The sequence below is a fragment of the Castor canadensis genome, chromosome 10 (genome assembly GCF_047511655.1).
Source record: "Castor canadensis chromosome 10, mCasCan1.hap1v2, whole genome shotgun sequence".
Taxonomy (NCBI): Eukaryota; Metazoa; Chordata; class Mammalia; order Rodentia; family Castoridae; genus Castor; species Castor canadensis.
The window spans coordinates 23,507,831-23,579,919 of record NC_133395.1 but is presented as its reverse complement, the minus strand read 5'-3'; positions in this window follow the sequence as shown (position 1 = coordinate 23,579,919).

Genomic DNA, 72,089 nt, shown 5'->3' with positions numbered 1-72,089 from the left:
TTAAGAGGAAGTGACCTTCAAGCAAATGCCATAACTCAGTGCAAAATTTATACATCATTTTAAATAAAATTAATGTTATGACAATCTAAAAAGTCCCTGATAAAATTAGAGTAACCATTTAGTAACCTGATCTCAAAAATATCTTCTATTGTGGACATATTTCAGAATTTTTGGCAGCGTGTTAATGATACATCCAGATATCTTTAAATATATGTGTGTATATACATATATATGCAGAAAGAAAAAGCATCAAGAAGGATAATTAAAAGTTGTACACAAAATCAAGAAAACTCTTAAATGCATTTTGAATGCTTTTCATTAATCAGTTGTTTTTCAAATGCAAATCAACTAAGAAGCATTTAATTGACCACCATGTTCACAATTCCCAACACTACCCTTGTGCATTAGCTCTAGTTCCTTTGAAAGCAGACTCTTAGCACGTGTAGTTAATTAAGAGGTGATACCTTGAAGGAGAAGTGTGCATGTGGTGAAAATGGGAAACACAGGATTCGAAGCCACTGCAAGGGTTCATCATGAAGTTTATCAGTGTAGGTCCTGGGAGTTGTTTCTTTGTGGAACTGAGAAACTTAGAGACAAAATCCAGAAGCATACTCCTGCAATATCAGTGACTGGCTTTTTTATTGACTAAATTCTGAATCTTATTATTTGATAGCTGTCACTAGTGATATTATTTTCTTCAGGGGTTTTTAAGATTAGTAAACATACAGTGGCCTTCCTTCAGGTATGAGAAACAACAAAGAAGATGGCAATGGGCACACATGGGGCAAATATTGGGAATGCAAAATGAGTCTGAGTTCAAGTAGGATTTTTAGAAGATCCAGCTTAAAGCAGTCATAGTTTAAATAGATGTAAAGCAGACATCAGAATCATCTTCCATGACTGGACATAGAAAAATAAAAAAAGGTAAGTCACTGCAGGAACTAATTAGAAGTCTAGATAAACATACTGACTTATAAAAGAGCTGGAGGCAGAGAGTATAGTTCAATAATAATAGTGTATGCTTAGCATGCACAAGGCCCTGGGTTCTATTCCCAGCATCTAAATTATGAATAAATAATTAGAAAAGACTTATTATCTTAAAAACTGTATAATAGTTGAAATGAAGGATCCAAGTGTTAAATGACTGCCTTTGCTAGGTAAGGAGTTATTGTTCACAACCTACAGGTATGTGAACTTTCTATTGTTGTTCAAGCAAATTATCATAAATTTAATGACTTAAAATTACACACATTTATTATCTTACATTGCTAAAGGATAGAAATCTGAACTCATTTGTACTGACCAAACATCTACCTGTTTCCCTTTGTGGATGCTGAGGAAGAATCTGGTTCATAGTTTTTCCTAGCTTCTGAAATCTGCCTATACTCCTTTTCATATGCCTCACTCCACCCATCACCTATAAAACCAGGCAGTGTAGCATCTTGTCTTTCTTCTGATCTCCAATTCTATCTGTAGAAATGTTTTCTGTCTCATTCTAACTCTATCATCTGTGAAAGGAAACTATGTGATGATATTTTGCTCATCTGTATAGATAAATATAATCTGTCCAGGTCAAAATGATGTAATTTCTTCATGAGTTCCTGGAATTAGGGGGTAGATACCATTACTGTGGGGACATTATTCACTCCAAAATATCAGAAACATATTGAAGCAATAATCTGATTTGGGAACTTCACCAGCAAATAAATAAAGGAAATTCAGTTACTCCTACATAGGCCTGTGGGTTGTAAAACTTACATGTAGTTTTCCCTAATTCTTCAATAGCGTTTCAGTGTTTTTATTCAATGCAACTTTTCCATAAACAATAAACATCTGATAATGCAAATTAAGAACAAAATTTCATGAATTATTACTCCAGATTCATTTAAAAATATTGTCTGGGCATAAAAGCACCATTGTTACAATCAAGTCTATGTTTGGGTATAAAGAATTGACTAAATATCCTTTTTAAAAACATCAAAATTTTTTTTAATTTTTGCATTGATACTGAGAAACTACTTAGGATCACTTGCTTATATACTTCATCCACTGAGGAAAATGTATTCCATGTATATTGTAATGGCTGCTAATTTTATTTATTCTCTCCATTTTTTCCCATGAAGCAAGAAGAACTAGTTGTTGCATTCACAAACTGGAATTTTGGAAAATATATTTCTCTAATTCAAGGTAAAAACATTCTTAGATGTCAAAAATATGTTTCAGTCTTATATCTTATTATCATAACAAATGTCGTGAAAGAGTGGTTTTAATTTTATTTCTATAAAAAGCCTCGAGTATATAGTGGATTTGATTGGCTTGACTAAAGGGTACATTATGTAGTATAGTTCCAATGACTCAAAGCACACATATCCTTCACTGACCCAGAATTCTGACTGTAAGTTCCTGCGTGAAGAATGAACCATTATATCAGAATTCTCATGTGTGTAATTTTCTTTCTTGAATGAAATTTGGTGGTGGAAAGCCAGATTTAAGAAAACTTTCCAATCTTTTTAGAAACATAGCATTAAATGTGTATATGAGCCTGCACTTTCAACAAATCTAAAATGGTTATAATTACAATGTGACAAATAAAAATACTTGTATTATATCCTTCACTGGAAACACATAACACATGTAACCAAACTCACAAGCACAGAAAGCACAATAATTCTCCATCTATTTAATGTACTATATCATTAAGTATCATCCGGAATATTATTACCAAAAATAACAGGTACAGCAGTTGATGGAATAGCAGAAAACATACTTACTAGAGAATCATGCAAATAAGTAGCAATTATAAGGTATTAAATTCAAACAAATTCTATCAATTATAAGCAGTATTATGAAAATCAGGTCACTTTAAGGGGAAGTCATATACAAGAGTGGGAGGGTAAAAGAAGGAAGTTAGGAGGATAAATGTGATTGATGTACTTTCTACTCAAGAGTAATTACAGAATTTTTAAAACTTCTGAAATTACCATAAAAAGGGGACTAAAGTAGAAAGCACAAAAATAGAGGAGATGAAACAATTCAGGTTATAATACATATATACATGGAAAGGTCACAAGGAAACTGCTTGTATCTCTATACTAAGTACAAAAATTTCAGTTTTTTACAAAAACAGAGAACAGGCGGGCAAAACAGGTCCTGAATGGGGGGTTGTTATCAGTGTGACTGGGGAAGATGTGGGAAGAAGTTATAGGGAGATGGATATTGTGTAAATATTGTACATAAATGGAAAAATTAAACCTGTTGAAACTATTCCTAGAATGAGGGAGGAGGGATAAAGGAGAATGATGGAGGGTGAAATCAACTATGTTATCTTATAAGAACATTTGTAAATGTCATAATGTACAACAACAATAAAAAATAAAGCATAGTAAATACAAAATAAATATATTCTACCTTTGAAAACTCTTAGTATATTTTCTAAAATTATTCTATCTTTAAATTTTTACTACTAATATAGAAATGTATGCACATTCATGAGAATACATCACATTATTTTTATAAACCAAACATTCATACCAGATCATAAAGCAAAATATTGCCAGAAGCTCATAATTATTTACTCTGATTTTCAGCCACTACTTACCAGGAAAGTCACTTTCTGACTTCTAATAGCATGGTTTATTTGCTTCCTTTTGCCTTTTATAGAAGTATAATTCTGTAATAGGCACTCTTGTGACTGGCTTCATATAGCTTTTATTATTTATTTAAGACTTCAAAAGTCTTACCTTCTGTCTGTGTTGAAGATGTTAGTATCCGATTCAAAGAATTTTAATCTTCCAGTGTAGAAGAAAAGATGACCATTCCATAAAAAGAAAGTCTGCACACAATTTTGTTCAAAAAATATAAAGTAGTCTAATGGCATACACTTTTATCCATGAATTTTTCTACTTAGTTCTGTGCAATGTATTGTAGTGTCTAAATCCTCTTCATGAAAGAATACAAACAAAGGGAATGTTACTGTAATACGTGGAGTAGCACTTTGTGGCTGTAATGAATCAATCTTGCTGCTGACTGGTATCAGTATTACCCAGAGATATAATAAAACAAATTGGACCACCAGTTATGGTAACTGGTCATCAGTTGGGGGTGTTCTAGAGTAAGATTTGCATACTCTTTGGAACAATCTTTGCTAAAACCCTTCCCACATAGTGCAGTCTGGAGAAAGGCCATTTTTGAAATTACCTGCAAACTTGTTAGAAATTGGAAAACATACCATGTTTTCTCTCAAATGCAGGATCTAGACCTAAAATAAAATACATGAATGTTAAAAGGCAATGGTTTGAGTAAGCAGAACCAGAAGGTGATGGGGAGTTGACCGTGATCACATTACTTTATATGCATGCTTGAAAACATAATAATGAAAACCCTTAAAATTGTTTTTGAAAGGAAGAAATGAGAAAGAGCAATTTAAAAGCAGAAAAGAAAATTATAAATGAGTATATGCAGTAGAATTTGGCCTTACTTTTAATGTATTGACGCCTATGGTGAAAGTTGAATGATAGTAAACACACTCCTAATAAGTATGAATTTCTGCAAGAGGACCAATAGCCTCCTTTCCATCTGGAAATTTTGAGGCAGCACATTTCTCAGATGGTCATACATTAATGTTGGTGTTTTACTGTAGAAAATACAAAAAGTATAAATGCAGACTTCAGTAGAAGTAAGCTCCCATTTTTACATTTACAACCTTAATTTGTTTTTGTGAGCAGAAGCTAAGGAAGGCAATGACAGATGGTAGATGCCAATAGCAAAGATGAAACAGAGTATACATTACTTTTCTGGAACCATGAGAGCAAGTAGTAAATACCAGCACATGAAGAAGGGTTGGTACTGGTGAAAGCAATAGACAATGCTGGTGTGCAAAGTACAACACCCAAAGAGAAATTTGGATAGTCTTTCACTGTAGTCACCAAAGATAGCAGATGGTACTATATAATCTTCCCTTTACTTATACACAAAACAACTTGCAGTTGACTGAATCAGTTAAAATTTAATAATATTTTATATGATCAATTTGCATATTATATGTTTAACAGTACTGTTCTGAAGAATGTAAAGAGCAGTGATTCTAAGTTTAGGCATGAAATGAAAGAATTAAGATACATATATTTGCTGGTAAAATGGAATATTTTCAATAAAGATATGTTTATATTTTTGAGATTTTAATATTAATAATTTAATACATAATGAAATGATCTCTTTATTTAAAATTGTCATATGTTATGCACAGTTTTGAGGTGGAATGTCTGGACTTCTTCCTTTCCCTGTTCTGAATTATCTGTGTGGAAGTTAAAAGCTAGTTTACTAAATTAGCCATTGGAAAAGCAATTTATTTAACTTTTTTTGCAAAACATGTTTAAAGAATGAAATCAGGTTTAAAAGAATTATTTGGTAATCTGAAACTTTCTCTACTCTTACATAAAGATTTTCTTTCCTTATATTTTAAGGTGTCTGTCTACCTGTCCAATTCATTGTCCTTCCTCCAAAAACAAAACTCTGACCATTTGTTTTGGGAAGAACTTAATATTTATGAAAAGGAAATATATATAATATAATCAATGTAAATTTTGCCATTAATAGAAGTGAATATTTCAAGGGCATTTGCTACTTGCCCTGGGTTTTTGTTAGCAAAGTAATAGTTTGGTTTTGGGAGGTTTTGCTCTGCAATATTTGCAGTGAATCAGAACTATATGATGCTACCTCTGACTAATGGATTTCTGTACTGAGATTCCATTTTGCTGCTCCATGGCAGTCTTAAGTGTCTTCTTTAATTTTTTAGGCAGCCAATTTTAAAAAATATAATTTTGTAGTGTTTATAACACAATGTATGTAATCTAAATACATAATGAGTTTCAAGCATGGAATTCATTTTCAGATTATACCCTTCCAAGGTTATTGTCTCTATGGAGAAAATGTTTACATTTACTAAAAGTTACCCTTACATATCCAAACTTTATGTAATTATTTCTTTAAAACTGATATTACATTTGAAATACACACAATTCTATTTTTAAACTGAAAAATAGATTGCCAAAAGAAAAATAAATGGAAATGGAACCTATTTCAAATGAAATGACATAAAAATGTTATTTAAAATCTGGCTAACAAATTACTCACAATAGATTTATCTAACAGTAGCTGGGTATGGTGAGATATACTTGTAATTCCAGCTACTCAGAAGGTAGAGGCAGGTGGATCACAAATTCAAGGACAATCCTGACAAAAAAGTAGTGAGACTGCATCTCAAACACAAAATACAAATAAAAGGGTTGGAGTCATAGCTCAAGTATAGATCCCTTGTCTAACATGAGCAAGACTCTGAATTCAATCACCAGTACATAAAAAAACAAAGATTAGCAGTAAATAAATAAATAAATAAATAAATAAATAAAATTTATCTGACAAGTTAGCAGCACTCGTTTATTTCACTAAGTATTCACATATTTGAGAGATGTTTCCTAGAAGCAAATAAACCAAACAAAAATAGAATATAATGCCTTTGTATTAAGGAGAGGTTTTTACTCATACTTTTCATCTAGTTTACAGATTAATCAATATTTTATATATATATATACACACACACACATATATGGCATATGTTTTGTAATTTTCCCTAAAGAATACATACATAAATCTAGATAATAGGGTAAACACATACTAACATCCACAAACATAACTTTGTTTATTTTAGTTTCTCCTAAAAATTAAAATCTGCCTAAAATATATTGTGATGTTATTATTTGTAATCTTCTCAACACCTATACAATTTGTTTTCCTTCTTTCACTAGTTATTAGACATATAGATTGGTTCTATCGAGCCATGTCATACATACCACGTTAGGGAGCACAGATTTCATTCATGTTACTTGACCTCCCTTATTTGTGTCTTTCTGAAAATTATACTACTTACCTGCTGCTGAAAAACTCTGGAAAGCACACAAAATTCTACAACTCACAATACTATAAATTTTGTGCAGGTACACATATGTGTATCAGAATTTTCTTGTTTAAAATTTCCACAAAATTTTATTGTACTTTTATAACTTCAGTTGTCAAAAGAACCAATTATATCAAGTTTTCTATAAAAATATTTCAAAAGTATTTCTAGGTATCATTTTAAATACCTTCTTTTTTTTTTTCAGAGTACTGGGGTTTGAACTCAGTGTCTCAGGCTTGCTAAGCAGTCACTCTACCACTTGAGCAACTCCACTAGCCCTAGTTTTAAATACCTTGGGACTAAATACCCACCTGTAAAGTTTCTTTTGAAATGCAGCACTGAAAGAAATGCTTTCATGTAAAGATAGACAGTTCAATGTATCTGTTGAAATAAATGAAGAATTGGGGGGAAGGATAATATTTTGGTTTAAAAATAAACAAAAACATTAATAGATGGAATACTTATGTACATCCTTTTCAAATACATCTGTGGAAATCCTAACTCTAAAGGTGACAGTGTTAGGATATAGGATTTCTGGGAGGGGTTTAGGTCATGAAGAGGTAACTCACAGGAATAAGATTTTTGCCCTTATAACAGAACCCAGAGAGATGACTTGTGTTTCCACCATATAAGGATGCAAGGAAAAGACTGAAATTTATGAATTAGAAGAAATAAACCACAATTAGGTGAAAAATCTGACAGTGCATTGACCTTAAACTTCCCAGATCCAGAACAACTTCTTTACCATCTTCTTCTCTCAGTATATGTCAAGAAACAATAACTCCCATGTAATCTGCTCAGCTGGACACAAAGTAGTGAGTGAGAAATATTAAAGTTTGTTTTAGGTTCTGACCCATCACCTTGAAGTTACCTTAACTCTTAGTAGTTCTCAATCTATTTTTTTCCTTTTGCTTCCCGTGGGTTTTATCATCCAATAAATATTAACACATGAGATATGTTTTAGAATCCCCATGATAAGAAACTAAATTTCAGTGATGACTACAGAAATAAACTGTCAAGAAAAAATTTTCAAGTTGGAAGGGTTTCCTAACCTGGAAGAATGAGAGCATTGGGATTTTGTTTTTGATGGTCTGTAGGGGTGTGTTTCCGTTTGGGATAAGGTAAAGTTAGCAAGGGAGCAATGGTAATGATAATGACTGTGAAGGGGTTATCGTGGCTTTGATGGCAATATAAGCTTTGCAAACAACAACAAAAAGATTAGACAGCTAAAATTTGTATTGTGAAAGCAGAGAGCATATATGACACCTTTTAAAATGTCGCAAACTAAAATAACAGGAAGCACTGTAAAATAAGGCCAGAAATTTGAAGATTCAGAGAATAAAAATATGAACTATTCAGTCTCATCAGGTACTCTGAGGCAACTGAAATCACATGAATTAGAAAGTAAGTCCATGAAACCTAAAATAGGAGTATTTATGTGCACAACCCTAAATATCTTGAATTCCCAAATTGGCCTACGACAACCTCAAACTAATTGCCCTATTTCCCATTGTGAAAAAAAATCTCTTGTATTTTTCAAGAAACCATAAAAACTCCACTTGAAGGTGGTGCCATGCAAGATAATAATAGTGTACAATTAAAACAATCAGCAAATGAATACGTGATGTGGAATTATTTAATATTTTCAAGTATATTTCCCATATGTGCACACAAACATTTGCAAGTATATATTTTTAAGTATCTTGAAAGTTTTAAAATGATTAAAAAATAATATAATATGTCTAAAAATACAGTATTTATTACGATGTGTTTATTCAACTATGACTTCAAAGTCAATGTCCTGGGAACCTGGCTAACCTCACTTAAGATGATGTTCCCTAGTTCCATCCATTTACTTGCAAATGACAAAATTTCATTTTTCTTTGTGGCTGTCTAAAATTCCACTGTGTGTATATACCACATTTTATTGATCCATTCATCTGCAGTGGGGCATTTTGGCTGTTTCCATAGCTTGGCTATTGTAAGTAGTGCTATAGTAAACATGGGTGTGCAGGTGCTTTTATAATAAATTGAATCACATTAATTCAGGTATATCCTTAGGAATGATATTGCTGGATCATATGGCAGATATTATTTAGTTTTTAAGGAGCCTCCATAATGTCTTCCACAGCGGTTTACTGGCTTACATTCCCACCAGCAGTGTTATCAAGGTTCTTTTTTCCCGCATCCTTGCCAGCATTTGTTTGTGGTGGTGTTCTTGATGCTATCCATTCTAACAGGGGTGAGGTGGAATCTTAGTGCAGTTTTAATTTGCATTTCCTTTATGGCCAGGGATGGTGAGCATTTTTTCATGTGTTTTTTGGCCATTTGGTTTAATTTATTTTGTTTTTCCTTTGTAATGAGGGTACAATGTGGCATTTACAAAAAAATTTACAATATTATTATAGTTGAATTAACTCCTTATAATTCTCCTTTATTCATCCTCCTCCCATTTTGGGAAGAGTTTCAATAAGTCTCGCTTTTCCATATATCTGCATATTTACATAATATTTCTACCATATTCAACCTCTAATGAAAAATATTACCATTTGACAAGCAAAAGACTCATATCACTAAACACAAATGAAGACCCAAGTTCCTCACTCAGAGTATTAGTTTCCTATTTTTACCATCTCAAATCACAATAAATATAGCTACATAAAGCCATATTGATCTATTAGCTCACAAATCTATTGTTCAGAAGTTCAGGTGGATCTACCTAAATTTCCACACTGCCAAAGTCAAGGTGTTGTCCAGTTTGAGCTAGGTTTGGGAAAGAATCTCCATCTAAACTCATAAAGACTGATGGAAAACCCTACTTCTTTGTAGTTGTGCATCTGTGATCCCATTTTCTTCCTGGCTATGAAATTTGGGTTGTTTTTCTCCCGAATGTTGCACAAAGTCCTCTTTATGCTGTCCCTTTCATCTTAAAGGACATAACCACTCATTGAGTTTTATCACCCTTCTTTATTCTTGGGTTTCCATATCTGCCAACAACCAGAGAAAGTTTAGGATCCGTTGAGGTTCAATTTAAAACTGAAACATACTTCAACTCTTTTTTTGGTGCTGTCCTATTCCTGTTTCCCTTACCTGGATTTTGGTATATTCCTAAAAGCCCAGAACACATCCCACATAAAGATGTCTGCCTCACTGTCTGATTTCAAGGAAGTAAATTTAAAACATAAATAGACACTGGATAAAAAGGAGTACCTAGACTTTTTGAGGACTATTGAATATGGTGTTTGAACTAATATGATTAACAGATAATCTAAAACGCTGATGAGTATTGATGACAATGAGAGGGAAGACAGCATATTTTGTAAACACTGTTGACTCACTGAATTCTGGCTCTCACAGGTTGTTAAGTGACTTTTCTTCATGGCGTATTTGTGATGGTCCATATAACAGAATGTGACTTTGGCACTAGTTTCATACCATTGACTCCCATGGGATTGCTATCCGGTAAATATGCCACTGATTTTTTCTTAGCAGCAAGTATTAATCAAAAGACAAACAACATATCATTCATAAGAAAGGGGTTTACATATTACAAATATAAATCAATGTGAACTGACATTTTGACCATAAAGATCAGAATTTAAAAACCAAAGGTCCTATGTGATTTATTATTTCCCTAATTCTGTGTAACATTTTGCTGCAAACTTAGTAAAATCATACCCATTTATCAGTTCACATTTTTGTAGGTCATAAGCCTTGACTAACTCTCTGTGGAGGATTTCACAAGGCCAAAATAATATGTCAAAGAGAAAGAGCTCTTCTCTGGGACTCTGGAGGAAGAAACAACTTCAAGTTCAAATGCTGATCCTTCAAGTGTAAAAGAAATGTCCCTAGTTTGTAGCTGTCAGCCAGGGACTGCTCTTACCTTCTGGAAGATGCCTCTACTGACATATGGCACTTTCCAGCCTCAAAACCAAAACAATCTCATATTCTAAAATTCTGATTTCATTGTTTCCTACCTTTCAGAATAAAGGTTCTTAAACCTTTATTTAAAGGTTTTCATAGGTTTTCTGTGATTGATTAAGCCCACATAGGTAGCCATTTCTCCACGTAAAGTAAGAGAGTCATAAAGTAATATTTCATAATTATTATGGCTCTTACACATTCTCAGATGGGATTATGTCACATTATGGCAAAGGACATTTTGTATGGTATTATTAGAATCCGGCTGATCATATAGCCCATATATATATCTACACCCATATGATTAAAACTATAACACTCAAAGTATTTTCTGTCAGTTTTGCTGTTGATAGAACAATATTACTTAGTATACCATATTGCTCATAATTTTGGGGTGAATAAATTTAGTAAATTACAAGTTCAAAATTGAATGTCATTTTTGAAAAATACATTAAATAAATAAATGATTTCATAGACTCCTACTTGGTTTTCCTCTTTTTTGTGATGAAGTCATGGAAGAGAATATGGAGACTTCTTAAAAATCTAAACATAGATTTGCCATATGATCCAGCAATCCCATTGCTAGCATATACCCAAAGGAATGCAACTCAGGCTACTCCAGAGTTACCTGAACACCCATGTTTATTGCAGCGCTATTCACAATAACCAAGTTATAGAAACAGTCAAGATGCCCCACTTCAGATGAATGGATTAAGAAAATGTGGTATTTATACACAGTGGAATTTTACTTAGCCATGAAAAAGAATAAAATCTTATCGCTCGCAAGTAAATTGATGGAACTGGAGAACATCATCCTGAGAGATGTTAGCCAGGATCAGAAGACCAAAAATCATATGTTCTCCCTCATATGCAGACTTTAGATCTAGGACAAAGGCAGTAATGTTGTTGGACTTGGGTCACAAGCTAAGGGGAGAGCACATATGGGAGGGATGGGAATAGGTAGGAAACCCCAGATTTGAAAGTGTTTGATACCCCCACTGCAGAGGAGCTAATGCAGGAACCTTAAAGTGACAGGTCAATATGGGAAAGTGATTGGGAAGTAGTGAAGAGGTCAGGTAGGGATGAATCAATTCTGGTTGTATTACACTTGTGGATGGAAGCAATGCTAGGAATCTCTCTGTATAGCTATCCTTATCTCAACTAGCAAAATTGCTATGTCTTTCTTATTATTGCTTATGTCTTCTCTTCAACAAAATTGGACAAGATGCAGAACAGGTTCTGTCTGGAAGCGAGGGGGCTGGGGGGAGAGCGATGAGGCAGGGGATAGGGGAGAGAAATGACCCAAACAATGTATGTACATATAAATACATAAAGAGAAAAAAGAAATTTGTATATCTGGATATTTGATTTTTAAAAAAAATTCCCAAATCCTTTCTAAAGACACAGAGGGACAAGGTTGTCATACAATGGGTGTTTATGTCCCACTCAACTCTTATGCTGAAATATTATCCTGCAAGTGATGGCTCTAGGAGGTAGGAGATTTGGGAAGTGAGTAGATCTCCACAACAGATCCCTCATAAGTGGATTCATGCACTTGAGTAAGAAATGTGAAACACGTTTTTACCCCTGTGCAATCTATAGAATAAGCCCTCATCAGATATTACATCTGCCCATGTCTTGTTCATAAGCATCCAATTCATTAGAATTGTGAGAAATAAATTTGAGTTTTTTATGATGTACCTTGTAATGGTATTTTGTGATAGCACATTCAACACACCATATACCCTTGAGTATTTAATTTTGCATTTATTATATTAATAATAAGTTTATAAATAATATAGTCAAATTGTTGCCCATTGATCTAATAAAAGATTTTAAATAAATTGTAAAAAAAGAAAGTCAATTTATACTGTGAAGTAGGTACATCTTTTCTCTGATTATTCATATATTATAGTACATTAAAATTATTTATACCGCATGCTTGCTAGAAAAATGATAGCTGTCATCTTATACTAGTATCCCTTCTTCTGGGATCCCAATTCTCTAGAATGTTTCTGTTTCCTCTTTCTATCTTCATTTTTGAGATGAGTCTTCCTGTGTGATTCAGGCTGGTCTCAATACTCGTTCTATGAAGCTGACTCATTCTTCACCCTCTCCATCAGAAAATACTGTTGAAATATTTGCATCTTGTTTTATAGTTTCATTGCTGTGACAAATAATATTTTGTCATCAAATAAATAAATCTTTTTAAAATAGACTATGATTTTAGAGATTTCAATACAAGACTGGCTAGAGGCATTGTTTTGGGTATGAGGAAAGGCAGAATATCAAGGTGCTAGAAGTGTGTGGCAGGGTCTGCCTACTTCATGGTGACCACAAAGCAGATAGAGACATCTAGGAAGGGTTCAAGTCAAACGACCCTTTTCAAAGAATAACTGCAGTTAGCTATTTCTAGCAATTACGCACTACCTCCTTTGGGCCACTTATGCCGTTAACACTTCATGTTGCAATCATCTGTCAATAGCGCCAACAGCTGAGGCCACATTTTCAACCCATGAACCTTTTAGGGAACACTTTATATTCAAATCACAACATGTCTACTTGGTGATTATTGAGTGAGAATGAATAATGTCCACCTTTACAAAGCTGTTCACAAATATTTAATTTTATAAATCTTCAGTTTCAGGGAAATGTAAAATTTTCTTACAGAATGCAAGATTTTATTCACAACTGTTTTATAAAATCTGAAAAGCATTTTGGTATAGCATAATATTTTAATCTAGAATAAATTTTTTTTCCATAAAAAGGCTCATATTTCCTTAAAGAACAACAATGTTTGTAATGATGATTTTGACTTAAGTTTAATATAGGTTCCTTTTGCTCAGCATATTCTCAAGTAACCACTGTGAAATCATTATTTATCCATCAATTTATTGTTTATTCATACAACAAACATTTGCTGAATCATATTAATGGATAATAAAAGAAGAAAAACATGTTTTTCTCCTTTGATAAATTTTGAAGATAATTCAATATCATATTAAAATGTTCCTTAGAGATCAAATGTAATTTTGGATAATTTAGGAATACTACTTTTTATGTTTTGCTATCTTAAGTTCCCCAGGAAAGTAACATATGGTGATAAAAGTTCCATTCAGAAATTTAGAGTTCTAGGAAGTGCATCTTACTCATTATTTTTATCTTTGCTACATGTGAGACAGAGATCAAGAAGATAACAGTTTGAGTCCAGATTGAGGAAAAAGCTAGAGAAACAAGACACTCATTTCAACAAATAAGAGGGTTGTGCTGGTGCATTCCCACAACAGGTCAAAAACATGAAACCAATCCAAAAACTATTTTAAGCAAAAAAGGGCTAGGAATATGGCTCAAGTGGTAGAGCACCTGCCTCACAAGTACAGGCCTTGAGTTCAAACCACCATAGTAACAAATAAATTAAATTCCAGGGTTCTAATCCAAGAACGTTCCTTTGTATTTAATTATACTAGAAATTAACTTGTTCTTGGAAACATTTATATTATCAACTTAAAATAATTATACAAAATACTACACAAAAGCAAGTGTAGATGATACAATTACAGTTTTCATTCTGTGATAGATACCAACAAATGTGAAAACTTTCCTGAAGAAATATACCAAAGTCTCAAAGAATGCAGCCACTGAGTACTCACAAATTCTGAACATTTTAGTCATTCTCTTTCATTTTGTTCTATAAGCCTATTCATACAAGGAAAAGTGATGGCAAAAAGATTCCAAAGCAACTTGTGTATGAAAAACTGGAAAACAGTCATTTGTATAACAGATAGTGAGAGGAAACTCTTGAAGAACAGGTTGTAAAAAAATTGAATTAATATGATAAGAAAATTGACAATAAAGCTGTCAACATCAGTGAAGTCCAAACTTAGACAACTGTGAAAGTATAAAGGAGTTTGTCAGGAAGAATAGAGTAATCTTAGGAGGGAAAGACACAGAATTATAAACAAGAAATTGTGCAAGAAGCATCCAGTCATTAAGACTGAGATGAGTTAAACACTTGCTCAAAGTTGTAGAAATTTCAATTTATCCATTAGGTTATTTGATTCATTAGACCATACAATTCCATTTGATGCATTTCAGAAAATATATATCCTTTATTCATTATTTAATAAAGAAGTAGTTTAAAGTAATTAACAACTTCAATTATTTAAATGCAGGTAAAATAATGTATTTGTAATGTTTAAATGTTCAATATATGTAAAAAGCCTCAATAGCTATTGTCTGGTTAAAAAGAAACAGAATAAATAATTCTGCAAGTTATTCCTTCATCAAATATTTGTTGAACAAGTAGCATTTTTTCCAAAGTTTGGAAAATTAAGCACTAAACAAAAAAGATGTAATATTTGTCTTATTATTATACTAAGAATGATAGAAATAACAGAGAATGGTGATGGCAAATAATAAATACTACATAAAAGAAGGCAATATGAGAAATCGGAAATAATGCCAGGAATATCTCATCAAGTTTGTAAAGTGCTCTACGAGTTTTCCAAAAAACAATCTCCTTCCCAAGTTAACAAATCATCTTGCAGACTACACCTATTTCTTCAGTTTAGTTTTTTTCAAATTGTAACAATAGATCATTTTTTTAAAAATGTAAAAGCCTTTCACAGAACCTGAGTATTCATTTATTTTTGTCATAATTTTAGTGAAATGTAACCAAACAAAAAATTAAGAAAAAAATTTTTAGATTAAGGATGTTGGGTGACATTAAAATTAAGGAATATTTCATAATGAATCATAAAGTCACATTTTTTTCAAATTAATAAAATGGATGATGCTTGCTTGATATAAATGATAGAATGTTTTCTTTTGGTAATTATGATCTACCTGCATTAATTATTAATGTCTACAAATAGCTTAGCAAATAGCTTAGAAGTACAAATAGAATTTATCATATAGGTTAAACTCAGTTTTAAAGAACAAAAATTGCATGTGCCTAGTTTATTTTCTGTGGATGAATATTTATTTAATTAGATGGATTATGTGGGAAGGGTTACCTGACCATAGTAAATTATCAACAAGTGCTTGTTAATGACATGAAAACCAAAAAAAGTACTTTAAATTTATAATGTAGGATTTATTCTTTATTATGTGGAAAAGAATTAATTCATATTATTTTTTATTTTTGTGTTTCTTCCAGTTTGAAATCAAATTCAAATGATCATGGTGCAATGTCACTACTGATTGGCTTACTTACACAAACAGAATTTTCTTTTTTTTTTTGGTGGTCCTGGAGTTTGAACTCAGGGCCACACACTTGCTAGGCAGGTGCTCTATCACTTGAGCCATTCCACCAGCCCTATTTTTTATCTTTAAAATGCTATCTTCGGAACTAGAGCTAAAAAGATACAGAGCTTCTATAAGCAAAAACATATTCCATTCAGTAAACAAATCATTCAAATTCATATATTAGCCTAGATTTATTGAAATTGGAATTAAAAAAAAAACTTTCACTTTTCAGTTTAGAAAATATTATTCATTTAAAAAAGTCATTTCCTGAGCTGTACAGGTATTATATAAATACAACCAATTCAAAGTAAAATGACATTAAAAGATAGGTGTACATGATTTAAGTTGCTCACTTATTGTTTTCCTTCATAAGAATCATCTAATTATTTAATATAATAATCATATGTCCATTGAAGATGATGAAAAAGCAATTGTATAAGTGAAATAGACTATCAATGCAAAAACCCTACAGGTTCAGAGGAGAGGAAACTTGACACTAGTAATACATAATCTCAGTGAGTTCCCTGCTCTTTCATGCACTAGTTTCAAGGTGTCAAGTCTTAGGTTAAGGACCTTAGTCCACTGTAAGTTGATATTTGTACATGGTAAAAGACATGGATCTAGTTTCAGTTTTCTGCAGGCAGATATCCAGTTTTTCCAGCAATATTTGATGAAGAGGCTGTCTTTTCTCCATCATATGTTTTTGGCACCTTCATCAAAAATTAGGTGGGCATAGCTGTGTGGTTTAATAACTGGGTCCTCTATTGTGTTCCACTGGTCTTCATACATATTTTTGTACTAGTAAATTGCTGTTTTATTGCTACAATTCTGTAATATAGTTTGAAGTGAGGTATTGTGATACCTCCAGAATTGCTCTTGTTGACTCTTGCCTTGACTATTCACACTATGTTTTGCTTATAAGGGAATTTTGGGTAGATGCTTCAATCTCTGATATAATTGTCATTCGAATTTTAATGGTAATTGCAGTGAACGTGAAGACTGCTTTTGGTAGTATAGCCATTTTCACTGTGTTGATTATACTAATCCATGAGCATGGGAGATCTGTCCACCTTCTGTAGTTTTCTTTGATTTCTTTCTTGAATGGTCTCTAGATCTCCTTGTAGAGGTCTTTCACATCCTTTGTTAAGTTTATTCCTTGATATTTTTGCTTTGGGGGCTATTGTAAGTGGAATTATTTTCCTGTATTTTTTCTCAGTTAATTCATTGTTGTTGCATAGAAAAGCTATTTATTTTGTATCCTGCTACTTTGCTGAAGCTGCTTATGGTTTCCAGTAGTTTTTTGGTTTAGTTTTCTGGATCTTCTAGGTATAAGATCATGTCAAGTGTAAATAGGAATAGTTTGATTAATATAATTTCTGTCTTCTTTCTGTCTTATTTCTCTGGCTAGGAATTCCAAGACTATGCTGAATAAGAATGGAGAGAGTGGAAACCCTTTCTTCTTCCCGACATTAAAGGAAATGTTTTCAGTTTTACAAATTTAATATGATGTTGGCTATAGGCTCATCCTTTATAGGCTTTATTATATTGAGGTACATTCCTTCTATTCCTAGTTTTTTCGGAGCTTTTATTAGTAAGGGATATTGAATTTTATCGAAGGATTTTTCTACATATATTGAAATGATCATGTGCTTTTTGTCTTTGCATCTGTTAATATGTTGTATTACAGTTAATGATTTGCATAAGTTGAACCATCCCTGCATCACTCGGATAAAACCAACTTGACCAAGGTCTATGGTCTTATTGACATAATGTTGAATTTTGTTTGACAATATTTCATTGGGGATTTTTGAATCTATGTTCACTAAAGTGATTGACCTATAATTCTTTTTTTTTTTGGATATGTCTTTGTCCAGTTTGGGGAAGACTGACATACTGGCTTCATGGAATTAGTTTGGAAGTGTTCCTTTACTTTCTATTTCATGGAAAAGTTTGATTACTGTTGGTATCAGTTCTTCTTAAAGGGCTGGTAGACATCATCAGTGAATTTGTTCTGTCCTGGAATTTTCTTTCTTGGGAGACTCTTTATTGTTGCTTCAATTTCATTCCATGTTGTACAGCTGTTTAGGTGATTAATATCCTCTTAGTTCGATTTTCCATGGTCATATGTACCTAAAAATTTTTCCATTTCTTCTAGAGATTTTACAATTTATTTCAATATAGGTTTTCAAAGTAATTCCTGATGATTTGTTGGATTTCCTTGGTATATGTTGTTACCTTGCCTTTTACATCTCTAATTTTTTTTTTGAATTTGTGCCTTCCCCTCCTCATTTTAGTCAGATTTGACAAGGGTTTGTATATCTTGTTTATCTTTACAAAGAAGAAACTTTTTTTTGTTGATTCTTTCTTTGTATGGTTTTTGCAGTCTCTATTTCATTGATTTTGACCAATATTATTATTATTTCTCTCCTGCTAGCTTTTAGATTAGTTTGTTACTGTTTTCCTAGGAGTTTTAGATGAAACATTAGGTTGTTTATTTTAGATCTTCTGGTGTTTTTACTATATGCCCACATGGCTGCAAACTTTCCCAGTTGCACTGCCTTTGCTGGGTCCCATAAGTTCTAATAGATTTTACTTTAATTCTCATGAAGTTCCAGGAACTTCTTTTTTACTTCCTCCTTTATTTCTTCAATGACCTTCTGATCATGGAGCAGCATGTTGTTTAGCAACAAGTTGTCTGAGAATTTTCTGCTGTTTCTTTTGTTGTTGAATTACAGTTTTATTGCATGTGGTAAGACAGTAAGCCAGGATTATTTCAACTTTCTTGTATTTCTCAAGACTTCCTATGTGACTTGAAATATGGCCTATTTTGGAAAAGTTTCATGGGCTGCTGAAAAGAATGTATATTGTACTCTTTCAGGATGGAACGCTCTGTAGATTTCTATTGGGTCCATTAAGCCTATGGTATCGTTCACATCTGTAATTTTTTTCTTGATTTTTCATGTGGCTGACCTATGGATTGGTGATAGAGGAGTATTGAAGTCTTCCATCAGCTCTGTGTTGGGTCTATCTATATTTTTAAGTCTAGTAGTGTATGTTTAATGAAGTTGGGTAGACAACATTGGATGAATAAAGTTAAAGATTGTTATTTCTTCTTGATATACTGCTCTTTTACTGAATGAAGTAACCTTCTATGTATATTCTGACTAATTTTGGTTTAAAGTCTACTTTATATGATATAAATATTGCTACTCCTACCTGTTTTTGGTGCCCATTACCTTGGTAAAGCCACTCTCTCTCTGTATGGCAATGTTTGTTTCATTCTGTAAGGTGGGAAACCTCTTGCAAACAACAAGTTGTCTGGTCTTTCTTTTTCATCCATTTAGCCATTCAGTGTGTTTTGATGAAGAATTTGAGTCCATTAACATTTAGTTTTAATACTGAGAGGTATGTGGGATTGTGGCCATTCAGTTATTTTGTTTTGCAAGGGTTTGTGTGTGTGTAACTAATTCTATGCCACTCTCTGATTACTTGTATGCTTTTCTAATAATTCCCATTCTTTCATGGCTATGTCTGTTTTCCTCATTGGCATGCAGAGCATGCCTTTTATGTTATTTGATTTTACTCTTATAGCCTTCAATATTCCTTCCTTGTGCTCTGTGCTAATTGTTTTGACTATAAACATGCAGGGGAGAGGTTCTATTTTGATCATGTCTGTTATTTCATTTATCATTTTTTAAATTTCCTTAGTTCCATTTTGGAATTTGTTGAAATCCTCTTCTGATTTTATAGTTGTTTCTGTGTCTTTTGAGTTTTTTATCCATGTTCTCTTGATATTCATTAATTTGTTTTTGCATGCTCATTTTAATCTCATTGAACATTCTTTTCATCATTTTTCAGAGATCTGCAACTGGGGAATCATCTCCTTCACTTTCCACACAATCCTCTACTATGTTATTGTTAGTCTTTTGAGGAGTCATATTCCCCTGACTTCTTTTTATTTCCAGATTTCTATTTTCTGTTTTGCTCATGTGTTTTTGATTAGATAGTTATCTTTCCCTTGACTTAATTTCTATTCACTCACTAGTTTAGTTGCTAGCTAGGTTGTTGTAATATTTTTTCTATGACCTAGATTTATAATTTAGCAATAACAAATTCATAAATGCAATGCCATACCTGTTATTTATATAATTTATAGCAACCCCCTTGTCAATATTATCTATCAATAGCTGGTATTGTGAAGATAACAGTTTTTTGAGTAGAGATATATTCTTAGATATTTAAAAAATATAGCATTAGAAGAGGGGTAAAAAGGGGGCATGAGGTGAGGGGGAGAAGAGTTGTGAGCTGTGGGGGATGTAGACTAATAAGGCCCTAATGTGTGTAAATGCATGGTTCATTCATTGAGGAGAGACAGAATGCTGTTGTTAGGGATTGTAGTGAGATAGGAAGGATGGGGCAATGTACAAAGTTGGTATGATATAATATTCAGTGAACTGTGAGTGTAGAGAATGTAGAAGGAGTGGGTAGAAAAGAAGGGGTAGGAGAAGAAAGGAGGAGATAAGGAGAGAGAAAAGAAGAAGACAGCAGAAAAATATAAAAGTAAAATATGCAGACATGAAAGAAAAGTGGAGCAAGACAGGGCTAAGTAAACTCATACTTATGCAGAGTGGAAAAGAAAGACACATAGAAACAAATTTTAAAAACTGAAAAAAAAATATGTAAATAAAAAATAAAATCACTAAATTTAAAAAGTCAGTTCAATGAATGTTCTGGAGTCTTTCCTTTGATTCCAAATTCAGTTCCTAGGGCTTTACCTGTGTCTCTGCCCCTTCTTAAGGTTGGTATGTTATGCTGTGTAGCAATGGATGTTGCCTCTCCCTTTCAAAAAGCTTGGGAGGGATCTCCTCAGGGTGTTTCAGCCTAGGCTTTTCTTGGGGTATAGGCTGTCTGGTGTTGGTAGGTTCTCTGAAATGGTCCAGGGAGGATCTGGTCTGTGAGCAGTCACCAGCCCCTACTGCCCACAGTGTTGAACTTTTTGGTCTACAGCTTTTCTCTTGGAAGTCTGTCAGTTTCAGCTCACTACTAGTTTCTTTAGTGATGAAATGTTTTCTTTTCATCAGATTGTGTCTGAGTGACCCCATCCCAACACAGATTGGGTCAGCTTAACATTTACTTTCATCCCATCAGATGCTGTTGAGCTGCACTGAACTATGTGGTTCCCTCCAAAGAGATGATATTTCATGCTCAACTGGTGAGGTTATAGTTTCATCAAAGGCAGATGGCATAAGCAGGTTCCATGTCCATGAATTAAAGATAATCAAGGATGTCTTCATAAATAGATTTAAGAAGAAAGGATGAGAATCACTATTCCAATTTTATGCATGGGGATCAAGAAATGTTTCTCCCTTTTTTCCCCATTTTTTGTCACTCTTATCCTGTTACACTAAATAACACTAAAGTTTATTTTCCCAATAAACTTTACTATTACTTTCTCTAAAAAATAAATAAAAGTGAAAGGATAGAAAAATCTATAAAAAACAAATAAGAACCTAAAGAGATCAGAGATGGCTAGCATCAGACAAAATAAACTTTAAGTGAGGGCTATGAGAGATCAAGAAAGACAGTATATATTAATAAAAGTTTCAATACTGTAAGAATACATAACAATTACATTTATTCATGAGCAAAAGACCACCAATATATATGAATCAAAAACTTAAACAATTTTAGAGTAAAAGGGACAGTTCTATAAAAATATTGGAAATAATTCAATACCCCACTGACAGTAATTGATAGGACAAAAGACAGAGGAAAGTAACGAAACAGAGGCCCAACTCAAAAAAAATCACTGCAGTACCACTCATGTATAGATGTATTTGTTCAAGAACCACACACATTGTTCTCAAGTATATATGGACAAAGACATCTGTTGGACAATGATTAGGTATCAATTTTAAACACAGACTTACTAAAAACTATCTTCTCTGAGCAAAGTGGGTTGAAGTTAAAAATTAATTAAAGAACTAAAACTGGAAAATTTATAAATTTCTGGAAATTAAACAAAATTCCCTTAAATTGTCAATAAATCAAAAAAGAAACCAGAAGGTGCATTAGAAAATAGTAAAGAGGAATAATCATGAAAACACAACATAAAAAATTTCAAGAATGCAGACAATACAGTTCTGATGGGGAAATTTATGCCTACAAATGTATAAAATACATGAGATATATCAAATCAAGAATCTAAATTTACATTATCAGGAACTAAAAATTAAAAACTAAGTTCAATACTAATAGAAGGAAGGAAATAAAGATTATAGCAGAAAAATAAAAGACAACAGAATGTTACGAAAAAATCAATAATACCTAAAGTTCATTCTTTTGAAAAAAATCAACACTATTGATAAATATTTAGCTAGATAAACGAAGAAAAAAACTGAGATCTCAAATTACAAAACTCACAAGTAAGTGAAATTGTGACCATTGTTACCAATTCTCCAGAAATGAAAATAATTATAAAATAGTATTATGAACAATTGTATGTGAACAAATTTGAGTGAGTACAGATGAATAGAATAATTCCTTAGGAACACATAACTTAGGTTGACTAAACCAGGATTAAATAGATAATGTGAAGGAGCCTAAGGCTAAGAAGGAGACTAAATCAAATCTCTCCTGACAAAGTAAAGCTCTGCAGCACATGATTTCATTAGTAAATTTTACCACATTTAAAGAAAAGATAGTGCTAACCTTTCTCAAATTTTGCAAAAAGATTGAAGAGGTGAGAACATCTCTCAATTTGTTGATATGAGGTCAGAATTACCTGATATCAAAACAAAAGCTCTACTAGTTAAGAAAACTCCACACTAACATCCACTATAGACACTGATACATTATCCACAATAAAATCCTAGCAAACTGAATTCATAAGCATATTAAAAGTAGTTATACCTTGAAATTAGTGGTATTTATTCTTGGAGTGCAATCAGATTTTAGTGACAAAAATTTGTTTGTATGACACATTGACACAGTGAAGAGAAAAAACAATATGTTTTAACTTCAAGCAGAAAATATGTTTGACAAAATTTAACACGTTTTCATGATATAAAAATAAACCTACCATAAGCTTGTAGTACCTTGACATTACAAGAGGTATATAAGGTATATCATACTTAACGATGAAAGCTTTTTCTCTAAATTCAGGAGGTAGAATGCCCATATTTGTCCCTTTTATTCAGTTTATCTATGAAAATCATACCCAGTGACATTACCTATGAAAAAAGATGTAAAACAGACATCAAAAATGGAAAAGAAGTAAATTTATTTGTGTCTGCCGGTGGTATAATCTTATATGCAGAAAACCTTGAAAATCAGACACAGAGAAATACACACACACAGAAAAACATACTAGAACTGAGAAATGAATTGAGCAAAATACAAAGTCAGCAACAAAAAGCATTTGCACATTTGTACATTAACAATGAAAAATCTCAAAGGCAATAATGAAAAATTTTATTTACAATAAATTCAAAAGAATAAAACACTTAGGAATTAACTTAATCAAGGAGGTAAAAGGGAGTCTTTGCTCCCATTTTCTCTGTGGGGAATAGGAAATGCTTCTCCCTTTTTTCTTCCCACTGTTTCTCTCCTAATAAACTTTACAGTTATTTTTACAAAAAATAAGTACGTGAGAGAATTATACAATGAAGAGTAAAAATTACTGAGTTAAATATTAGGTGTCATAAATAAATGGAAACACATCCAGTGGTCATGAAGTAGAAGAATTGATATTGTTTATATGGCAATACTATTCAAAGTTATCTACAGACTGTATTCAATCTAGTTCAAAATTCTAATAGTGTTGTTTTGCAAATAGTGTAAGAATTGGTTGCAGCCCTCTGGGTATTCTCAACTGTATAAAAATGTTATAAGTTAGTGATACACTCATTTCAGTCACATTACAGGGTAAAAGAGAAAGATCATGATTTTGTGTTGAGCTCCAAATTACAGAATCAATTAATGCATTCTTCCAATATTTTTCATGTTAGATTTATAACCAAAACTTAAAGAATTCAGAAATGTGACTATTATCATTAATGATTTATCTGTTAAATTGTTGTGCTCATCTAAATTTAAAAATACTTTCTTGAAAAATCAAAATAAGTTATTCTAAAGAAATGCTCACAAATACAGCTAGCTGGCAAGGACAACAGAACAGCAAGTAGAGTTATAAATGATAATGATGACTAAGAAAAGAAGGCACAAGGAAATCTAAATAATAAAATATGACAAACCATAAGAAATCTGGCATCACATAAAAGGAAAAAAGTCAAACTAGACTGCATGGTGAAAATAATGTCTATTTCCTGTTTTGATTCATAAATTGGTTTCTGATCAAACTTATTTTTTTTTTGTTAAAGCCCTTCTTTTTTTTCAGTTTAATGGCATTAGTTTTTTTTTTTTTCATTTTTCTTTTATTATTCATATGTGCATACAAGGCTTGGTTCATTTCTCTCCCCTGCCCCCACCCCCTCCCTTACCACCCACTCCACCCCCTCCCGCTCCCCCCCCTCAATACCCAGCAGAAACTATTTTGCCCTTATCTCTAATTTTGTTGTAGAGAGAGTATAAGCAATAATAGGAAGGAGCAAGGGGTTTTGCTTGTTGAGATAAGGATAGCTATACAGGGCATTGACTCACATTGATTTCCTGTGTGTGGGTGTTACCTTCTAGGTTAATTCTTTTTGATCTCACCTTTTCTCTAGTTCCTGGTCCCCTTTTCCTATTGGCCTCAGTTGCTTTAAGGTATCTGCTTTAGTTTCTCTGCATTAAGGGCAACAAATGCTAGCTAGTTTTTTAGGTGTCTTACCTATCCTCACCCCTCCCTTGTGTGCTCTCGCTTTTATCATGTGCTCAAAGTCCAATCCCCTTGTTGTGTTTGTCCTTGATCTAATGTCCACATATGAGGGAAAACATACGATTTTTGGTTTTTTGAGCCAGGCTAACTTCACTCAGAATGATGTTCTCCAATTCCATCCATTTACCAGCAAATGATAACATTTCGTTCTTCTTCATGGCTGCATAAAATTCCATTGTGTATAGATACCACATTTTCTTAATCCATTCGTCAGTGCTGGGGCATCTTGGCTGTTTCCATAACTAGGCTATTGTGAATAGTGCCACAATAAACATGGATGTGCAGGTGCCTCTGGAGTAACAGTCTTTTGGGTATATCCCCAAGAGTGGTATTGCTGGATCAAATGGTAGATCGATGTCCAGCTTTTTAAGTAGCCTCCAAATTTTTTTCCAGAGTGGTTGTACTAGTCTACATTCCCACCAACAGTGTAAGAGGATTCCTTTTTCCCCACATCCTCACCAACACCTGTTGTTGGTGGTGTTGCTGATGATGGCTATTCTAACAGGGGTGAGGTGGAATCTTAGTGTGGTTTTACTTTGCATTTCCTTTATTGCTAGAGATGGTGAGCATTTTTTCATGTGTTTTCTGGCCATTTGAATTTCTTCTTTTGAGAAAGTTCTGTTTAGTTCACATGCCCATTTCTTTATTGGTTCATTAGTTTTGGGAGAATTTAGTTTTTTAAGTTCCCTGTATGTTCTGGTTATCAGTCCTTTGTCTGATGTATAATTGGCAAATATTTTCTCCCACTCTGTGGGTGTTCTCTTCAGTTTAGAGACCATTTCTTTTGATGAACAGAAGCTTTTTAGTTTTATGAGGTCCCATTTATCTATGCTATGTCTTAGTCGCTGTGATGCTGTGGTTTCATTGAGAAAGTTCTTACCTATACCTACTAACTCCAGAGTATTTCCTAGTCTTTCTTGTATCAACTTAAGAGTTTGTGGTCTGATATTAAGATCCTTGATCCATTTTGAGTTAATCTTGGTATAGGGTGATATACATGGATCTAGTTTCAGTTTTTTGCAGACTGCTAACCAGTTTTCCCAGCAGTTTTTGTTGAAGAGGCTGCTATTTCTCCATCGTATATTTTTAGCTCCTTTGTGAAAGATAAGTTGCTCATAGTTGTGTGGCTTCATATCTGGATCCTCTATTCTGTTCCACTGGTCTTCATGTCTGTTTTTGTGCCAGTACCATGCTGTTTTTATTGTTATTGCTTTGTAATATAGTTTGAAGTCAGGTATTGTGATACCTCCTGCATTGTTCTTTTGACTGAGTATTGCCTTGGCTATTCGTGGCCTCTTGTGTTTCCATATAAATTTCACAGTAGATTTTTCAATCTCTTTAATGAATGTCATTGGAATTTTGATGGGAATTGCATTAAACATGTAGATTACTTTGGGGAGTATTGACATTTTTACTATGTTGATTCTACCAATCCATGAGCATGGGAGATCTCTCCACTTTCTATAGTCTTCCTCAATCTCTTTCTTCAGAAGTGTATAGTTTTCCTTGTAGAGGTCTTTCACATCTTTTGTTAGGTTTACACCTAGGTATTTGATTTTGTTTGAGGATATTGTAAATGGAATTGTTTTCATACATTCTTTTTCTGTTTGCTCATTGTTAGTGTATAGAAATGCTAATGATTTTTCTATTTTGATTTTATATCCTGCTACCTTGCTATAGCTATTGATGATGTCTAGAAGCTTCTGAGTAGAGTTTTTTGGGTCTTTAAGGTATAGGATCATGTCATCTGCAAATAGGGATATTTTGACAGTTTCTTTACCTATTTGTATTCCTTTTATTCCTTCTTCTTGCCTAATTGCTCTGGCTAGGAATTCCAGTACTATGTTGAATAGGAGTGGAGATAGTGGGCATCCTTGTCTGGTTCCTGATTTTAGAGGGAATGGTTTTAATTTTTCTCCATTAAGTATAATGCTGGCTGTAGGTTTGTCATATATAGCTTTTATAATGTTGAGGAACTTTCCTTCTAATGTTGAGGAACTTTCCTTCTATTCCTAGTTTTCTTAGAGCTTTCATCATGAAATGATGTTGGATCTTATCAAAGGCTTTTTCTGCATCTATTGAGATGATCAAGTGGTTTTTGTCTTTGCTTCTGTTAATGTGGCTTATTACGTTTATTGATTTTCGTATGTTGAACCACCCCTGCATCCCTGGGATGAAGCCTACCTGGTCGTGGTGAATAATCTTTTTATGTGTTGCTGAATTCGGTTTGCCATTATTTTGTTGAGGATTTTTGCATCAATGTTCATTAAGGTGATTGGCCTATAGTTCTCCTTTTTGGAGGTGTCTTTGCCTGGTTTTGGGATAAGTGTAATACTGGCTTCATAAAATGTGTTTGGCAGTTTTCCTTCCCTTTCTATTTCATGGAACAGTTTAAGGAGGGTTGGTACCAGTTCTTCTTTAAAAGTCTGATAGAATTCAGCAGAGAATCCATCAGGTCCTGGATTTTTCTTTTTGGGGAGACTCTTGATTGCTGCTTCAATTTTATTTTGTGTTATAGGTCTATTCAGGTGATTAATTTCCTCTTGGTTCAGTTTTGGATGATCATATGTATCTAGAAATCTGTCCATTTCTTTTAGATTTTCAAATTTATTTGAATATAGGTTCTCAAAGTAGTCTCTGATGATTTCCTGGACTTCCATGGTGTTTGTTGTTATCTCCCCTTTTGCATTCCTAATTCTACTAATTTGGGTTTTTTGTCTCCTCATTTTAGTCAGGTTTGCCAGGGGTCTATCGATCTTGTTTATTTTTTCAAAGAACCAACTTTTTGTTTCATTAATTCTTTCTATGGTTTTTTGGTTTCTATTTCGTTGATTTCAGCTCTTATTTTTATTATTTCTCTCCTTCCATTTGTTTTGGGATTTGCTTGTTCTTGTTTTTCTAGGAGTTTGAGATGTATCATTAGGTCATTGATTTGGGATCTTTCAATCTTTTTAATATATGCACTCATGGCTATAAACTTTCCTCTCAAGACTGCCTTAGCTGTGTCCCATAGGTTCCGGTAGGTCTGATCAAACTTATTTAGAATATCACATACAGAAGATATAATTTCAAGTTTTATCTGTTCTGGGTTATGCAAATATTGGACTGTACAGTGTTAAAAGTAGAATTAAAATGTAAAGAGGCTTGGTTTATGTAGTAGAAAACTGAATGAAACCAATTACCAAAAATATGGAATTATACCTCTGATTTTGGATTATTCCAAAATGTTCACATTGATGATGCGAAAAACTTTGATATCTGGAAATAACATATGAACAGTGTGATTGTTTTGGTTTAATTTTAAATGAATTCAAATATGAAATTGTATAAGTGACATGTTTATGTGTCATATTATAAGGGAAATGATATACAATTATTGCATTCATTTAAGGTAACTTCAACCAATATCACTTTTGTATAGAGAAAATAATATTTTTTTTATTTTTGATGTATTTCTAAGAAGAATTGACTACAGAAGCAACATTTTATCACAATAAGCTTAGACTCAATACACTGTGATAATTTCTTTTTTGGCATTACTAGGGCTTGAACTCAGAGCATACACCTAGATTCCCTCCACCAGCCCTTTTTGTGATGGGTGTTTTTGAGATAGGGTTTCAAGAACTATTTGCCTGGGCTGGCTTAAACCCAAAATCTTCTTGATCTCTGCCTTTGGTGTAGTAGGATTGGAGGCATGAGCCGTGTGAGCCTGGCAGTGTGTGATTATTTTTCATTGTGCATCAGTACTGAAGAGTTTGGAATATTGTAAAGCTTAAAATCATTTAGAAAATCAATGACAGAATGTACAGAACTAGTGACATTTCTAGATTTTTGCTTACTTAAAATATTGTAATTAATAGGAATAGTATGTGATTTGGCAACATTACAATATGCTTCAAAAATGAATTGCTTTTATATGATTTCTTGGATAAAAGGTTTTTTAAGGAAAATGAATGAAAAGAAGATTGCTAAGCATGGTGTTTCCTACCTGTAAACCCAGTCACTCAGAAGGTGGAAACGGGAGGATTGCAGTTCCTGGCAGGTGAAACAGTGAGACTTTATCTCAAAAACAAGAAAAACAAAACTAGAAATGGTGGTGTACACCTATAATTCCAGCTAGACAGGAGGCAAAGATAGTAGGATCATGGTCAGAGTGGTTGAGCCCTGGGCAGAAGCAAGACCCTGTCTGAAAAATAAACCAAATTATAAAGAGATGGGGACATGGCTCAAGTGGCAAAGTACAAGGTCTTAGTATTAAAAACCCAGTATAAAGACAAAATTATCATATAATCCAGCTATGCCATTCTGCATCATATAGCTGAAGGAATCTAAGTCAGTTTGCAACAGAGATATCTGCACACCTGCTTTATAGCAGCACTGTTCACAATAGACATTGTGCAAAACAATATAGTGTTATTTGGCTATAAATAAGAATGAAATTATGTCATTTATATGAAGGTGGGTTGCATTAAAGATCATTATTTTAAAAGAAATAAGCCAAACTCAGAAAGACAAACACCATGTTTTCTCTCAAATGCATGACCTAGACCTAAAATAAAATGACTTCAATGTTAAAAGAGAACAGTTTGGGTAAGCAGGTGATGGGGAGTTGACCGTGATCACATTACTTTATATGCATGATTGAAAACATAAAAATGAGAACACTTAAAATTGTTTTTGAAAGGAGGAAATGAGAAAGAGCAATTTAAAAACAGAAAAGAAAATTATAAATGAGTATATGCAGTAGAATTTGGCCTTACTTTTAATGTATTGCTGCCTATGTTGAAAGTTGAATGATAGTAAACACACTCCTAATAAGTATCAATTCCTGCCAGAGGACCAATAACCTCCTTTCTATCTGGAATTTTTGAGGCAGCACACACTAATGTTGGTGTTTTACTGTAGAAAATACAAAAAGTATAAAGGCAGACTTAGGTAGGAGTAAGCTCCCATTTTTACATTTATAATCTTAATTTGTTCTTGTTAGCAGAAGCTAAGGAAGACAATGATAGATGGCAGATGCCAATAGCAAAGATGAACAGAGTGTACATTACTTTCCTGGAACCATGAGAGCAAGTAGTAAATACCAGCACATAAAGAAGGGCATGGTACTGGTGAAAGCAACAGACAATACTGGTGTGCAAAGGGAAACACCCAAGGAGAAATTTGGAGAGTCTCTCATTGGAGTCACCAAAGACAGCAGATGGTGCCATATAATCTTCCCTCTACATACACACAAAACAAGAGTACTCCATAATTTTTCTGAACACAGACAAAGCCACAGAATAAACCACAAAAGTCAAGTGACTGCTACTTCTTTACTGTTTATATACTTCACTCCAATGTATTTTTTTCTACTTCTTACTTAATTATTTGAAGGCACTGAATCATAAATTTAGTCCTTCTACCTAATGGCTCTCAATCTGCATGAAGCTCCACTAAAAACATTCATTTCAGAAAAAAACTCTCTTCCTGGAATCTTCCTGTAAAATCTTTTATTAAGATGCCCTACATTTCACAAAGATATGCTGTCACACAGGTTACAACAAGCCCAAAACAAATAAACAAAGAAAAAGCTTGATTCAGCTACTGATGTGCTGGTGACAGTCACAGGTGAAAATATACACTTGGTGTAATCTGCTCTGTTTTCATTTTAGACCTACTGGTGAAAATATAGTAAAATACGAGTTTGGATTAAGTTTTCATTTTCCCTTTGACTAGTGAAAGGTAAGAATCTGTTCACACATTTATAATTTACTTATATATGTATATATATTTAAATATATGTTACATATTTATAATATATATGATACATTATATATGTATATATATTTTAACCTGCTCATACTTTCATTTGTCATTTTGGTATCTTCTTTTGTGTATTTGTCCTTTCAAGTATTTTGCACATTTTTCTATTGGAGTGATTGTATTTTTTCATTCTGGTTTTTGTAAAATATTCATCTTTGTTCAGCATATATTAATTGTACAAAGTAATGAGTTTCATTATGACATTTCCTTACATATACATAGTGTAATCAATGTTGTATCCTTTCTCATACATGTGTACTTCAAATATTGTCTCATATATTGTGACATGACTTGTTTTCATCTTAACACTACCTGCGAATGAATAGCAAATATTAAAAATGATGTGGCACAATTAATCATTTTTATTTATGGTTAGCTATACTGTGTCAAGTTCATAAAGGTACTCATTCATACAGAGTTTAAAACAAGCTTTAGCCTTTCATGTAGATTTAAATGCATCTTCAGTTTCATTGTATATCATAATAGGAAAGAGTTTATATTTATTTTATTTCCATGTAGATATTAACTTGACTTAGAGCTTTAATAATTGTGTTCTCTCACTATAGAATGTCATTAAAATAACTACATATTAGCAGACCTGATTTGTATATCTTCCATTCTCTTCCTTTAGTCCATGTCTGTTTTGCCATGCTAATAGCACAATAAATTACTTAGTACATCTTTTTAATTCAGTATCACAATTTTTAACACAAGTCTGCCATGATTGTACTACTTCTTACAGATTGCCTTTCCTATTCTCAGTCCTTCAAATTTCCACACACACTCAGAAACAGTCTATGAATATTATAAAACAACTAATGGAATTTTGATAGTTTTTTTTTAATTTTATATAATGTTAGAATTAAATGATGACTTTAAAATAGTAAATCTTCCATTCCAAAAACACAGAATATCCTTCAATTTATTTGGACTTACTTCAATTTTTCCCAAAAAATCTTTGAATATTTTGGATAAATGTCTCAAACTTCTCTCTTATGAATTAATTTCATCATACTTTATGTGATTGATCACATTGTACATAGTATATTTCAGTAAAGTTTCTTTATATTTGTGGTTTTAAAATATATTAATTTTTCTTTGTTCATCTTATATAAAATAATTTTCCTAAGTTAATTCTTTAATAGTGTATCCATTGATTTCCTTAGATTTGTGTATGTGTGATTATACCATGTGTAATCATTTATCTTTACCTGTCCTTGTATGTTTTAATATCCTTCTGTCATTGTATTGTGCATTAGCTAAGAAGCTTACTCACATGTTGTCTGGACGTGACACACACAGATGAATGGATAGGAAAATTTGATATATAAATACAGAATGGAATACTGTAATTTGCAACAACATTAATGGAATTAGAGAACATTAGACTGAATTAACTGAGCCAAACACAGAAAGACAAATTCCTGACATTCTCATTCATATGTGGATTCTAAAATAAAGGAAAATTTAAAAAATGCAATAGAATGGTGGCTAAAAAAGGTGAGGAGAGATGGGGATAGGATGTTCTAAGGGAACAAACATCTATCAGGAGGAATAATCTTTACTTGAGGTGTAGCGCAGCATGGTACATATAGAAAATAATAATATATTGAATATTTAAATATCATGACAGGGTAAAAAGTCAAATGTTCTCACAATATAAGTATTTGAGGTAATTGATAAATAATTAGATTGATTTAATTACTCTACAGTGTATCTTTAAATCATAAAATTAATTTTTACTGCATAAACATATGGAACTATAACTTACAAATTTACAATTAAAATTAGACATTTAAAAATTAATAATAAGTGATTGGCATAGCACAGAAGAAAGTTTATTTTGTCTCCAAAATTTAGTTTCTAATGTTTTTTTCTTGATTGTATTTTGCATATTAAGGGAGTTTCTTTTTACCCTCATTTCACTAAAATTCTTTAAAAATAGTCATTCAGACTTGCCACAAATACCTCAGATATATTCAAATACAGATATGAAGTTCCAAAATATAAGTCTGCAGTACAAATATTTTGCCACCAATTCATGTAGAGAAATACTAAGTTCAAAACTGATAGTATAAATGTCATAAAAGCAAAAGAGGGTAAACTAAAGAGTAGAATGGGAGGGGAAGGAGAGAGGAAGGAAATAAGGATAAGTAACAGATGGGTGAATATGATAAAAATACGTTATATTAAAGGATGGAAGTGTCATGATGAAATTCCCTATTTTGTACAATTTAATATGTATATATGTGTAGTCAAATAGTGATGAAAGAGTTACGGTTTTTAGGCAATTATTAAGTCATGAGGCCAGAGTTTCCATGAATACAGTAAGTGGTCAGATATATATTAGAGATAGTCTAGATAAAGAGATACCAGGTAGCTGCCTCCTACCAACCAGACCTAAAAATACCATGATGTCATTTACATAGCAGACAACTATAAATGTATGCAGAATATTGTTATGATCAGGAACCCTATAGACAATGTTAAGTCCAAAAGCAAAAGACTAAACACCATCCTCCAGTAACACACTAAGTATGCAGTACTAAATTTGCTCATAAAATCAAATGCTTTTGATTTTCTTTGCTAAGTATATTAAGAAAAAAGTATGCACAAAATTGTGTACAGAACATGAGAGAATATATTCATGCACTCTGGGGAAATTATAACATCTGACACCATGTTTTAATGTAAGCAATGACAGATAATATGGTACACTTACTTTCCATTGAAGTTCAGATAGTGAATTAAAAGAAGAAGTGATAAGGAATCCAAGATGGAGACTAGAGGGAGGTAGGAAGCAGACAGCATGAACTCTTTACATCAAAAATTTTGCTGAGATGCTGGTACCACAAGTGGCAGAAAAAAACCACCAAGAAGCAAAACTCTGACACCCTGAACCCCCAGCCTGTACAAAGCTTCTCCACGCCATGTTACAATGAGAAAACAGGAGGTCACCTGTGCTGCCAGATGCCAGCTCCAAACCTGATTGGGAGCTGCAGGCCAACAGTTGAGCAAATAAGCGGCATGCAGTATTCCCACAGCTACACCTGGGATGAATCAGTCTAGCCCACTGGATAGACTGATTCCTGCTCTGCAAAAAAAAAAAACAAAAAAAAAACAAAAAAAAAAAACTGAGCAATAAACAAGGAACCGAAAAGGAACACACAGCAGAGGGGTCAGGGTTCATTGAGTGCACCAGAGTAAGGGGTAGCAGCAAGGAGCTGATCTCTGTAGGAACTTTCAGTAAACAAAGCCTGGAAAGGCAAATGGGAAGACAGTGGATGGGAGATAAGCCATTGCCTGAAACAGGGCAAACAGAGGTCCACAAAGCTCATCTTCTGAACCAGTGAACTACATCCAAAGTCAAATGAAGTAAAAAAATTGAAAACAGTGAACAAACCAGCATAACAAGCTGAAAGCTGAAAGAAGAGAGTCGACTGATGGATGTCTGACCTTGCCCCAGAAAAAGGGTGTGAGGCAAAGTAACAAGACCCAATAAAACAACACAGCAATAACCCAGCTCCAAAACAGGACAGCTAGTGGGCCACAGAGCTGATCTCCAGACACTGAGGATAAACCACACCCCACTGAGAGAGGAGCTGACAATGCAGCTGCCACTGAAAGACAGAAAAAAAATTTGGCCAGTTTCCCAAAACACCTGGTGAAAGAAGACAGAATTGCTGCTTAACTACCAACACCAGGACTGGATGTGGAAGGAGTAACACTACAACAACTAGGACTGAAATTCTGTTGTTCCTGAACTTGGATTTTTTTTTTTGTCCCTAAGTATTTGTTTGTCTTGTTTGTTGTTTTTTGTCTACGATTCTCCCTGTTAATTTCTTTGGTTTTCTTTTTTTTTCTCTGTCTTTTTCTTTTTTCTCTTTCTTTCCTTGTTTTGTTAACTTTACTATTGTTAAGTTAGCTAATACTAAATTACACACAGACCAGGGACAGAAACAGCACCAAGTGGAATGATGGGAAGATGAAAAAGGGAAGGAAGCCATTCTCCCCCCAAAAATAATTTAGTACAGGATTCATAGGGAAATGAAGAAAATGGATACACAATTCCAGACTTCAACAAAACAAAGATAAACTATCCCAAGGAACACAACGAAGCCCACAAGAACATCCTGAAAGAAGAAATCCTGCAAGAAATCACTGAGAATTTCATGTAGATGTTACTAGACATGGTCAACCAAAACATAGAGGACCCACTCAAGAAATTCCAAGAAAACAAAAAGAAAGAATATGAGAAGACACAAAAACAAACAAGTGAACTCATAGGAGCTCTAAATAAATATCAAAGTGAAACAGAATACCATAAATAGAGAGATAAATAAATTAAGGATAAAAATTCACAATATTAAAGAAGTGACCATGAAATGGAAAATCTCAAAAAAAAAAAAAAAGAATGAAACATAAATAAAAAACACTGTGGAAGGCCACTACAGCAGACTAGAACAAGCATAAGACAGAATCTCAGAACTTGAAGATGAAATGGAAATTAAAGGAAAAACTGAAGATCTATTAGACAAACAACTCAAAACCTGTGAAAGGAATATGCAAGAACTAACCAACTCCATTAAAAGACCAAACCTGAGAGTCATGAGCATTCAAGAAGGGGAAGAGGTGTAAGCAAAAGGAATTCATAATATAGTCAATAAAATAATAGAAAATTTCCCAAATCTAGAGAAAACTATGCCCATACATGTACAGGAAGACTCCAGGACACCAGACAGACTTGACCAAAATAGAGCTACCCTATGACATATTGTCATTAAAACAGCATGCACAGAGAATAGAGAAAGAATATTGAAGACTGTAAGACAGAATAAACATACAACATACTAAGGTAAATCCATCACATCACAGCAGATTTCTCAATGGAAACATTAAAAGCCAGAAGAGCAAAAAGTGAGATATTCCAGGCATGGAATGAAAATAACTTCAATCTTATGATAATCTACCCAGCAAAATGATCATTTAAAATAGATGGAGCAATAAATGTCTTCCATGATTAGCAGAAACTAAAATAATACACGACCACTGAGCCACCAGTACAAAAGATTCTTCAAGGAATTCTGCATACAGAAAATGAAAGCAAGCAAAACCATGAAAGGACAGGCAGTACCAAACCACAGGAGAAGAAAAGATAAGAAAGTAGAGAGTAACATTTATTTAGCTGCACACAAACAAACCCTTAAACAACAAAAACAACTAAATGACAAGAATCACCATATACCTATCAATGCTAACACTGAATGTTAATGGACTTAATTCCCCCATCAAAAGAAACTGTTTGGCAAACTGGATTTAAAAGGAAGATCTAACAATCTGTGGCTTACAGGAGACCCATCTCATTGACAGAAACAAATACTGGCTTAAGGTGAAAGGCTGGAAGATGAATTACCAAGCCAATGGATTAAGAAAATGTGGTACTTTTACACAATGGAGTTTTACTCAGCCATGAAGAAGAATGAAATCTTTTCATTCACAGGTGAATGGATGGAACTGGAGAATGTCATTCTGAGCAAGGTTAGCCAGGCTCAGAAGACCAATAATCATATGTTCTCACTCATTTGCAGACTTTAGATCTAGCACAAATACAGCAATGTTGTTGGATTTGGGTCACATGATAAGGAGAGAGCACATACAAGAGGTATGGTGAGAGGAAAGAAACATAAACCATGACAGTGTTTGATGTCCCCACTGCAGAGGAACTAATACAGAAACCTTAAAGGAAGACAGGTAATTATGAGAAGGGGATCAGGAACTAATGAAAAGGTCAGTTACAGATGAATCAACTTGGGTTGTAACACATTCATACATAGAAGCAATGTTAGGAATCTCTCTGTATAGCTATCCTTATCTTAACTCACAAAAATGCTTTGTCTTTCTTACTTTGCTTATGTTTTCTCTTCAACAAAATTAGAGATAATGATTCTGCCTGGAAGTGAGGGGGTTTGGGGGTGAGAAGAAAAGGGAGGGGTCCAGGGGGGAGATTGGCCCAAACAATGTGTACACATGTGAATAAATGAATAAAAGAAGAAATAATGAATACCATACTGCATGCATTTTAAATAATTTTATTTTAGGGATTTCTATAACTTTTATGGAAGGCAATTTTGCTTTGTATGTACTATATTGGGCAGAGGATTACTAAGGCTTCTCTCCCATGAATTTCTACCAAAAGGTACTATATATAAACAAATAAGGCTTCCTCTACATGTTAGGTTTATCTACCAGAAATAGATGTTGCAAGACTGGAAAAGTTATGTCTATGGATGCGTCAGATATCCTGCAAATTCAGCTAGCATCAAAATTATTTATTATTTGGTGATAATGTATTAACCAATCCAGAGGGATATTTTATCCTTTTATATAACATGATTTTAATGTGATGTCAGACACTGTGTGTGAAAATTATCAACACATTTCTAGTATTCTCCTTTGTTAGCTGTCCACTTATACTGGTATATGGAAAAAACAACTTTGGAGAAAAATCAGAGGCATATATGATTAAATTATTAGATCCTTCCTCAAAAAGACTCAATTCCACTTTAACCAATGGAAAATACCTTAGGTTGGGAAGCCTTTGAAACTGTGTTATTTACCATCATGGAGGCTCGATTAAGCATTTTGGTCATCAGTTCTTATCTTCCATCTCATCCCTTAGTGTACCTAGGTATCCATTAGATGACCTTGATGACTATTATGGAAATTATTTTGACTCTCATCACACTAGTTGATATTAGAGCTATCAGTTCTATACAATATCTTGGTAATAATTGAAATTTATCAGGCAAATGAAATCTCTAAAAAAATAATAAATAAAAGAAACATATTGGACAACTAACATATACCTTCTTAAAAATGCTGCATCACACCAATCTTTTCTTCATAGATCATTTTGTAATGTCTTAATAAAGAAACTATATTCTCGTATGTATATTCTTGTAAATGACACAATGTATGCACATATTTATAAATAAATAAAAAAAGAATCTGTTCCTTATCATTACTCAAAAAAAAAAAAAGGAACTATATTCTTGGTTCTCCCAAGAAACAGAGATTAATTATGAACACCCAATATGAAATCAATTGTGTTCCCCTCCAAAATCATGTCTGTACATTTTATGCTCTCATAACTGAGAATGTGATGGTATTTATTTCTATTGCAGTCTGTCTTAAAATTATGTTATACAATAAGAAACAAACAGGTAACAAGGTTAGATGAAGTGATTAGAATGTTACAACAATGACTGATATTCTTACAAAAAGAAGAATTTTGAACACAGAATGTCACAGAGGGAAGACCTTTTGAAGACAGATAGATGACAGTCATCTATAACTGAGAAAAGAGGACTTAGAAGAGAGAAAACTTGCCAACTCTAATCTTGAACTTGTAACATCCCGAACAGGGAGAAAATAAGTTTTTGATGTTTAAGCCATTAGATTCTGGTACTTTGTTATGGAAACTAGCAAATGAATATAACACCATGTTTTACTCAGAAACATATTTTAAGAGGTACATGTACATTGTAGATATGTAAATTTTACCCCAAATATATCTAATTTGATTATAGAATCACATATCCAAATATAACTTCATTATTTCCTTTTGGAGGGCCAAAAATTTACTACACAGACCAAAAAAAATTCCTTAGTTAACATGGAACTAACATCATTGTTATGTCCCAATCTAATTTTTGATAAATCAAGTCTTCCAATTATTCCATTAAAATTTTTTTGTCATGTCATTAATGATGCAATGTTTAGGCCTTCTTGATTAATTGAACTGTTCGTCTTTATTTGGTATTTGCTTTTGTCTCTGTAAGAATCTCTGTTTTGATACATATTTTGCCTCACATTAAAAAAAATCACACCACTGTCTTAATTAAAGTTGGTAGGTACATTTTTTGTCAACTTCCTTCTTTTTCACGTATCTTTATTATTTAAAATGATTTTTATTTCCTTTTTTTTGGGAAACTGTATATACTTGCCATAGTTATTTCTTTCTTATTTCCTAATCAATCATTTTAAATGGACTCTTGTTATTTAAATGTAATAGCTAATATGGTTAGACATAAATACAATACCTTACTTGTTGTCTTATATTTGTCCTGTCTGTTCACATAGACTGCATGGTTCAAAAATCAGATTATATCTCTTGGAGCTAAAAGTGAGCACATCCTGGAGAAATAATTACTTCAGCCTTGCTATTTACATTTTGAAAAAGTAAAAAATTGTATTTTGATAATGAAATTTTTGTGAAACTTGTAACACATATCATATGTACTAATGTTACATACTGCATGGTGAAATATACAATAAATAATGATTATAGAACTAGTATATGTTTCTAATAAAGTTTTCACAGGGCTTATCTATTACTTAAATAAGACATCTACTTGGCAATCTTTGGAATTTTCAGGCTCTAGAAAGTTTTGATTTTACTAACTCATTTATTAAGGATGGTATATTGATATTTTTTGTAGTAGAGACAGTCTATTATTTGATAGAAGAACATTTTATACAACCTTCTAAAAACAGCTTTCAGTTTTCTAGCTCACACTGTAGAAGAAAGGAACATTTTACCAAATAGATTAAATTTTCATTGGTATTGACCTGTTCTCGAGATCTGCAATATATTTTGCTTTTATGCGCTTATTTTCAGCTTTCAGAAAATAATTTATATGTATCTAAATGTTTATTTTTAGTTATGTTTGATTTCATGTTCCTGTATCAACTATTCCTTTTACATCCACATCATCAATGACCCACTAATTTTCAAATTAGTTCTCTCTTTTCACATATTTCTTTGCATTGTTCTATGTTCAAAAGTTATGTTTTTGAATTTGATCCCATATGTCATTATTAATTTGTTTCTACATGTCTTAACAATCATGTTGGTAATAGTGGAAAAGGGTTTGCTCAATTTAATTTAATATATATTACAATAAATACAATTCTCTATATCCACATTGATATTTTGAGAATGTTGAGTAAAATTTCATGAATAAATTGTAATAAATAGTTCCCAGATATAAAAGTTATTGGCCATGAACTCACTGTGGTGCACACACAACCTTATGTGTATCATAAATCGATAAACATTTATTCTGTCACCTTTGAAAGTCTTCAGCTGAATTCCTAATTTTAAACATTTTTCACAATTTTACTGTGGAATAAGTAGGAGATATCATTATTTCCTATCCATATTAGAGATTAAGTTGCATTGTACCAGAAACATAAGTTATACTAAGGTATACTAATATGTACAGTACATATGTACATAATCTCTGTATGTATGCACATCTACATTTATATATTAATGCATCTGACTTTATAAGGAAGAGAGATCCAAGATGGCAACTGGGACCAAACAACACACCATGTGAGCTTGGTGAACTAGGGACTTTCCTAAGATGCTGGAGACACACTTGGCAGAGGTAAAGAACCAGGGAGAGCTGAAAGTACGTCACTGTAAACCCCTAGATCATAGACGGCTTCTCCATGCCACAACCTATTAAAAAAATAGCTAGCCTGCCAAGTCCCTGTCCCATAGGCCTGTGGACCCACTGCTCTCTGCCACTTGGGCCATGCTGGGTCCCAGCTCCTCCCAGATTCATGCAACTCAGGGATCCCTGCCTCTCTGATCCCCTGTACATCAGAAACTGCTGGGCTCCAGCTTCATGGGGGATGACCAGATCCATGCATTGCCAGGATCCCTGCTCCTTGGGCCCCTCTGTGCACCAGCTCTGAGTGAGACATCCACATTCCCACCCTTCCAGGACCCCCATGCCACAGGCCCTGCACGATTCCCCCACCACCAGGATCCCCACCATTACGGCCATGCAGGGCCCAAACTCATTGCTGGATCCACACCCCATTGGGATCCTTGCCTCTTGGGCCCAGCCAGATCCCATCCTGCCAGGATCCCCTCCCTCTTGAGCCCGGGAACTAGCTCTGCGTGAGACAGCTGCATCCTCACCCAACCAGGATCCCCACCCCAGACCCCAGCTCTGTCCCAATCCACTCTCCACTGGGATCCCCATTCCTTAGACACTGCTGGATCCCCACCCCACCAGGATTCCCACACCTTGGGCCATAGGGGACCTCAGCTCTTCAAGCTTGCCAAATAACTGCTCCAAAAGCTCCCACTCTGGCCAAAAAAGGAGGGTTCCAAACCTGCCTAAGAGGCACAGAAAGACTGGGCTGGATGCTAAAAGAGTATCATTAGAACAACTAAGATTGCTATTCTACTGTTCCAGAACTGGTGATTTTTTTCCCCCTGTTCTTTAAGGATTTAGCTGACTGATTTCAGTTTGATCACCAACCATCTCTCCCATTTTTTTTCACTTTTTTCCCTTCTTTCTTTTTTAATCTTTCCTTGTCTTTCTCTTTTTTCTCCTTATCTCTTGGTTTTGTTAGTATTAATATTGTAACACGGCTAATACTAAATTATACATAGTCCAGGGAGAGAAATGATACCTAGTGGAAATATGGGAAGAAGAAAAAGGGATGGAAGCCATTCTCCCCCCAAAAATAAAATAGCACAGGATTTAGAGCAAAATGAAGAAAACGGATACCCAGACTCCAAAAAACCAAAGATAAAGTACATCAAGGAAGCCAATGAAGGCCACAAGAACAATCTGAAAGAAGAAATCCTACAAGTAATTAATGAAAATTTCATAGAGATGAAAGTAGACATGGTCAACCAAAGCATACAAGAGGCACTCAAGAAATTCCAAGACAACAAAACTAAAGAATATGAGGAAACACAGAAAGAAATAAATAAAGTCATAGGATCTCTAAATAAACACCAAACTGAAACAGAGACCACCATAAACAGAGAGATAAATTAAGGACAAAAATTGACAATACTAAAGAGAAGGAACCCACAATATGGAAAACCTGTGAAAAAGAATGAAATAGCAATACAAAACAGAATGGAAGGTCATTCCAGCAGAATAGAACAAACAGAAGACAGAATATCAGAATTTGAAGATGAAATGGCAACAAATGGAAAAACTGAAAAACTATTAGTTTAAAAACTCAAGACCTGAGAAAAGAAAAGGCAAAAACTCACTGACTCCTTCAAAAGACCAAAACATGAGAATCATGGTCATTGAAGAAGGAGAAGCAGTGCAAACAAAATGAATGCATAATATATTCAACAAAATAATAACAGAAAATTTCCCAAATCTAGCGATAACTATGTTCATTCAGGTACAGGAAGCCTCCAGAATACTGAACAGACCTGACCAAAATAGAACTGCCCCTCAACATATTATCGTTAAAACAACAAGTACAGAGACTAGAGAAAGAATACTGAAAGCTTTAAGAGAGAAAAAACAGATAACATACAAAGGTAATCCCCTCAAAATTACAGCAGATTTCTCAATGGATACCTGAAAAGCAAGAAGAGCATGGAGTTAGGTTTTCCAGGTACTGAATGAAAATAATTTCAATCCTAGTATATTCAATCCAGCAAAACTATCATTCAAAATAGATGGAGCAATAAAAGTCATCCATGATTAGCAGAAACTAAAACAATATATGACCACCAAACCACTACTAAAAAAGTTTCTTCAAAGAATTCTGCACACAGAAAATGAAAGCAAACAAAACCATGAAAGGGCAGGAAATACCAAACCACAGGAGAAGAAAGGGCAAGAAAGTACAGAGTAACATTGATTCAGCTACACACAATCAAACCTTTAATCAACAAAGACAACTACATGACAGGGATCACCATGTACCTATCAATATTAACACTGAATGTTTATGGACTAAATTCCCCCACCAAAAGACACTGATTGGCAAACTGGATTAAAAAAGAAGATCCCACAATCTGCTTCCCAAAGATACCTACCTCTACAACAGAAATAAGCACTGCCTGAGAGTGAAAGGCTGGACAAAGATTTACCAAGCCAATGGTCCATGAAAACAGGCAGTGATAGCAACACTTATACCTGAAAAAGTAGATTTCAAACTTACATTGATCAAACAAGATAAAGACCCTCCATACTTTTGGGGAAATACACCAAAAGGAAATAAAAATTATCAACATATATTCACCCAATGTCAAAAATCCTTAATAAAATAATGCCAAACCAAATCCATCAATGCCTCAGAAAGAATATGCACCATGACTAAGGTGACTTCATCCTAGGGATGCAGGGGTTGTTTAACATATGCAAATCTATAAATGTAATGCAGCAAGTCAGTAGAAGCAAAGACAAAAACCACTTGATCATCTCAATAGATGCTGAAAAAGCCTTCAACAAGATCCAACACCACTTCATGTTAAAAGCTCTAAGAAAACTAGGAATAGAAGGAATGTACCTCAACATTGTAAAGGCTATATATGACAAACCTACAGTCAACATCATACTTAATGGTGAAAAACTGAAACTATTCCCCCTAAAATCAGGAACGAGACAAGAGTGTCCACTATCACCACTCCTATTCAAGATAGTACTGGAATTTCCACCCAGAGCAAATAGGTAAAGAAACTGTCAATGCATCCTTATTTGCAGACAATATGATCCTATATCTTAAATACCAAAAAAATTCTATCAAAAAGCTCTTAGCCAAGATAAACAGCTACAGCAAGGTGGCAGGATAGAAAATCAACCTACAAAAATTATTAGCTTTTCCATACACCAACAATGAACAAACTGAGAAGGAATATATGGAAACAATTACATTCACAATAGGCCCTCAAAAAATCAAATACCTAGGAGTAAATTTAACAAAGGATGAGAATGACCTCTACAAGGAGAATTACAAATCCCTGAAGAAAGACATTGAGGAAAACTATAGAAAGTGGAGAGATCTCCCATGCTCATGGATTGGTAGAATCAACATAGTAAAAATGGCTATACTATTGAAAGCAATCTACATGTTTGATGTGATTCCTATCAAAATCCCAATGACTTTCATCAAAAAGATTGAAAAATCTACCATAAAGTTCATTTGGAAGCACAAGAGACCACAAATAGCCAAAACAATAATTAGCAAAAAGAACAATGCTGGAGGAATCACAATACCCGATTTCAAAGAATATTATAAAGCTAGAGCAGTAAAAACAGCATGGTACTGGCACAAAAACAGACATGAAGACCAGTGGAACAGAACAGAGGACCCAAATATGAATGCACACAACTATACCTACCTCATTTTTGACAAAGGTGCCAAAAATATATGATGCAGAAAAGACAGCCTCTTCAACAAATGTTGCTGGGAAAAGTGGTTATCCATCTGCAAGAAACTGAAACTATATCCATGTCTAGTACCTTGTACTAGCATCAATTCAAACTGGATCAGGACCAAAATATCAGACACAAAACTCTGAAGCTAGTACAGGAAGGAGCAGGAAACACTCTGGAACTAACAGGTATAGGCAAGGACTTCCTCAATAGAAACCCAGCAGCCCAGCAACTAAGAGAAAGAATGTACAAATGGGACTTCATAAAGTTAAAAACTTCTTCACAACAAAAGAAATGGTCTCTAAACTGAAGAGCAAACCCAAAGAGTGGGAAAAAATACTTGCCAGCTATACATCAGACAAAGAATGATAACCAGAATATACAGGGAACACAAGCAACTTTGCTCTCTTAAAATCAGTGAACCAATTAAGAAATGGGCAACTGAACTTAATAGAACTTTCTCAAAAGTAGAAATTCAAATGGCCAAAAAACACATGAAAAAATGCTCACTATCTCTGGCCATAAAGTAAATGCAAATCAAAACCACAGTAAGATTCCACCTCATTCCTGTTAGAATAGCCATCATCAAAAACACCACCACCAACATATATTGGTGAGGATATGGGGAAAAAGGAACCCTGGCACACTGCTGGTGGGAATGGAAGCTGGTGCAACCACTCTGGAAAAAAAAACATGGAGGCTTCTTGAAAATCTAAACAGAACTGCCATATGTTACAGGAATCCCTCTCCTGGGGATATACCCAAAGGAATGCAACAAAGGTTACTCCAAAGACACCTGCACAACCATGTTTATTGCAGCGCTATTCACAATAGCCAAGTTATGGAAACAGCCAAGATGCCCCACTATTGATGAATGGATCAAGAAAATGTGGTAATTGTACACAATGGAATTTTACTCAGCTATGAAGAAGAATGAAATCTTATAATTTGCAGATAAATGGATGGAACTGGAGAACATCAGTCTGAGTGAGGTTAGCCAGGCTCAGAAGACCAAAAATCATGTTTTCCATCACATGCAGACTTTAAATCTAGGAAAAATACAGCAATGTGGTTGAACTTGGATCACATGAGAAGGGGAGAGCACATACGGGAGATATAGGAATAGGTAGAAAACCCAAAACATGAAAGCATTTGATGTCCCCACTCCAGAAGAACTAATACAGAAACTTTAAAGTGACAGAGGTTAACATGAGAAGGGGATCAGTAACCAGTGTAAAGGTCAGTTAAAGATGAATCAACATGGGTTTTAACACACGTGTACATGAAAACCATGCTAGGAATATTTCTGTATATCTATCCTTAACTTGACTAGCAAAATTCTTTGTCTTCCTTATTATGCTTATGTCTTTCCTTCACCAAAATAGAGATAAGGGCAGAACAGGTTCTGCCTGGAAGTGAGGGGAGAGGGGGGAAAGTGTGGAGGAGGGGGGTAGGGTGGAGATATGACCCAATCTATGTATGCACATGTGGATAAATGAAAAAAAAATTTTAAATGCTTCATGTTACTTCTTTAATGAACAATAACCAAGAATAACATTGTTTTGGAAACATACTTACTAATTTGCTTCATGAGGTATTAAAAATAATTGCTGATGAACAAGCTGTGTACTAGATAAAACTATATTGGAAAAGTCTTCAATAAATTGGAAACATAACTAAATAATTATTTAGTTAGGAACTAACTTGGCCTGGAAACAAATGACATGCTGGTGAAACAGGCTGCTTTTTCTATACAACTGAGGTAAATGAATGATACTGCTAAAAAAAAAATTGGAAACATAAATATATTGTAAAACATTGTGGGTATACTTGGGGAAAATAGGAAAGGTTAAATAGATATAAATGTGGTCATAATGCACTGTAAGTTGTATGCATTTATACCATTTCCTTCATAATAATTTGCTATGGTTTATCACTAGAGCACTTTATAAACCAGTAGACAGTATAGATACTTTGTATGTGTGTGTTTTGTGTTTGTGTCTATGTGTCTGTGCAATTGTGTTACTATTTTCATTGCTAAGTACTATTCTTATGGGTTCCTTTCAAAAATCTGAAAATTATCCTATAATTCAGAAAAAAATGGGTCTTTCCCTCACTCTGTCATAGATGTTAAGGTAGAAAAACTACTATAATAAAACAGTTTATTATGGTTGGATTGGAGAATTCAATTTTATTGGAGTCATCTGTATTACTGATCTATGAATTGCAAATAAATTCAAATTTAACTCTCATCAGTTCATCTGTTTTAAATATTGTCATATATTTTGATGGGTAATACTTTTCTACCAGGTTTTTACCTTTTGGGAACACTTCTGACTATTAATCTCATTTATGAAAACATGTAAGTTTCTTTTTTTTTTTTCTTTTATTATTCATATGTGCATACAAGGCTTGGGTCATTTCACCCCCCTGCCCCCAACCCCTCCCTTACCACCCAGTATGCCTCCTCCTTCTCCCCCCCACCCCCACAATACCCGGCAGAAACTATTTTGCCCTTATTTCTAATTTTGTTGAAGAGAGACTATAAGCAATAACAGGAAGGAACAAGGGTTTTTGCTGGTTGAGATAAGGATAGCTATACAGGGAGTTGACTCACATTAATTTCCTGTGCGTGGGTGTTACCTTCTAGGTTAATTCTTTTTGATCTAAACTTTTCTCTAGTTCCTGGTCCCCTTTTCCTATTGGCCTCAGTTGCTTTTAAGGTATCTGCTTTAGTTTCTCTGCGTTAAGGGCAACAAATGCTAGCTAGTTTTTTAGATGTCTTACCTATCCTCACCCATCCCTTGTGTGCTCTCGTTTTTATCATGTGCTCATAGTCCAACAACATATAACTTTCTAAGCCTATTGGCCAACAAATTGAGATTTATAACAAAAAGTCTGATTACACAGATCCTCTTTCAAGATGCTCTCCATTTTACATTGTAACTCTTAGAAGATAACTATATTTAGAATAACCTTTAGAGATTATTTTTAGTTTATACTCTATTTTCATTATGCCAAAAAAACGTAATCACACACTTCATCAATAATTTAAAAATTCTGCCATCACCTTTTTCCCCATTTCTTTTGAGCTTGAACAAGAACCAGTGCTTTTTCTAAATTTTTTGTTTCAAATTAATTTTAAATATTCAGTCATTATCACATTTTTAGTTCAACTGAATCATGAATATTTTATGATGTATAATATAACTTACTACTCAAAAACTGGAAAAGCATAAATTTGGTAAAAAAAACTATTGTTGATTGTATAACAGTATTATTTTCCTTAATGCAGATTTTAAGCTGCTTTTAGTTTTGCCAAAAGCGCAAGGATGGTAACATAAGGATAACAATATTGTGAATTTTAGTCATTATATATAGAAAATATATTCTCTGAATGCTTTATATTCAATAAACTATTCTCTTATGACCAACAGTTGTAACAGAATGTTATATCGAGACATAGCCTTCCATATTAACAGTTGTCAGGGCACACAAAAATTGCTTCTGTTGCCATAATAATAAAAATGAGGACAGTAATAGCACACACAGAGCACTTACTAAGCTCACTTTTCTTCACAAAGTTTACAATATTATTTTGATTTGAAACATGGAAAATTTCAGGGATAGAGATTAAGAAGTATATTTCCTAAATCCACAAAATCAATAATAGAGGTTGACAAAGAATCTTGACAACCTGGAAAGAGTTGGAGCTAGCAAGCATAAAATAATTACACTGAATATAGTGGTTCACCACTGTAATCCCAGCTATTAGGGGGCAGTAAGTAGGAGGATCCAGGTCTAGTCCACCCTTCCAAAAATGTGAGACCTTCTCCATAGAACAACTAAAGCAAACAGGGTTTTGGCTCAAATAGTAGGGCACCTGATTTGCAAGTGTGAGGGTGTTAGTTCAAACACATGTAGCACAAAAAAATAAAAATAAAAGTTTAGATGATCAGTCTCCAACAAGATCCTAGTTTTGCTTACATCATGGTATTTCCAGCTTTGTATAGTCATATAGTTGTCTCCTACACCGAATCAGACCCAGTTTTTCCTATATGATTCTCTGTGATTACAATATGAAACTGTTGAATGAAAAAATTGTAATGAACAGTTTGGTTGCTTCCTCTGGTGATTTCTGGCCACCATCATAAAGAAAAGCACACATTGAACATTTGCTTCCCCCTCCCCCAGACAACTGTCAGAAAAAAATTTGCCACGGGTATGATGTTACTTTTGTTTAAAATCTATGAAATTTATATTCCCTGCTGCTTTAAGAAGACTGCATCTTATGAAGAAAATATGGTATGTAGACCCAATGGATAATCTTCAACCATTAAAAAAAGAAGGAATTCTTGTCATTGGCAAAACCAGGGTGAAAATTAAGAATATTATGTTAAGTGAGTCAGGCATAAAAAGATATGCATCACGAGATGTGGACTTTAAGAAAGCTGAACTCATAAGAGCAGGGAGAAAATGAGATTCTCAGAGAATGGGAGAGCAAAGAAAATGTTGAACAGAAGTCATAAAATTCTAGTTAGACAAAATGAATATGTCCAATTATATTGTAGAATATGGCAATTGTAATTACAGTAATATATTGAATATTTGAAAACCTCTTCAGAAGATTTTAAGTGTTTTCACTGTAAAATATGTCTATTTGAGGTAATACCTGGTATTTATCTTGATTTAGTCATGACTCAAGCTTTGCATATTTTCAAGCATCATGTGACACATAATATACAAAATTATGTCAATTTAAAATAAATGAATTTATATAAAATATAAATTCTATTATAAATATAAATACCTTCTATAACTTCATGAAGATCTCTATCTAGAATTACCTAATCTTCCAGTGCCCAAATTCCTAAACCACATAAATTATGTAAGACAATATGTGATTCTTTCTTTTTTTGACAGTACTGGGTTTTGTACTCAGTTTCTCAGGCTTACTAGTCAGGCACAGTAACAATCATCCATCCCTTTTTTGTGTTGGGTATTTTTGAGGTAGGGTCTCATGAGCTATTTGCCCAGGCTGGCCTTGATCTGTGATCCTCCTGATTTCTTGCCTTCCCAGTAGCTAGGATTACAGACACAAGCCACTGTCAATTGGCTTGACAATAAATAAATCTTGATGTTTTAAAGCATCGTGTTCTAAGGAGATTTGTTATTGCAACAATAGATATCTAATACACCATATTTTCTTTTTGCAGTTTTCTTTCAAAATCATTGTTAAATTAAGAAAAATTTATTTGAAGTATATTTCTAGGGGTATAATAGACATAAGATGCTTGGAGACAAGCTTATTTAGGATTTTATTCCCTCTTAATGATATCGCATTCCACTAAGCAATGCATTCATTTCTCCAAATTAATAATAACCATGAATTTCTGCCTCAAAAATTAAGTTATAAATTTTTTTTTCCAAACAGGTTTAAGTTAATTTAGAAAACATGACAAGAATGATGCCTGTAGTTGATGATCAAGATTATGTCAGTCTTACAGAAGCAGTACACCAAATGTAGTGCTACCTGGGAATACCAAGAAGTTTTGAAATGTAATTAGAAGTCCTACTGTTGCGTCAAAAATTCAAAATGAATAAAAGAAAGAAAACACCAGTGAACTAACTAACGTGTATGTAAATTTAGTATATTACCAAGAGAAATGATTTTATCACACTTGGACTGTTTCTGCTAAAATTTCTTATTTATTAATTTATACATTCATTAGTTTTTCACCATCATAAAATATTGATGATAAAAATATTCCATAAGTACTTATATAGAAAAGTATATGACAAGGAATGATTAAGATACTAATCAAATAAGACAGAAAATATATTTTTTTCTGCAATCAGAGTATTCCATTTAATCAAAGCAAGCTTAATTAGGGAGCCCTCCTAATTGGGACTTTCCCATCCTATCAAATTGAGCATAACAGTACTCAACTGCAAAGACAGGTGCTTAATTGGGATAATAATTCTAGATAATTGGGGTGCCTGCAGGTGATCAAGAGGCCCTTACATGAATTTGATTTCAAGATATTTTGTTTTTGTAGTTATCTCCTGCTGTGCATGTTTATTTGCTCTCTAAGAATGACCTCTTCACTGTTAAAAGAACAAATACCATTTTACAACTAACTGCTGAGCTCATAGTGCCAGTCTCAGTTTTTAATCATATTACAATTTTTTAATTTCCTTTCTCCTTTAAAATCACAACATACTTTGATAGGATGAATTTCTTTTGGTTCACATTTCTGCTTGAAATTTGAACAACTAATATCACATAAGAAACAATGAGATAATAAAAATCACAGATTAAAGATTTGTCAAGAAACTAAGCATTTGAAATATAATGATCCATCATATATAATTTTATTATTTTGCCCAAAAATTCATTTTTCTTAAATTAATATTTTACAAATCTGATTCCTACTACTATTGCTAATAATCTGATAATCTTGGTAGTAGCTCCATAACTAATGAAATGCCAGACTCACTTCTCCCAAACAACAGACCATTACAAATGCTGAGAGAATTTGAAAACATGCACTCTCATTCTGTTATTTGTTTCTATTAATTAAATTATTTGAGAGCTGCATCTATAGGATTGCATTTTGTCAAAATTCAATATGCAATCTTACAAGTTTGTCAAGTGAGTTTACTGCAAATGATTTCAGTTTACCACAGATACATTGTTTCATTTTGACTCTTCATAATTCATCTTCATTAAGAGTGATGATATCTCACTTCTTATCCCTTTAAGTCAAGACACAAGACATTGTATAATGGTCATAAAAATACCTATTTATTATAAAATAAATTCTGCACAAATTTCCTAAAACTTTTAAATATTTTATAAACTGTGTTTAAATTATTGATTTTAATAACTTTCCAATGGAGAATATTAGATATAGCTTGCCATCATATATATCCTATATTTTAAGTTATTTAAGAATAATACATTGTAAGGCAGAAAGCCTAAAATCCTAGCTTCTTGGGATCATAAGGATTTTGATTTGAGTCCAGCCTGGATTTATAGTTCACTAGACCCCCATCTCCAAAATAACCAGAGCAAAATGGACTGGAGTTGTGGCTCAAGTGGTAGAGTGCCTGCTTTACCAAGGCTCCCAAATTTGAACTTCACTCTAACCAAAAAAAAAAAAAAAAAAATAGAATGAAACATTCTAGAAAAGAATAATTTCGTAATGAGCTAAACTGAACTTTTAAATATAAATACCATTCCTGTTTCATTGTTTGGAGAAATTTCTTTTTCCGTTTTTAAATTTTTGTGTGTTGTTTGTGCTTGAGCTCAAGGCCTACATCTTGAGCCACTCCACCAGCCTATTTTGTGAATGTTTTTTTCAAGAGAGGGTCTCACGAATGATTTGCCCAAGCTGGCTTCAAACTCCAATCTTCCTGATCTCTGTCTCCTGAGTAGCTGAGATTATAGGTGTGAGCCACTGGTGCATGGATAATTTCAGAAGTGAAGGTGTGTTTCCAGTAAAACTGATAAAGAATAGTATTAAATGTTGTTAAGAACGTAATGCAATGGAAACCCACACTCACTACTGGTAGAAATGAAAAATGGTAGAAGACTGTTTTTTCACGATTTACTAAAACACTTTTACCATAAAATCTACCTATTACACTCATACATAAATTCCCCAATTGAATTAAAACCTTATGTATATAGAAAAATCCCCACACATGTAAGTGACTGCTTTATTTAAAATGGTGAAAAAACTGGAAGAATCAATATAGGTGAAAGTACAAATGAACTATTTTACATCTGTAAAATCTAATATCATTCTATGGTTAACAAAACAAGGAGCCATAAAAAAGCATACTGTAAACCTGAATGCATATTATTAAGTAAAAAAGCCAAACTGTAATGTGAACATTCCATATGATTCCAACTATATGACATTCTAGAAAAAGTAAAATGATACAGATGGCAAGAATTTTATTGTTGTTCCAGCAACTCATTGCTAGAGCCCAGGAATTATCCTACACATGCAGAGAACAGCTGGCAAGCATACCTGTCTAAGCCACTTGTGTAGATTGAAATCTGGAATCTATGGTAGATACTGAATAGGCTTCTCTGGCACCAGCACCTCCGTCACAGTCTAGGAATAATTCTGCCTGTACAGAAACATTCAGGGAAACTAATTCATCAGATCCATGTGGACCATTCATTAGTTCCCTCACCACAAAAGATACCGAAGGGTCCATCTGAGCTCAGAAGCAACCCTTTTCTGCCCAGGAATTATCCTGCCTACGAAAAGAAATCCTAGAAGATGAACTTACACAGATTTTCAAGCTTTCATGTTATACCAGTCCATAAAGAAACTTTGAATCTCATCTGTAGTTCATGTCAGATACAGTCTGTGAACAATACTGCTTTGCAAGGAAACTGCTAGGTGTCTCACATGCCAGTGTTAAATGCAAGAGTACTGAAAATACATCAGAGTATGTTCTCTAGACAGAAAGGAGTGAAATCAGAAATCAATAATGGAAGAAATGTTTTAATCACAAATATTTGGAAATTAAACAATATACTCCTGAATAACCAATAGTTCAAAGAAAAAATTGCAGAGGAAAATTTAAAATATCAGTAGAGAAATAAATGAAAAAGAAACAAGAGATCAAAGAAACTGAGGGGTTTTTTAAGGATAAAATAAATGATAAAACTTTTGCTAATCCAAGTAAGAAAAAAAGAGAATAATAAAATAAAGCAAAAACAAAAGATAAGCTACTTCAACTGAAACAAAAGAAATAGAAAGAATCATAACAATATATTACTAATATCCTACAACAATAAATTTTGTAACTGAGAAGAAATGAATAAATTCCCTGACATACAACATACCAAGATGGAATAAAGCATTAAAAAAATCTTGACAGATAAATAAAATATAAAGACATTAAATGAATAATAATTTGGTAAAATCCCATCAGTGAAAATCAATAACCATCTGTACTTCTCTTTTCAATTCAAATTTTTTTTTACATAAGGTTTTATGATTTATATCCAGGATATAAATAGGATTGTGATTCTCCATCCTGTTCCTCCTGTGTAGCTATGAATGCAAAGGTACACAACTACACTTGATTTGTTTGTTAATAAGAAGTCTTCCTATTTCCTCAGGTTGTCCTCCAGTCATTATCCTCTAGGTCAGTGATTCCCACTGTAGAAGGAATTACAAATATGAGCCACTGAGTGCAGATTTTGGTAAAGTATTTTTTATGATACTACAGTGTTTGGTTGCCATTCTACTTTTTCCAAAACTCATAAAAATGTACAGCAAAAATAATGAATATTAATGTAAACTATAGGCTGCAATTATAATGTATTGATGTTTGTTCATTAATTGTAACTATGCATCACTAATACAGGTGTTAGTAATAGAGAGAACTGAAGATGGGGAGGAAGGGGGTACATGTGAACTCTCTGTAGTGTTTGCTGGTATTTTTCCTGCAAACTGTAAGGTTTAGAGTACCTCACACTCAGAAGGAATAGGAGATTTAGGACATGCTATTGAGCCAAGGCAATATTCAGAAAAAAGAACAATGCTGGAGGTATCACAATACCCAACTTGAAACTATACTACAAAGCAATAGCAACAAAAACAGCATGGTACTGGCACAAAAACAGACATGAAAACCAGTGGAACAGAATAGAGGACCCAGATATGAATCCACACAACTATACCCACCTCATTTTTGACAAAGGTGCCAAAAACATATGATGGAGAAGAGACAGACTCATCAAGTGTTGCTGGGAAAAGTGGTTATCCATTTGCAAGAAACTGAAACTAAAACCATGTCTATCACCCTGTACTCATATCAACTCAAAATGGAACAAGGACCAAAATATCAGACCCAAAACTCTGAAGCTAGTACAGGAAGGAGCAGGAAACACTCTGGAATTAATAGATATAGGCAAGGGCTTCCTCAATAGAAATCCAGCAGCCCAGCAACTAAGAGAAAGAATGTACAAATGGGACTTCATAAAATTAAAAAGCTTCTGCACAACAAAAGAAATGGTCTCTAAACTGAAGAGCAAACCCACAGAGTGGGAGAAAATATTTGCCAGCTATACACCAAACAAAGGACTGATAACCAGAATATACAGGGAACTTAAGAAACTAAACTCTCCTAAAATAAATGAACCAATACAGAAATGGGCAACAGAAATTAGCAGAACTTTCTCAAAAGAAAAAATTCAATAGCCAAAAAAGACATGAAAAAATGCTCGCCATCTTTATCCATAAAGGAAATGCAAATCAAAGCCACACTAAGATTGCACTTCACCCCTGTTAGAATAGCCATCATCAAAAACACCACCAACAACAAGTGCTGGTGAGGATGTGGGGAGAAAGGAACCCTTGTACACATCTGGTGGGAATGCAAACTAGTACAACCAATCTGGAAAAAAATTTGAAGGCTTCTTAAAAATCTAAACATAGATCTGCCATATGATCCAGCAATCCCACTCTTGGGGATATACCCAAAGGAATGCAACACAGGTTACTCCAAAGGCATCCTTACACCCATGTTTATTGCAGCGCTATTCACAAAAGCCAAGTTATGGAAACAACCAAGGTGCCCGACTACTGATGAATGGATCAAGAAAATGTGGTAGTTATACACAATGGAATTTTACTCAGTCATGAAGAAGAATGAAATCTTATCATTTGCAGGTAAATGGGTGAAGCTGGACAACATCATTCTGAGTGAGGTTAGCCAGGCTCAGAAGACCAAAAATCACACGTTCTCCCGCATATGCGGACTTTAGATGTAGGGTAAATACAGCAATGTTGTTGGACTAGGGTCACATGACAAGGTGAGAGCACATATGTGAGGTATGGGGATAGGTAGAAAACCCAAAACATGAAAGCATTTGATGTCCCCACTCCAGAGGAATTAATATAGAAACCTTACAGTGACAGAGATCAATATGAGAAGGGAGTCAGGAATCAGTATAAAGATCAGTTAGAGATGAATCAACTTGGGTTGTCACACATTTGTCCATGAAAGCAATGGAAAGAATCTTTCTGTATATGTATCCTTAACTCAACTAGCAAAAATGCTTTGTATTCTTATTATGCTTATTTCTTCTCTTCAACAAAATTAGAGATAAGGGCAGAACAGGAGATAGAGAGAAAGAAAGAGAGAGAGAGAGAGAGAGAGAGAGAGAGAGAGAGACACTCTAGCTATTAAAAACATCCCACTCGTGTGCCTGACATGTTTATAACAAAGAGATCGTGCACATCAGGTTTTATTCTCTCTCCACAAGATTCTAGTTCAAGTTGATAGTTGACTAGAAATGTATGAGAAAATCCATGAGAAAACTCTCCAGCTATGAGCAGAGAACCATTTAAACCATTGGATTCTGTGACAATTTTTTACATGGCATTAGATGAGGACAACAACTTGCCAAGGTATGCCTGAGGTTAGGAAATTGTAATTAGCATTGGATTTTGTCAGAAAATGTTTGCAATTTTCTTTTGTATCAATGAGCAACTACAGAAAAAGAAAGAAAGAAGTAATTGTGTGGTATATTTGCAAAGGAAAACTACTAAGAATAATACCTCAAGATATATTAAATGCAGCTAATGCAGACACTGAAAGAAACTCATTTTATTTTACTTTGTATATTTTTAATTTTTTAAAATTATTAATTTATTCATATGTGCATACATTGTTTGGGTCATTTCTCCTCCCTGCCCCCTTCCCCTAACCTCTTTTCCCCTACACGCCTCAGTTCCAGGCCTGTCCTGTTCTGCCTTTATCACTAATTTTGTTGAAGAAAAGACACAAGCCTAATAAGGAAGAAAAAGCATTTTTCTAGTTGAGTTAAGGATAGCTATACAGAAATATTCCAAGCATTGATTTCATGTACACATGTGTTATGACCCATGTTGATTCATCTCTAACTGATCTTTACACTGGTTACTGATCCCCTTCTCATGATAACCTCTGTCACTTTAAGGTTTCTGTATTAGTTTCTCTGGAGTGAGGACATCAAACGCTGTCATGTTTTTGGTTTCTTACCTATCCCCATACCTCCCGTGTTTGCTCTTGCTTTATCATGTGACCCAAGTTCAACCACATTGGTTCATTTGCCCTAGACAAAGTCCACATATGAGGGAGAACATACGATTTTTGGTCTTCTGAGCCTGGCTGACCTTGCTCAGAATGATGTTCTCCAATTCCATCCATTTATTTGCAAATGATAAGATTTTGTTCTTCTTCATGGCTGAGTAAAGTTCCATTGTGTACAAGTATCACATTTTTCTTGATCCATTCATCAATAGAGGGGCATCAAACAAGGGACTGATAACCAGAATATACAGGGAATTTAGGAAACTAAACTCTCCTAAAATCAATTAAGCAATTAAAAAATGAGCAACTGAAATAAACAGAACTTTCTCAAAAGAAGAAATTCAAATGGCAAAAAAGCACATGAAAAAATGCTCACCACCTTTAGCCATAAAGGAAATGCAAATGAAAACTACACTAAGATTCCACCTCACTCCTGCTAAAATAGCCATCATTAGCAACACCACTAACAACATGTGTTGGTGAGGATGTGGGGAAATAGGAACCCTAGTCCACTGCTGGTGGGAATGCAAGCTGGTGCAACCACTCTGGAAAAAAATTTGGAGGCTTCTTAAAAATCTAAACATTAATCTACCATTTGATCCAGCAATACCACTCTTGGGGATATACCCAAAGGAATGCAACACAGGTTACTCCAGAGGCACCTGCACACCCATGTTTATTGCAGCACTATCAGCAACTCATTTTAGTATTTAGTGCAATGTGTGATTGAAAAGGAAATGATTTAAAGTAAATAGTAGTTTTGAATTGAAAATAATGTTAAATAATTTAAAAATTTTATCGTGGAAATATTCTGATTATTTTGAGTTTCTTTATTATTTAAAAATATTCCATGCTTGCTTACATATTGGAGGAAATGCAGATTTCTTTGTCAATATGTAATTTTTGCAAAATTTGCAAAAATGCTCACCATCTCTAGCAATAAAGGAAATGCAAAGTAAAACCACACTAAGATTCCACCTCACCCCTGTTAGAATAGCCATCATCAGCAACACCGCCAACAACAGGTGTTGGTGAGGATGTGGGAAAAAAGGAACCCTCTTACACTGTTGGTGGGAATGTAGACTAGTACAACCACTCTGGAAAAAAATTTGGAGGCTACTTAAAAAGCTGGACATCGATCTACCATTTGATCCAGCAATACCACTCTTGGGGATATACCCAAAAGACTGTTACTCCAGAGGCACTTGCACATCCATGTTTATTGCAGCACTATTCACAATAGCCAAGTTATGGAAACAGCCAAGATGCCCCACCACTGACGAATGGATTAAGAAAATGTGGTATCTGTACACAATGGAATTTTATGCAGCCATGAAGAAGAACGAAATGTTATCATTCGTTGGTAAATGGATGGAATTGGAGAACATCATTCTGAGTGAGGTTAGCCTGGCTCAAAAGACCAAAAATCGTATGTTCTCCCTCATATGTGGACATTAGATCAAGGGCAAACACAACAAGGGGATTGGACTATGAGCACATGATAAAAGCGAGAGCACACAAGGGAGGGGTGAGGATAGGTAAGACACCTAAAAAATTAGCTAGCATTTGTTGCCCTTAACGCAGAGAAACTAAAGCAGATACCTTAAAGCAACTGAGGCCAATAGGAAAAGGGGACCAGGAACTAGAGAAAAGGTTAGATCAAAAGAATTAACCTAGAAGGTAACACCCACGCACAGGAAATCAATGTGAGTCAATGCCCTGTATAGCTATCCTTATCTCAACCAGCAAAACCCCTTGTTCCTTCCTATTATTGCTTATACTCTCTGTACAACAAAATTAGAGATAAGAGCAAAATAGTTTCTGCTGGGTATTGAGGGGGGGAGCGGGAGGGGGTGGAGTGGGTGGTAAGGGAGGGGGTGGGGGCAGGGGGGAGAAATGAACCAAGCCTTGTATGCACATATGAATAATAAAAGAAAAATGAAAAATAAATAAATAAATAAATAAATAAGATAGGATAAAAGCAAAAAAAAAAGATCATTGGAATGAAATATTGTTTTATCTATAAAAATAATACAAGTGGAGATTAAATATGTAGACTAGAAAAATTGAGGTATCTTTTGTACATATTATCGATATTTTAAGAATTAGATTTAAAATATTGAATGAAGAATATTTAATATTATGTTTCTTAGTTTTTAACAATATTGTAATATGTTGTTGAAATCTCAGGAAATACTTTGTAGAAATAAATTGTCTATATTAACAAACAATATATAAGGTAGAATTTTTAAATTACTATCATTTTATATTGACAGATTTCAGGATATTTTAAGTATTCAAACTCTTGAAAATGTATTTAGGATTTTCACCTGCATGTTAATGTATCTATTAATAATCTACTAATTTAGGTATTAGTGACTCATTTTCATGCCCACGCCAACCATAATGTAATGGGTCTTGTGACTAGCAAAATGTCAAATTTTATTCACACATTTCCATCAGTCACATGAAGTAACAGCTGCTAAGAATGCAGTGATAATTTCTCAAGTAGGGGTTTAACAATCATATAGGCTAAATCTATTTCAATATTTTTGCGCATACACTTGAAAAATTCCTTGACACTTGAATTTTTCTATTGGCATTGAGGCACATGAACATAAAAGTGTTTACCCAGGAGAATACCAATTCTGACAACAAATTGCATCCTGACAAAAAGAGGGAGATGTGATACTTTATTTTGTAATTGACATAAACTCATCTCAAAGCATACCAATTGAATCTAATAATAGCAAATTATTACAAGTGATAAATTATTACATGAATTGCTGACCTTGAGGATATATTCTAGATATTTATTTGCATGAAATTTCTACTTTATGAAAGGGAGAATGTCAAGATGTACATAAGGCTTTGTGATAACATATACTATCTTCAACATATATTTAAGACAGAATTTATTCATATTTAATTGTTATAATACATTCATTCCTTCTATGCTACTTTTTTCCAGGATCATCACTCACCTACCTGTGCTTACTCACTTTTATAAGTCAAAATATGTAAATTTTTAACTTGTCTTCTGGAATTGAGAGTTCCTAATAGCCACACAGAGCCACAATATTTTAGAAGTCAGAAAATCTGTTGTACCAAACTACTAAGAAAAACAAAAACACTTACATACTCTGTTAAGAATACTAACTATTCCATATTTTAATTCTGCAAAGCTCCATTAATTTTAGAAAAGACATAAGCCAAAAGCTGCATTTGTTCTCTAATATGTAGACTATAGACCTAATATTAATACTGCAATATTATAAAAATAAGACTGGTTACACTAAGAGGAGGTCACATATGAGGCAGAGGGAATAAGAAAGAAACTATGATGATGAAAATGGCTGATGTACTCTCTATGCAAGAAGAAATACATAATTCTTAAACTGGCTGAAGCCACCATAAGAAAGGGACTAAGGTAGAATGAAGAAAAACAGAGGACATGAATCACTTGGGGTTATAATACATATAAACCATAGAAATATCACAGGGAAACTCCCTGCATAGCTACAAATCACAAATGAGCACAAATGACATTTTTTCTTTTTTCTTCTATAAAATCAGAAAATAGGAGGGAGGAGTATGTCCTGTCAAGGAGGAATTTAGTACCTGTACGTGGGGGGAGGTGGTGGGGAAAAGGGGTAGGAGGGTGAATGTAGTACAAAAACTGTGTATACATATAGGTAAATGCAAAAATGATACCTACTGAAACTATTCTAAGATTAGGAGGAGGGGGAGGTAAATGAGAACAGTGGATGGGATGAGTCCAAATATTATGTATTTGATATATTGTAAGAACTTTTGTAAATGCCACAATGTACCCCCACCCAGCACAATAAAAATGCAAGAAGCAAGGTGAGAGTCAATTCAAATGAGTCTTTCTGTTTTTGTTCATTAAATTATTTTGAATATTAAGTATATTTATAATTCTTATTAGTAATCTGTAGATCAGGAATCTGAAACATAATTGTCGTTACTCATAAGTTCTAGAAAAATATGAGTAAGATCAGCATTTACCGTTTTTCAAATATTTTAAAGTCCACTATATTCCATACACTACAGTTTACAAAACATCAAAATATGTAGATATACAGATACCTGACTGGCTGACATTTATATTAAATGTGAATTTTGAGATTAAAAGACTAAAATACTTAAATTGACCTCCTCAAAAAGCAAAATAAATGTGACATCATAAAATTAACCAGTTTAAAGGGTAGTAACTAGTAAGTACTGGCTATATAAAGAATGTTTACCAAAGTAAGAAATGTCTATTTTAGTCAATAATGTTTTCTAGACTACTGGAGTAATCTTCATGATTACTAATTAAGAAAGGAATAATAAGGATTTTATACATAACCAAGTTTTAATTTTTGACAAAATAATGATCTAAATACTTTGAGCAAAGTAACAGGACAATAAAAAGAAAAAAATAAAAGGAAAACAAGAAAGAAAGCCCTACAAAATCAGTACCTTTTCTTTACACCAATAACTACAAACAGGAAAACAATTCCATTCACAATGGCCTTAAAAATATCCAGAAATAAAGCTTACACCACAAGTAAAAGACTGCTATATTGAAAACTCTAATATACTTTTTTGTTTTGGGCAGTACTGGAATTTGAACTCAGGACCTCTTGCCTGCTGGGTAGGCACTCTACTACTTGATCCACTCTACCAATCTTGAAAACTTTAAAAGACTAAACAATGAAACTGAAGAATCTAGAAGGTAAGAAACAAAAGAATTCTTTCCTTTATAAGTAGAATTTAGAGGAGAAAAAAAGGCATGAAGTTAAAAGGGATACTACTTGTGATTCAGAAAGTGTTAAATAGGAAGGATATGGGAGACAAAAGAGGAAAACAGATGCAGTGAATATGATCAAGGTACCTTATATAATCTTTGAAAATGTCACAAAGTAATCCATGACTTTGCATAATAAGCCAATGCTAAAAATAGAAAAGTCCTAGTTTGTGAACTAGACATACATATGTTTCTTGTAACCAAGTTTAGAAACAATTTATGGTTAAATGATTGTGATGATGCATATTGCAAGTTATTAATCATTTCATTTCATTAAGCTCTAAAGCATCTACTACATTGGCTACAATGAATTTCTGTAACATACATTGATTTCAGAGTTTGGCTGTAGACGTTATTCACTCACTTAATGGAAAACATTAAGTACAGTCTACATGATATTCTCTTGTGAATTTAGTGGTGAAGATATGAGATGAAGCTAAAATTCTTGAATTTCAGTAGCATAAATAATTTAAGTAGTCAAATATGTCTATGTATAGACAACAATAGTTATATTACTTTCATTGGAATATGTGGAATTTTTTGTTTGATGACAAAGAAAGCAGGAATCAAATCCTTGGTCAGTAGCAAAGAGAGATGAACAAGCTCGAGTTTATTTTAGATGGAGTAGGCAGTTTTCCTTTTTACTTACATTCTGACCAATGCAAGAGGAATCTCTTATAGCTACTCTTCTTATATTTCATTTGAATGCTGATTCCAAATTATTTTTAAATACCTGCTGTATGTATAATTCCAAAGATATTTACTGAGCTCTTACTTTTAGACCTTTCCTAAATTCCTCATTTGTTAAGCAATGCTTGACATTGTGAAATCTGTCCTGCAAAAATAAGCAAATTCTGACAAGATGCTTTAAGATTAACCTTGCAAACACCATGTTAGCTGAATGTAGCCAGAAATAAAAGGTTATATTGTATATGGTTTCATGTTTATGCAATTCAGGACAGTCAGGTCCATAGGGAAAAAAGTAAGATAGTATTTCCTGAAGGAGAACATGTAAGTGACAGGTTTGAGGTACAGGGTTTCTTCTTGAGGTGATTAAAAAAATGTTCTGGTGTTACACAGTGGTTATGGTTGTACATCATCATTAATATATGAAAATCCAGGATATTTTAATGTTATGTGAATTTTTCCATGAAAATATATGGACATAAATGAAAAAGGAAAGCTCTTGTCTGCAAATACCTATATTTTAAACAACCCATTAAACATTACAAGTTCCTATTTCAGTCTTAGATGTTTCTTTCTCTCATTTGCAAGTCAAAGCAAATTTATCCCAAATGGCATCAGTAGGAAAGTTATTTTACTTATCTATTTTTCTTTCTTAACATTCATACATATGAACCCACACACATTTTTAAGGACAGTTTCTTCACAATTTTCTATTTCACTAATCACAGTAAAATACTATTTAACAAAATGCATGTCTTAGCATTTTTTGAACAAATAACTTTTTTCTATATTTACTTTCAAGTTTCATAATGATGTGTGCTTCACTATTTCTTAAAAATGTCAAAACAAATCATGACAAATGTGGTTGTTTAAAACAACAAGCCTTTATATTTTACAGTATTGTATCCTAGAAGACAAAAATCAAATCATTAGAATCTAGCTCCTTGAAACACCTGGGAGAGCATCTTTCTTTTTCCTATTTTTGGTTATTGCCAGCAATTTCCTTGTCATTGTTTGATTCATAGGTACATCATTTTAAGATCCATGGCCATATTCATATCATCTTTACTGTGTATCTATGAGTCTCCACATCTCCTTTCCCTTACAAAATAACCAGTGATTGTATTTAGGACTTACTCTAATCCAGCATGATCTCATCTTAATGTGATTATATCTGAAAATATCATCTGTCTAAGTAAAATCACATTTATAGAGATTAGGACATCAATGTATATTGCAGGGATATACAACTCAGCACACTACAGTTACCCAAAGTGATGTGAATACATATCAGAAAAGTTTCATAAATAATTTTAAATCTTGTAAAATCATGAAAAAGGTTTTCATATTACTTAAGTTTCTTACATATAAATGATTTTAATCAATGATATATAAAGATAATAGCATTCAAAACATTACTCTTGATATTCTTCACAAATTAAACATAAGAAAGGACATATGGGTACATTGATGCTAACTGCATTCTCTATGTGGTTTTAACACTTGATTTTACAAAATCACTATGGGAGAAGGGTGATTATAACAGATGAAAAATTTATGGCAAATGAAAAGTAATGTACGGATTAATACCATGGCACTTTTTTTGATTGTCACAGATTTATCCTACAGAAAGCTATTTCCAGCAACCTAAATGGAATTTTTTTAAGTGCAAAAAATCATGGTATTTTACAAATAGAGATCTTAAAGAAGAGAGATAGAGCAGCTTTTGTCAATTTAGTTAAAATTCAGCAGTTTGCAAATTAAAATGAGTCAAACTTTATTTAACTGGGCGATTCAATGCTATCCATGATTGCATCATAAAAATGAGTCTTTCTCTTCTGAAAGTTTGAAAGTCAACATTATAATGTGAAATTATAGCTAAGTGAGGTAATTTCATTGCCATGCTTCTAGAGAAATGGTACAGGGACAATAAATGTGGCAGACAGCCGACAGACCCTGGAACTCTGACCTCTAAAGATTCTGGAAAAATTTTCCAGATTCCTGGTAGCAAACATTGGGTTACTCAGCTTTTTTTCAACTAAGATACTGCAAATACATAGGATGCACATAACATATAGCAACCAATCTTTAAATAAGCTTTAGATGGTACATAAGAACCCCAGAACCCCAACCTCTGAAAAGCATTATTTATACTTTTTCTTTCTTTTTTCATTTTTTGGCTTCTTTTCTCCACTCTTGGAAGAGCAAAACTGCAACACAGAGAAATGTAAGCATCTGGGACATGTTGTACTTACCACAATTCACAAACAAATGACTTGGACAGCTGCCTTTCAGTGCCATTCTGGAGCTGATCAGATTCCACTGAGTGAAACTGCAACCCTGCCAGTTGAGCATCAACATTATCTGCTCTATGGGGATACACATAGTCCAGTGATGCTGATGGGCAGATTGTACCACCCTTGTACAAAACTATTGGCCAAATAAACAGAGAAAAATTTTACCTCTGTCTGTTGGGGTGGGGTGAAACACTGAGCTGAAGCACTCTGTGGGGGGTGTAGTGACCCAGACACAATATGGGAAATAACACATTTGACTGCCTTGGAGACACTGGTAGTGAACTGGAACTGACAGACTTCCAGGAAAAAAACAGGCAACCAAAAAGCTTAATTCTACTTTCAGACTTGCCCTTTGGGCAGTCAGGGCTGGTGATTGCTTCAATACCAGCTCCTCACTGGACCACATCAGATAACCTGCCTAAAAGACAACACATCCCATTAAGAAGAACCTGTGCTCAAACACCCTGAGAAGATACCCCCAAAACTGTACAATAAGGAGAGGCAAAATCCATTGCCACACAGCACAGCATAACAACCTTAAGAAGAACTTTCTTCATGGAGAAAGCCCCTGTCAAATGTGTCAGGACCTGGGTTTGAAATCAGAGGAAAGTGTCCAGTACACTCACTGAAACAAGATGAAACCCATTCCTCTCCATAACAAGAAAGAAATTTAAATATATATTTAAATTTATTATTTTAGTTTTTAATTTTTTTAAATTTTTGAACTTGTTGTTATCTACCTTCCTCTTCAATTCTGTCCAAATTTCAATTCTTTTAGCCCTTTCTTGTTCTACTTTCCTTTCTTTCCCCAAATTTTTTCATCCCTTTTCTTCTTTTCTCTTTTCCTTTGTTCTCCTTACTTTACTCTCCTCTCCATCCCCACTGTCCCTACTGTCCTTACCTCCTCCACACTAACCATAATTGAAAGCTACTTCAGCAGACTAGAAAAAGTAGAAGACAGAACTTTAGGGGTTGAAGACAAAATAAATATACAGAAATAACAGCAAAATTCTTATACAAAAGACTCAAAAGCTGCAAAAGGAATATGTAAGAACTGTGTGATTCTATCAAAAGACTAAACTTGCAAGACATGGGCATGAGAGAAGGAGAAAAGCTGTAAACCAAAGGTATACGTAATATATTCAACAAAACTGTCCCAAATCTGGAGTGACATGCTCTTTCTGGTATAGGAAGTCACCAGAACACCAAACAAACATGACCAAAATAGAATCTATCCACAGCATATTAGAGTTAAATCAATTGGCACAGAGAATATAGAAGGCTGTAAGAGAGAAAAATCAAATAACATATGTAGGTAAACTGATCAGGATAATAGCAGATTTCTCAATCTTTCTTTTTCCTTTTTTTAAACGCAAAAAGGGAATGAAGTGAGATGTTTCCATGCTTTCAAAAACACATTTCAATCTTAGGATATTCTACCAAGCAGATATTATTCAAAATTGAAGGAGGAATAAAAACATTCCAGAATAAACTGAAAGTAAAATAATACTAGAATACAAAACTGCCACTGTGGAATATTCTGAAAAGAATCCTACACAAAGAGTATGAAATCAAATGTAGCCATGAAAGGATGGGAACTACTCAAGAGAAGAGCAGACAAGTAATGAGAATAGCATAGAATTGGTTGCACACACACAAACTCCTACAAAACAAAACAACTAACTGGAAAGAATAACCACATCCCTATCAATATTAACACCGAATGTTAATGGCCTCAGCTCCCTCATCAAAAGACACCCACTGGCAAACTGGATTAAAAAGGAAGACCTGGGCAATCTTTTGTTTACAAAAAACCAACTTTACAGACAGAATCAAACATTGTCTTAGGGTGAAAGGGTCAAAGAAGTTTTACCAAACTAATGGCCCTCCAAAATAGACAGGAGTAGCAATACTTATATCAGATAAAGTAGCCTTCAAACCTAAATTAGTGAAAAGAGATCAAGAAGGTCACTTAATACTAATAAAAGGAGCAATTCATTAAGAGGAAATAGCAGTTATTAACTTATAAGCACTCAAGTTGGTGCACCAAATTTCATTAAACATGCACTACTGTACTTAAAAACATATATAGACTCCCACCATAGTGGTGGTGGGAGATTTCAATACTTCTCTATCCCCAAAAGATAAGTCATCCAGACAAAAAAATCAATACTGAAAATTTAGAATTTAATGACACCATAGATGTAATGGACCATAGAACTAATAGACAGTATTCCATCCTGCAACTGTACAATATACATCTCACTAAGGCTTAATAGTATATGTGTGTTTAGGTTGCCCAGGGAAAGCTCATATCATAATCACCTGGCCAGAGAACCATGCATGCCTTCCCCACTCACTGATTATTGGATGGAAATCACCTATTTCTTCCTTTGCCATATGTCAGCAAAAGTTTTAAATGCACCTACAGGAAAAAGTAGGTTCTCTCTGCCTGAAGATTTCACCTGTATCCACCATTCTCCCTTTTGTATTCACATCCCTAACTTTTAATAAACTCCTTTCACACCCATGTGTTCTTCCCAGCAGAATACAAAGAATTTGGAAGACTTCTGATTACAGAATGCAGTGGAGCCATTTACATTTGTGGCAAACTTGGCCAGGAGTTCAAACTTGGCCAGGAGTTAAAGGGTGATACCTCAAGGTGATATTTTTATTAATCTCTTTTCTCTAAACCACTCTCTCTTTGTCCTCTGGCCCTGTGTCTCCCCACTTGATATTTCAGAACCAAACACTACCTGCTTGGATGGTGCAGGATCTCCACCCTGGGAAAATGGCCCTGAGCCCCTAACTCCCTCTAGGAAAGCACCTTGTGACTTAACAGGACTTGGGCTTGCTCCAAGGCACATGGTTCACATTGCCATTTCCCAACCAGGGATACACACCCAAGGGAGCAGACCACATTAAACTGTGTGCCCTTCCTCCTCTTTGCCCACTCCCCCTGCCCTTTTTTGCATGATAGGCTCACTCTCTCAAAAATGCTTTTGTGCAAAGAGTGCACCAGGGTCTCTAACCACTAGGTCCAGAGAGCCTCATGGTCTGGGGATTATCAGGACCACCCAAAGTTCCTGGGCAATGCCTGTGCTGGCCGATGTGGCTGCAGGCACTCAGGCAGGACACCTCCTTACCCATCCTCCACTTCCTAACATATCCCATACTATAAGCTGCCAGGTGGAACGCTGGAGAGTGAATGAGAGGCACACCTCACCTGACTCAACCAGGACCAAGCTTTAAACTGCCTCCAGAGAAGCTGGGTACTCATGCCTGCTGGAACTTACAACTGCCAGGCACAGGGTGGGGATTTAGGGGAAACGTGAACATTCAGGTCCCTGTGTCCTGGGTCTTTAGCCCACCAGGCTGCTGGAGCCACAGCCAGTGGAAGGAGAGAGGAGTAAGGTCAAAGAGTGCTGCCACCTCTGCTGTTGCGAGCACCTTAATAAAGACTCCAGTTCTGTCATCCATGATCCCTAGCCTCAGGCCAGGCCACTCTTTCCTGAGCCTGCCATCTTTCCACACCCTTTCTCTCTCCCTTGTCCCAATCTCTTGACTGTCTACCCACCATACCTCTGTTTGCCCTGGGTACCTGGTCCGAGCTGTTACTCCTGTTGTTCTTGTCCCTATGCCTCACATGGGACAAAGAAGCACTCACCCCTGAGGTCATATTCCTCTAGCTCAGGAACACGTGCCCCAAGCCCTCTGACTGGAAGTCAGGGGCCCTTGCACTTTCTGCAAGTCAGAGACATCTGGCTAGGTCAAAAGGACCTATACTGGAGATTTCCTTGAAATAAAAGGGATGCCTGGGGGATCTCATCAGTCTCACTGTAATTTTTCCCCTTCTTTTTCCAGCCAGCATAGGTAATTCCATTTAGGAGCTCTTATGCATGGTGGAGGGGTGCACCTTAAGAGAATGGTTCTTTCTCAAAGTGCAAATTCCCCTTTCCATTTTCCTCTCTCTCTCTCTCTCTCTCCACCAGCCAGAATGGAGGAAGCTGGCATATTTATCAATTGGCTGTATTCTTAAATACTGGAAGTGATTTAATACTCCTAATCTAAAATATATGACATAAAGTGCCTTAATCCCCACAGTACTGATTCATAAGGACACCTGTCTCTCAGAGGGAAATGTCTTTTAGTTCTATAACAGACTATTTATTTATTTATTTATTTATTGTGGTACTTGGGTTTAGGCTCAGAATCTACACCTTGAACCATTCCAATAATATGTTTTATGTTAAGCATTTTCAAGATAGGATATCAAAACTCTTTGCCTTGGCTGACTTTGAACCATAATCTTCCTAATCTCTGACTCCTGAGTAGCTAGGTTTACAGGCATGAGACACCTGTGCCCAAGCAGATTGCTCTTTTTGAGCCTGCATGTAGCATGTGTTGGGGTTAACAGTGAGGACAGCCATGTTAGGAACAGACCCCCCTCCCCCATGCAGGCAGCTTACTAGAAACTCCCCACCCAACCCCAAAGACTAAGGAAGGGACAGCTGTTAACCTTTGTCTCCTCAGATGGGTGCCAAGGACAGTTGAGCAGACAGTAACTTAACCACAATTTATCTTTCTTGGTTGACCAGCAACAGTATTCCTTTATAACCTTCCTGGTACTTTTCCACCAGACTCCTACATCTAGCCCATGCCTGTGTGGGGCAGTAGGTTCTAGCTCTCTTGCTGGGGTCTCCCTCCACAGGGCTTCTGCCTGAACAATAAACCCTATACTGGTGTTTGAGCTGTCTCTCTGCTTCTTTCATGCCTCATTCATTTCTAACATTTGGTGTCAGGAGAGAGTTTCATGTGTGTGGGGGGCAGGGTGGTGGTGGTAGGGGAACGCCTTTCATCCATAAACCACATGATGTCTCTCTGAATCACTTTCTTTCTCTTTCTCTCTCTTCTTTCCCTTCTCACTGTATTCTTCATAACTCTGAAACAATTATATCTTCTGTTGAGCCTCCCCATCACAGTGACAATTGTTTGGGGCATAGGATTATGTGCAACTGCTCCTTCTGATAGTACTTGAGCCCTAAAAATATTGTAGTAGGCTTTGTCTACCTAATAGCCACATTGATCTGGGGTCTGATATTTTGGTCATACATATACCCCTAACTTCCCATTCCTCTGCGACTTTCTGCAGGGCCCTTTGCTGATTCTACTCTTCACACTGAGCACCTGCTCCAATTTCTACAGGGATGGGTAAGACTTGACCTCTCTGTCTGGCACTCTGTAGTGCCTTGGTATGTTGGTCTCCAATCATTCTCACCTTTGCTATTGCTATTTCTCCCTCTTCCTCTCACCTTTGAGCCATTTGGCCCCCAGTGAGTATGGCCCCTGGCTAAGTAGGTTAGAGATATCTACCTACTGCCTCAGGTTCTATTTTTCCAGTTTTCCAAGTTTTCTAGGAGACGCCCTAGGAAAAACTTCCTAACCTCAGCCATAGGCAATACCCACAGAAAGATTCCCTCTATCTCACCCCTGGGGCATTTTTCACACAATTTTAATAAACTGGGCCAAATGGGTGATCTAAAACCAAAAAACCTCATCCATTTTTCTACAAAAATTTGACCCCGATACAAATTAATTTCTCTAAATGGCCCATATTTAAAATTTTTAATCCCAATATCCTCTAAGACCTTAACAACTTTATCAGGAGAAACACCAAATGGCAAGAGTCTCCCTATCTCCAGATTTTTTTTACCTCAGATCAAACTGCTGGAGTTTGTAGGGTTGACTCGAGCTCTCCACTGTCATAACTTAAAAAGCAGTCTTGGGCCCTAAATGGAAGCTTAAACCTTCCTTCCCCATACCCACTATCTCTCTCTTTTTTGCTGCTCTCTCACCCTTTTCTTTCTTTCCTTTCTTTGACAGCTCCACCAGAGACCAGCTTCCATGGCTGGATTTCCACCCAACACTGGTTTTCAAGTATTGATGAGTTTTCCAAAACCTTCAGACTCTGGGGCTCACAAAAACCATTAAACACAAGCAGTTAATTTTTCATGGTAACACAATTTGGCCCCAATGTAAATTTAAAAAATGATAGCCATTGACCTGAACAAAACAGTTTTGATTTCCAAATTCAATGTAAAAATTTTCTCCAATGCCATGGCAGATGGTCTGAGGTCCCATACATCCAGGCTTTCATTTATCTCCACTCAAAACCTTCTCTCTGTCAGTCTTGTAATTCCTTACAGATTGTCCTTCTAAATAAAAAACCCTCCCAAAACTGTGTCTTCCTTACCATCCAAAGCTACATCACCATTAAAAACCTCCTCTTACTTTATCCAGCTGTCATCCATTCCTTTTTCTCATCTCACAAGATATAAATAATATGTAACTTTAAAACTCTTTTTTCTAAATCTGTCTCAGCCATGAAAGAGGTTACTTTCATACCTCCCACTCCATAGTCTGCTCTTGTCCTCTCTCCTGGACTGGCCCTCCAGGTAAGGACAACAAAGACAGAAAAATGACAGGGAAAAAGGAAAAAAAAAAAAAAAGACTGTTCAAGTCACATTGTCAATTTTCTTAATATCCTGAGTAACTTACATGGCCCACTACTACAACCATAAAATCAATTAAAAATCTAAACAACATATGACTAATGATTGGAGCTACTTTTCTGGCCTGACCTCCTGGTCTCCAACCTAAAACTAAGCCTCTATATTTACCTAAAAACTTCACTAATAATTTTCTCTTTAAGTCTTGTTTTTGAGACGGGCAATTTTCCCATTGCAGACATTTCAAGATTGGGGGTTGGGTAACTGCATTGACAAAGGACAAAAGGACAGCCTTCCTGACTTCTGCTATCCATTCAGTAAGGCATTTAAATTGCTTTCTAATTAGGCCTCTTGCATAAAATTAAAACTTTGTGAGGGGTTAATTGATTCTTTTTCAATATTTACTATCACCAGTTTTAATGGAGATATAATTCTTTTTACCACAACAGGCTACCTTTTTCCCAGTCTGTCATATAAATTTTTATTTCAAAAGAAATTTGTAATATAAAATAAAACAATGAACTTGTATACCCCCTCATACATCCCGTATCCTTTGTATGGATGAGGATATGGGATGCCAACACCACACCAAAACTAGGTTCCCTAAATTTACTTTACAGATTTGGCTAATAACAAAGCTACTAGGCCCAAGGTAAACAGTTATTAAAAACACACTCCAGAGGTAAATCTAAAGCCTTCAATAGCTAAGAGTACACCTAAAATTAATATAATCGCCTTGTGTGTCATTGTGTGAACTTTGTATATGACTATTTTATGATTAATTTATTAGAGACAAAAATCTGATAACTGTCAACAGTCTTATTAAAAACTCAGATTGACTTAAAACACTTTCCTAGAATTGAGTCTTGCTTCAGCTATCAAGCCACCCAAAATAAGTCCTAAAAGAACAGAATAGGATACACTTCAATACACTCCTAAAAATGTAAAAATATAACTCATCAATATGTTTACGGTCACTTAGTTACTTTTTACATGTTCTTATCTCTTCAATCTATGCACACTTGACATTTATAACATGTCTAATTTAAAACCTTTTTCTCATATGCAGCTATATAAATATTTTTAAGATAAATGTTATTATGAAATTAATATAAAAATTGTTATTTCTCTTCTCTTCCCCACCTTTTCTGCTGCTACTTTTAAGAAAAACCAGTTTTCCAAAGGTTATGATAATCAGGACTAACTAAATTGCAGACATTATTTTATTGACAGTCACCATAATCTATTTCAATTAATCATAAGTAATTTACATTCAATTCTTTCAAACAGTTTAAAATTGCCTTTCTACATGGATCTATATAGCAAAAATATAAAGCTAATTAAAAAACAATTTTATTTAAACTTAAAATTCCTATTAAAGTTATTTTACAAAGTCAACAAGTATAAAAATAGGTATTGAATGTATTTTTTGGAAAAAGTTAAAAGAGTGCTTTTAAATGAGAGAGGATTTTATTTAAAAAAAGAAAGATTTTTCCCAAAGATTGTTCCAAATATGGAAGGGCAGGTAAGGAAAAAGCATCAGAAGGTTCAGAATGTTGTGTAAAGTTCTTCAGTAAGCCTTAAATGTGTGTGATAAAAGCTTCAGTGTGTAATAAAGTTAAAGTTGACTATAATCTAAGAGTTGC